General features: G+C 42.8%; 2 protein-coding genes across 2 annotated transcripts; both read left to right on the plus strand.

Moving 5' to 3' along the window:
• Positions 1–17,461: 17,461 nt before the first annotated feature.
• Positions 17,462–45,479, plus strand: LOC308302538 (cathepsin Z-like; the record flags this gene model as incomplete). The annotated part of the gene is made up of 7 exons (XM_080746794.1): positions 17,462–17,564; positions 40,784–40,889; positions 42,135–42,301; positions 42,868–43,047; positions 44,641–44,791; positions 44,938–45,100; positions 45,354–45,479. The coding sequence occupies 7 exons, from the start codon at positions 17,462–17,464 to the stop codon at positions 45,477–45,479; spliced, it is 996 nt and encodes a 331-aa protein (XP_080602920.1).
• A 7,693-nt stretch (positions 45,480–53,172) lies between these two features.
• On the plus strand, positions 53,173–53,949 carry nanos1 (nanos homolog 1; the record flags this gene model as incomplete). The annotated part of the gene is made up of 1 exon (XM_080745746.1): positions 53,173–53,949. Exon 1 carries the CDS (start codon positions 53,254–53,256, stop codon positions 53,947–53,949), a length of 696 nt encoding a protein of 231 aa, XP_080601872.1. The 5' UTR covers positions 53,173–53,253.
• Positions 53,950–72,089: the final 18,140 nt, after the last annotated feature.

Consider the following 72,089-nt stretch of genomic DNA (forward strand, 5'->3'; position numbering starts at 1 on the left):
TTATTAATTATTTACATAACAATAAGTCACAGGAATATGATTGTATGGCGTTCACGTTTCTATAGCACATTTCACATTTCACTGCACATCTCATTGATGTGCGGCAGCAGGGCTTCCACTTGAGACTTAAAATAAATAAACACACCATCTATCCAACCATCAGTTCAAGCAAGAACTATTCTCCATACAGTGATACAGGTATGTTTGGTTTGCTGAACCAACTGCTGCAATACATACAACAGTCAGGGGCGTCACAAGGGGGGGAAAGTGGGACTGAGTTACTAGGGCCCAAGGTGGTGGGGCTGCGAGCTTGTAGATCTGCTATTTTTGAAAAGTCGTAAAATGAATATAATGTATTTTTTTACAACTCAAATTTTGCTTCTGGGGGTCCCTGGAACTGAATATTTTGAGATGGGTGTCCGTGGCCAAATACATATCAATTTGGGGGTCCTTCGCATGAAAACGTTTGAGCACCACTGACGTTGAAACATAGGTTTTTCAAAATACCATAGAAGGATTTGAAATATTCAAAGATTTTTGAATAATTTTTCACGATTTTTCTAAAATAGCAGATCTACAAGCTCGCAGCGCAGCACTCGGTGCCACACGGTGAGCTTATAGATCTGATATTTTTCAATAGTTAAAGCACAAAATGTGGGTGAATCTTTGTACCCAGGACCCAGAATTTGGTGCGACACCCCTGACAGCAGTAATCAGATCCCCCCCCCCCTCTCTCCCTCGTATTGACTCTCTCCCTCTCGCCATCTCCCTTGACATACACACCCTGGCCTATTTCCTGATCCTGTTTTCAGGATGACTATTTGCCTCCTGGACCAATATGTGCACAAACACACATTTGAGAACCCCATGCAACAAGCAACAATCCCTGAAAAACTCAACCCGGACACATTCATCCACAATGGTGTCACGCTTGGCTGGGCTCTGTGAGCTCCGCCACGGCCTGTTGAGCACAAAGAGGAGGCTTCAGGAGACGAGGGCTGTGAAATAACACGGGGAGAAAGGATTCTTGACAGCCGGTTGGCTCTAAAAATGAAATGATGTGGTTATTTTGTGATAAGCCCCCCCGTGATGAACAATAACGCTAATCGCAGACAGGGACAATGATGAACCGAACAAATATTCACTGTCACTCAAGGATCGCGGCGTGCAGCGACGATGGAGGTGGAATTGAGGTTTCTGTGAAGCCTCGTTGCCCCCGGTGATGGCTCAGAATCAGCTGCTTCCTGCGAGAAGCCAGGAAATGAGGAGCGCTTGAACCCTCTGGCGGTTCACAGGCCGCGTACATCAGCCTTGGATCCCGCCCTACCAACACATTCTCCAGAGTACTTCAGGAAAGCAAACAATCGGGTCTTGAAATCTGGGTGGTATTGTCGTGTATTATTCTCATCATCATGACCCCCCCATGTAGTAGGGACCTCAGTGAAGCCCCCAACAAAGCGGTAGGGCAGTTTAAGTGGTCAGCTAGACCACTTAAACTGTGGATTTGGCCAGGCTAGAGTGCCAGTGTCTCGCTGATGACAAAATTGGAAATGAAAAGATTTAAAAAAATCAATAACTTTCAAAAGAAAACATATATTTTATTTTTTAAATTAAAATGATTGTGCTAGTTTAACAACCTTGTACCTATTTTGGGCATGTCATTATTGACAAATTGATATTTGTTTATGTAATAAAATACACACTGTGAGCCTGTAGTTAGTGTGGTTGCCCAACAGGGCAACCCACCATAGTCCTGGGGAAACTTTATTTATTCTAGATAAACTTTATTTGTGAATGGGTTTTTACCTTGAATCAATAGGCAGGTATTGATTCAAGGGGAGTGATAGTAGCTTGAGTATTGGTCGAGCTTCACATGACAGTTAGCTTGCTGCAGAATATAGTGATGTGTGTCGGCAACCATACTTGCAATTTCCAATTGCATCTTTTCTAGTTATTTATTTATTTTACTGCAATTTTGCATGGGGAGCCACAGCCAGAGACTATGGCTATTTGTGTGTACTTGGCATGGAAAGGTTTAGGAACACCTGAGCTAGACAGCAGATTAAAGAGAGAGATGAGGCGCTGTCTCAAACTTGGACCAGCCAAACTCCCCTGAGCCGTGGTGGCAGAGAGCCACATTTGTTTTACTACTTCCCTTTTAATGAGTTCTATGATGGTAATTAAATGTCTGCGGGTTCAGTGTGAGTGTGCAGGGTGATGTGGTACGGCTGGACCAGAGTAACTGGGGAAATGAGCTATCCATATAAATGGATGTAGCCTGCGGAATGGGTTCAGCCAGCATAACCTTGAGTGGGTCAATGCGGTTGCATTCAGTTTGATACAATGCTACTACGCCAGTCTTGCGTCACAGGTGACGTGGCAGTCAGCTGATCATTGCCAACCTACTTAAAGCTGCTCAGTTGTCTCTTCCTCCTGCCTTGCTGATTGGCAGCTGGCACTTGCTTGCTGCTCTTGCCCGGACTGTTGCTTGTGTTTGCCATTCTTCATGTTCAGCTGTCAAAGCAGGTTGTGTGCGTTCGGTGTTGGAACAAATGGTTTTGGAGGTCAATGGTAATGTCTTTGCTTTAAGTTTTTAAGTTGACTGATATCCTTAAGCTGTGGTTGTTCTGCAAAGTTGCAGCATAGTCATTCAATGGAGTCTGATAGTCTCCAGGAATTAGCCTGCACCATCTTCTGTAGTGGGGAAGCTTTCATGTCTGCTCTTCCCTCTTCTGTGCATGATACAAGTATGGTTATGTAGGTCTTGCTCATGTGATTACTTTGTGGCTTTATAAACGTAGGCACCAGTAAACTTTTCTATGTGGTGGAAAGTTTGATAATGGAGGCTTCTTTGTAATCAGGAAGTCAAGTTAAATGGCCAAATGCATCATGGGTAGTGTAGTCTATGTACTGCTTCTATTATACACACATCCACTCTGTTCTCAGTCTGGCAGTGTTGCCAGGTCTGCTTATTAAAAGCAACTTTGGATTGTTTTCCTGTTAAGTTTCTAGTTGTGGGTTTCTTCTGTTTGGGCTTGTTCTGAAATGTAGTTATCTATATGGCCTTGCTTTCATCATTTTTTAAGAAAATGCTGCTATCATATTTAGAGCTCAAATGGTGAAACCTGTGGGCTTGTTTCATAGACCTGGTCCCTTTTTCACTCACAGGATCTGGCAACCGGAGAGTTTCCTCTTGGTGTGGTGCAGTGTTTTTCTCTCCTCTGCACTATTACTAGCTTGCTTTGGAATCAATTAGTATAGGAATCGAGTCGAGATTGAGGATATGATATTTAGTTAAAATGTGTGATGGGGAAAATGTTAAGAGCTGCCTTAAGGGGTTACCAGGTTGAGGCCTGTTTGGCCAAAAGCCTAGTTTGAGTGTTTGGACCTTGTGGCATGATGTGTACAGCCCAGTAGCCTACTTGGTAAGAACTTTTGAACATATTTGAACAATTTCATCAGTGGCCATATGAGCATATATCCGATTGATCATCAGAGTTTTGTGCATTGTAGCATGTGGTATCGTGATTTCATCATTTCAATTGTTTGGTGGTGAGCTAATGCTAGCATCCAGGGTGTTTGTTCATGCTAAGCTAAAGTTAGCTTTCTTTTATTTCTGTGCTTGACATGTGATAGCTTCATTGCTTGGTTAGCATTAACTGTATGCCGCTCTAAGCATTCTAGCATTGTATAATTTGGCATTGTATCATTTCATTTATGAAGCAATTCATAGCTTGGATGCATTCATAACTTGGCAAGCATATGGTTGTTGGTTAATGTCTTGTCTACTATTGATCAGCATTTAAGGTGGCCCGGCCGGAGGCCTGTTTAGCCAAAGCTCACTTGAGTTTTGTTGTGCCTGGATATGAGGATGGCCTATCTTAATTCAAGAATCTGAGTTGTGCATTTTGTAGCCATGCACTTTATCATGATTTCCCCATCTCAATTGAGGTGGGGAACTTATAGTAGCATCGGATAGTCGGTTCATGCTAAGTTCATACTAAGCTAAAGCTAACTTGCATTCATCATGTGCATGGTCATGTGATAGCTTAACTGTCCTTTGGTTAGCTCTGTCTGATATTGATTCATTGATTGAAGAGTAGATGATGTTGCATAGGAAGGTTCAGGTTTATGATAGTTCACTTCACTATGTTGTCTGTGGCTTCATGTGCAGTTAATGTATGTTTGCAAGCAACATAGCCTACTGTGTTGCAGAGGACTCAGCAACAGGCAGTTGCCAGGTCTGATAAAGTAAGCCACGTTGGGCTAGGTTGGTGGATGACATGCAGCGTTGCCATGTCTGTCTATTATAAGCCATGTTGGACTGGCTTCTAAGTTTGGGTAGCTTATAATGCAGTACATTTATCTAAATAATATAATTAAATAACAATTGTAATAATCTGTTACTTAAATTAAAGAATCAATACATTTATTAATGGCTGTCGGCAGCAGATCATAGTTTCATTAATTGTGGCTTGAAGTTTCATGAAATGGTGTATGATTTATTTTCTCTAGTTGGTACTTGTTCCCTAGGAGTGTCATTTTTTGGCATAAAAGTTAGCTTATTCTCATTCTCATCTTATTGTCTCAGCCGATTCAACACTGTTCTATACTCGCACGGAAGCTAAACTCAGTCATGCACTAGGTTTATCCATGTCATTTTAAGGGATGTTCATTCAGCTTTATTGGCTTTTTATTGTTTTAATATGTAAAAGCCCTAAGTGTTAAATAAAGGCTTTTTAACTGCGTTCCTTGGCTCTGAGCGTGCGAGAAGAACTTCCCGATGGGATACCTTGCTGATTTAATCCGATATTAACTTCTAGCACCTCAAACACGACAAGACTGGAGATGCCACACATGCTAAACTCTGAAGCACTCGGCTCATCTTGTTTAAATGTTCATTCATTGCTTGAACTCATACTGCTGTTTCTCTCTCATGAGCCATGTCCCAGGGAGATCAACGCTGTCGGATGACCTAATGTTCATCATGGAGGCTGGAAGGTCCAGGAGTGCATGGGTGCTGCAGGTTCATCTCTATTCACAGCTGCAGTATGGTCATTGTCAAGAAGTAAACAAGCTCACCTGGTGTTTTGGGATCTTCTCCGGAAGCCATAAAAGGCACGTCATTTGTTAATCAAACTATATGTTAATCTAAATTCTTTCTGGTTCAAGTCTTATGTATGCCATGGTGGCCGCTATTGCTTGAAATGCGTATCCATTTACTCATGCATTTACATAAAACCACACTCTTTGAATCTTACGAACTGAAACCGTCAATCACACTGTCATGCAGCATTCATTCTCTTATCATAGTCTCTCTGTTTATATGCGCACTCACACATAAACATACTCACACTCACTTACCTACTTGTTTTTGTCAGATATGTAGGAGTTTTTTACAAACGTATGACTGTCTGTGCCATTTATAAGTAGACTGACAAGTTAATTTGCTCCATTTGTGAGGTTGAAATATCAGATCATGCTATTCAGGTTTTGTTTTCGGAAAGCCATGGTTGGTGGCTCATGCTTCATCAAAAATCATTTATTGTTAAGAGCTGATGCCGCCTGTTTTCTGTCCATTCCTCTATGTCTCGCTACCTGCATGGTGTCTAATTCTGGGAGGGATGATCCTCATCTCCACGGAGCCGGGGAAGGCCATGTCAAGGGCTGGGTTCGCTGCCAGGCTGTGTTTGGTGTGACGGAGACGTGGACTCCCATGCTGCACACTTAATCCTTCGGATCGGTGCTGCAAATCGCCAGCATCCCTGGTTCATCATCTTCTAAATCTGGAACGTTGACCCTCGACAAGATTCTGGTTCGCCGAAAGCAAAACACTTGCCAGTACTGCGAACTGCCTTCTGAACTCTACTGCTCATTCCCTACGCATTGGAGCATCCTTAATTTTATTCTTTTATCCAAACTGTCAGCGGAACTGATATGTTAACTATTATCTCAACTTATCAGAATGTAATGACTTCAAGTGTGTAATTTAGCTTGAGTGGTTCAAGCATTATTTCTTAAAGCTATGGTGGTAGCTGGGGGTAATCTGTGTGCATCAGAGTTTACGTTCACTTGAGTTTTAATGCTCCTCTATACTGGCATTAGAGGATGGCTGTTGGTGTGGGCAACTAAAGTTATGTCTTAGCAATCCCAGATGGTGTCGCTGTGTTGGGGGAGAAGTTGGGATCGGCTAGTATTAGAGGGGAGCTTCACCCCACATTGAAGGCTCACATAAGCTTGCATTCGTCACTGTGTCTCCTAAGGAGCGGTGGGACGTCACTGTCTTCTTGGGAGCAGTGCCTGGCTTACATAGATTTCCTCATAATGTTAGTATATCCTAGCAGGATCCAGAAATGCTAGCGGCATTTCGGCACTGTGTCTCCACGCGGAGCAGTGGGATATCAGCTAGGGTGCCAAACGGCGTGGTGTGCCTGGCTCACATAGTTTTTCCACATAATGTTAGAATATCCTAGCAGGATCTAGAAATGCTAGCTGCATTTCGGCACTGTCTCCACGCGGAGCAGTGGGATATCAGCTAGGGTGCCAAACGGCGTGGTGTGCCTGGCTCACATAGTTTTTCCACATAATGTTAGTATATCCTAGCAGGATCTAGAAATGCTAGCTGCATTTCGGCACTGTCTCCACGCGGAGCAGTGGGATATCAGCTAGGGTGCCAAACGGCGTGGTGTGCCTGGCTCACATAGATTTCCACATTATGTTAGTATGTCCTAGCAGGATCCAGAAATGCTAGCTGCATTTCGTCACTGTGTCTCCGTCAAGGAGCAGTGGGACATCTGCTAGGATGAATCGGTAGAGTAATTTCCCGTAGGGCGTTCTTGGTTCTGCGTGTTGGGGGTGTTTATATATTATTTATATCTCCCTGCTCCTAATGGTTATTGATGTTCTTCTGTGCTGCGCTGAGCAGGGAGAGCAGAGCCTGACGCCAAAATAAATGTGACATATACACACTTGCATTACTCATTCATAATAATAAACATTGTATCAATCCTTATCGTAAGTTATCTGACTGAAATGGATGTAGCCTGCGGAATGGGTTCAGCCAGCATAACCTTGAGTGGGTCAATGCGGTTGCATTCAGTTTGATACAATGCTACTACGCCAGTCTTGCGTCACAGGTGACGTGGCAGTCAGCTGATCATTGCCAACCTACTTAAAGCTGCTCAGTTGTCTCTTCCTCCTGCCTTGCTGATTGGCAGCTGGCACTTGCTTGCCCCCACCGCCTCCCCAGCACCACCAGTAGGCTCTGCTGCTAATTCTGTTCCCCATGGGGGGTGTTTATATATTATTTATATCTCCCTGCTCCTAATGGTTATTGATGTTCTTCTGTGCTGCGCTGAGCAGGGAGAGCAGAGCCTGACGCCAAAATAAATGTGACATATACACACTTGCATTACTCATTCATAATAATAAACATTGTATCAATCCTTATCGTAAGTTATCTGACTGAACCTTACTATATGTGAGCAGTTTGTGAATTAAGCAGCACAATGACCACAATGGGGTGTTTAGTGGCGCATGCAGCCACACTATAACAAATCCGAAAGGCATCATTGACAAACTGGCTGCTTATGGGAATGACAAAACATTCACAAATCTTCAATGAGTCAAAAACTGAGAAAGAAATCAGAGAGGCAGCGTGCATACTGTAAAAGTACATGATTTACCCCCCCAGATGAAAAAAATGACCAAATGTGCTCACACATCACACGTCACACTTTTTCCCTGCTTATATCTCCGCACCCGTTGACCCGATCCATGCCACATTTTACACACACACTCCTTGCCTGCCAAACTACAACCTCCAAGGACCCCCGGAGCCCCAGGGACCCCCAGGTCCCTGGGGGACCCCCAGATGTAAAAAATGACCAAATGTGCAAAAATGCCCAAATGACCACCCCAACGGGGCTGCTCGCGGGGAATTCCCGGGGACCACCGACTCCTGGTGCTCCAGAACGGATGCAAAAGTGGTGGCGCCCCCAGTGGAGGACCCCCTGCCACTGCAGCTCACATAAAATGCCGTAACTCGGGCTAGGAGCGTCCGGGAGAGCCGGGGCCGGTACCTATTCGTCCGCCAAGGCAACGCGGAGACCCCACCCCTCATTTCTCACATGGCCCTATTCTAGCGCCACCTTCAGGCCGATTTTTACAACACATTTTTGGACACTGCTCCTACAGTTTTTGCCCTAAATTCACGAATATCACTACACAGCATGTCTACACTCATGTCATCAACATGGATGAGGAAGATTTGGGAAAAACAAATTTTTGCCCTATTTGTGGAGATAAGCCACCTACGGTCGCTTATCTCCCGATTAGGGAGTCTTACTGGTGTTTCCACTGTCTTCTCTGGCTCACTTCTGGAACATTAGTCTCCATTACTCCTTGGCTTTTGTATATTTTCCTGTTTTGGTATCTTTCTTATTTCTCCATTTCAGGGTGACATGACCCCATCCCAACCATCATCTTTTGAACTCTGTCTTTCACCACTGGTGTGGTCCATCCACAATCACTATGTTCACTCCTCATTTGAATGCTCACTTTAAAAAATATAATTTGTGTTCTTTCAAAAGAAATCCACAAGGACTAGACATTTACAACCTTGAATTTACAACCTTGCCATGAGAGGTATAAGTATTCCTGCATAGACCAGAGTACTTCACACTGTTCCCTGGTCTCTTGAGTGTTATTCAGTGAATGATTAGGTCCAGGTACAATTTTCTTTTTTGAATCAATTAAGAGCCTTTTATTTGCATGTCACAAGAATACTTTCCAGAAAGGACACAATATCATTTATTTCCCCTCATATTTCCTTAATTTGACTGTAGGATGTGTAGGAGTCTTGCTGAAAAGTTAACACATACAGTCTGTAGCTGGCAGAAATGTATTCTCCTACAGTAGATACATGTTACAGAAACTTGTTTCCCCAGCCTTTACCAATCCTAAATTATCTACACATGATCATGGAACTCATGTTAAGATCTCATCACACCAGACTACTACAGACAGCAAATCGAACAAAGTTGGGAGATCAGTGTGAAAAAGTTGCTGAATGCACCTCCACACCGCATGGACAGACAGCTACTTTGGTGCTAAAAATAGCCTATAAGTAATAGCTCTCCATCGCACGGTAGAATGCGGAACATTTATTTTGTCTGAATACAGCGCTGCGCATATCACATAATACAGCTGCATACCGTATGTGCTCAAAAATGACACAAAGCGTGGTAATGTGCGCGCGCACGCAACAAGCTTGTGGCTCGTCTCATTCAAACACCAGCTGTCAGCTGTCATATTTTCTCTGTAACAAAACTAAGAGTAGCCTAATATATGCCCTATCTTTAACTTTAATATCATAACCACTTACTCCTGCTTTTCTATAAGGTGAGAAAAGTCTGTGAAAAAATACTTTAAGAAATTATAAACTACTGCACTGCACTGCAGGGTGCTTACGACCACGGCATCAGGGGTAATATATGGAATGTGCTTTGCGCTGCGTGCAAAGCGCCATTGTGCCACATTGTGCCACATCGTGCCAGGCTGAGGATAGGCCCCTATATTTCTTACAAAAAACACCATTCTGTATGTAATGAACGCAACATCCAACAACCCAATATTTGAATCACACGTGGAGGGTTCTCGATAATGTCCACCTCAACACTATTTTCTCCAGCAACTTCCTCGGGTCCTGACGAGTGAACACTGCAACTCATGACTTTCACAGCCCTGGGCAGGCCACCCAGCTTGGCAGAGATATGCATTCCACGGAGTGCCCCTTTCCAGTTAGTTATGCATTTAGTTGTGCATGTGTGTGTGTGTGTGTGTGTGTGTGTGTGTGTGTGTGTGTGTGTGTGTGTGTGTGTGTGTGTGTGTGTGTGTGTGTGTGTGTGTGTGTGTGGCTGTGAGAAAAGGAAAGCAAAGACCATCTTACAGGGCACCTGAACAAAAGGTGCTGTGGAATTTAATAAAGTTTCCCCCTGAACTAATCTCCCTCCGAGAACCACAGGATTGTCAGCCAGGTACTTGTGGAATCCCACACAAAACAAAATCCAGCAATGCCCCCCCCCCCACACACACCTTGTGACAAGGAGTGTTTCTCCCTCCCAGGCAGAATACTGCTCTCGCTGTTACAGTAAACCAGAGGCCCATGAAAAGACCTCGCTTCAGAACCTCCGATTCATCATTTCCTGTCACATTCCTGCGCATGATCTGTGTGCACACCTGCCAGCGAGTGTGATTTCTTCCGGCTGCTTGTGTTTTATTCATGGCTGCTTCTTGCCGCTCTATTAAGTAGTTGAGATGCCACAGCCGAGCACAGGGAGGATGTGTTGTTAAGTATCCCTTAGCAGAAGGAGAAGAAGAAAGAAACAATAGATCAAATGCACATCTTGGGCACGTGAACTTTTCAAACTACTACACATGTGTTTTCTGATGTGCTTATTCAAAGTGCCTTGAGTAAGCAGGTGTTCAATGTGTTTTGGGGATTATTTTGACTGTTAGTGGACACATCAGTTGTAGTCTGGATCAAATACCTCCCATTTACAGCACCCATTGTAGACACCCTACAACAGTGATTCTCAAATCTTAAGTTATAAGGACCCAAAGTGTGATATGCAATAGGCCGCTGACCCCATCTGATATGATCTGTATCTCTGGAACTGTTATTTTAACTCTTCTAGAGTATACATTCTCAGAGTTACAGACATTTAAGGGTTGATTTACCTCCTAACTATCAATCATGTAGCTGGGGACTGCTTGGAATTCCCTCAAGGACACCTGGGGTCCATAGATAAGATAGACCCCACCATGCGAACCAGTGCCTTGCAATATGCAAACAACTCTCTCCCTACTTAATTGTCATTTAATGGTCCTTCATGACTGTTGACAAAGATGGAGAAGGGGGGAAAGAACTCTGTTAAAAAGCTCTTGCAGTTTTCATTTAGCAATGTGTGCTACAGTAATGAATGCGGGCTTTGAACACAAATCTCACCTTTACGTCAGAAAAAAAAGAACACCATGGGCAGGCCACAACACACAATGTTTGAACCATGTTTCAGTCCATAAACGGAATAGTTGATGGTTGAGAAAGGGGGAGAGAGATGAGTAAAGGTAAAGGTAAAAAGAAGTTAATTGCAGAGGGGTGGCGGGGGGTGTCAGGAGAGAAGTACAATGCAGACGGAGAAGGCAGAAGATGGGGAGAGGGAGAAAGAGAAAAAGAGACACCTGCAAGAATGCAAGGGAGGAAAGAGAGAGACACACAGGAAGGAGGAAGACAGAGACATTTCCTCTCCTCCTGAGAGAGAATGTATCCTTCATGACTTGTCTGTAGCGAGGATCTTGTCTCATGATTTAAACATTACGGGGGATGAGATGTGCCCACGCCGCAGGGATTGTTCCCCCCCAGCAGAAGCTGCAGCAGAAGCTTTGTCAGGAGTGTGCATCAATGGAGTATTGTAGCGGCACACAGGGGCGTCACACCAAGTTCTGGGCCCCGGGTACAAGGATTCACTGCGGGCCCCCCATGAATGTAAACTATTGAAAAATAGCAGATATACAAGATCACAGCGCGCCACCGAGTGCCGCGCTGCGAGCTAGTAGATCTGCTATTTTTGAATTTTTTTGAAAATGTTTGCAAGAAACCTATGTTTCCATGTCAGTGGTGCTCAAACTTTTTTCACGTGAAGGACCCCCAAAATGATATGTATTTGGCTACGGACCCCCATCTCAAAATATCTAGTTCCAGGGACCCCCCAGCAGCAAAACTTGAGTGTTCGCTTAAAAAAATACATATATTCAAAGATTTGCACACATTTTCACGACTTTTCAAAAAATAGCAGATCTACAAGCTCGCAGCGCGGCACTCGGTGCCGCGCTGTGAGCTTGTATATCTGCTATTTTTCAATAGCTAAAGTTACTAGGGCCCCTCCACCTTGGGCCCTGGTGACTCAGTCCCACTTTCCTCCCCCTCGTGACGCCCCTGGCGGCACAATGTGATCATAAGTTGCTGGCTCATGGTTGGCAGACACACTGCAGACGTGTAGGGAAATTAGTGATGTGGCAAAACAATAACTCGCTTCAGTGGCAAATACAATGCGATGGCACACAGGGATGCACTATAATAGTCAGCCATTGTGTAGCCTCGAAACCGGAGAGAAACAATACTCCACTGGGTTAAAATGGGTACTATAGTTGGTCATCGGTCTTCTCTTGAAGTTACAGTAATGGTTGATTCTTAGGGGTGGGCTGGCCATCTGGCATACAGGGCATTTGCCCGGTGGGCTGGTAGGCTAGGGGGCTGGGGGGGCTGGTGGCAAAAAAAAAAAAGAATCTGTAAAAATATCGGTCAAAAATATCAGTCAAAATATCGGTGAAAATACTTTTATAATGAGAGTGGTATCGTCCTAATTCTGCCCTGCAAGCATTGTTTGTTGTTTTCCGTTGGGTGCGGAGTATAGATTTGCAGAGTTCTGTGTGCAGAGTCTCAGTTTGGTGTCTGTGTCATGCTCTAGTATATAACATACTGTAGCCTATAGCCTACTGCATATTGAGCAATCAAATACAACTTGTTTGTCCAATTCTCAGATCAATATGCTTAGTTGTTTTCCATTCATTAGCTAACTAGCCAAAGTAGAGTATCGGTAGAGTACCGGTAGAATATCTTCGCGTGCACTGGTTGTGGGGGCTGGTCTGGCCAAGATGCCAGGGCTGAATTTTAGTCCCAGTCCGTCCCTGTTGATTCTCTTGGCACTCTCTTCCACAGTCTTTGCTACAGAGACTCTGTCCGACAAATGTTGAGCACAGGAAGCTGACACAATCGGAAGGGTATTCAACCAATCACAATGTGGAGTTCACAAAAGATTATTTTTAAATATGTTACTGACAGTGCATTGCGGGTTCGAGTTCCATTCCCGACGATCTTTGATGCATGTGTCTCTCCATCTCTCTCTCCCTGTTTCCTGTCGCGTCCAAGTTCTTCTGTGTGTGTGTGCGTGCGTGCATGTGTGTGTGTGTGTACAACAAAATCTAAGTCCAGGCATACAAAGGAGACAACACGCACACGCACACACACACACACACACACACACACACACACACACACACACACACACACACACACACACACACACACACACACACACACACACACACACACACACAGGTGTAAAAGCTAGTCTCTGTAGAACCAACCGTGTGCTGTGAGACCCCAGTTACTCGTTATGTGAAATTATATCATACATACAATCCCTTTTATGCCCAATACCCACTTATGGAGATCCCTGTCTTTAGAACCAACCGTGTACTGTGAGACCCCAGCCCAGACATGCGTCCGTGCGTGTCAGTATCTGTCTCTTAGTCCTTGTTCCCCTTTATGGGCATAAAATCTGGGAATCAGATAGAGGTACAGTAGAGGTCAGCTCCATATATGGAGTTCTAGGTGATGATCTAGTCATCTCCATGTATGGATATCCAGGGTTTGATCTTTGATGAGGTAATGTCACGTTATGTCAACAAAATTGAGGCGTTACAGAAGGACAGAAGGACAGAAGGATGGAAGATGTGCTGCTTCTCATAGTTGGAAAGGTGGACCTATCACACAACTAGGCTACCCCTGTCCTGTCCTGTCCTGTCCTGCCATGCCAGCTGTGCACTCTACACAGACAGCTGGTAGACATCGATTTAGCAGTTCTACTGTGTCCCTGGCCAGATCATGAGCCCCCACCCACCACCATCCCGTCTCCATGCACAAGACAGTAGGCAGCAGAATGGGGCAACATTACTGGAACAGGCAGTGCAGTATAAGGGACTACCATTGTGGATTGCTCATTTCCAGCACGTATTCCTGCTTGACTAGGAAAGATACACATGTATATGTTTTTGATGTTTGGCTCTACTTTCTTATGTGAAACTGGGGTTTCTACTAGGGCATTAACGACTTGTGATTTTTGCAAGTCGACTCGACTCAGTAAAACGTTGAGTTGAAGTCGACTTTATCGTTTGATGACGTCATCACATCACACGCGAACCCCAATTATTTTGGGGGGTCCCCAGATGATTAACTTAATGTGCAACATTGTTTTCTCACTCAACTGTAAACAAACCAACATAATGTTTAAGTATATAGAGGGTATCTTCACATTTCTAAAGTGACAATTTAAAGGACTTTTTAATAACTCTAAAATGACAAATTAAACATTGTCCAAATTGTCAAATATATAGAAACGCCTCGCGATGCGAGGCGTTGTGAGCATGTAGATCGGCTATTTTCACAATAGAACCATGTTATACCAAATGTAATGTAGCTCTGTAATATTGAATCATTCCGTCCTCGACAATAAGCAATCCTACCGTTTGAATGCTGTACAGACGCACACATGGAGCAAAAATAATGATAGAAAAAAATACAAAGGATTTTTTTTTTCAACTTCGACTTTCGACTTTCACTGGTGGGAGTCGACTTGTGTAATGAAGTCGACTCAGTCGACTTGTCGACTTTTTTGTTAATACCCTAGTTTCTACCCTAGGCTATAGTACAAACAGAACAAAAACAGAATGCTCAGCCTGCAGGATGACCTCAAAATAGCACTTTCAAAAACCAAGCCCTACTTGGCATCTGCTGGTTGAAAACATCATCCATGCCACATACAGTGCCTCTCATTAGATTTCATTGTGAAATGTTATACCCCTTCTAGCATTGGGTCAGGTCAGTATCGTTTTAAAGTCAATAAAAGAGTATCATAATGCTGGTCAATGTTGGGTTTCAAAGAGCGAAGGTGAGTTGAACATTTAAAAGTGTTACACAGTTCTAAGTACCCTATGTGGAAAAACTTAACATTAGACTCGGCTATTTCGATTATTGCTGTGTAATTTTGTAATGAATATATTTTATATACATTTAAAATTGTTCATCAATAGTTTCTAAAAGTAGATGTTATGGCAATGCATGATGCATTCTTTTAAGTGTGGGTCCCTATAGTCTTGTGGCTCTCGAAAACTGAAAACATTTGCGAAGCACTGATATAGAATTGTCTCCAAGTCATCAGTGAACAACACTGCTTTTCTGACGTGGACTATGACAATAATTCAATGGGGCTGCTGCTGCTGCTACTGCTGCTAATACTGAACAAAAATGGAATGCTCTGAAGGTCACTTTCTGTGAAAGGTATTATACACACGTAGGGAGGGAGGGAGAGGCCACACAGAGGAGGATTTTCACTCGCTTGCCTCCCTGACTTCAGAAGCGCCACATATTCCTCAGGGGGATTTGTCTGCAGCCAGGTGATTTAGAAGGGCTTGCTGTCCACAGATTGAGCCGTGAGGGGGCCGAAGGGAGGCGAGCAGAAGAGAGGACAAAGTAGTTGTGTGTATTATGCGCCCAACCATTCGGATTGATTTTTCGAGATGAGAATGCACACACAGACAGTAATAACGATAAATGATTAGACTGTTCAAACATCTACACATGATGTGAATGCAACTAACAAATCCAAAACAGACAAATGTGAACATCAATATGGCCACATCATATCTCTCTCTCTCTCTCTCTCTCTCTCTCTCTCTCTCGCAGGCGCACGTGCTCGTGCACGCACGGCACACATGTGCGCGCGCTCACACACTCTTCCTCAAGGCAGATCCAGCAGCAGTCTATGTGAGTCAGGATACAATGCTATCTGTAAAGCCTAATCCACACAGCCTGATAATACCAGGGAGGAGGCTCATGCCGCAAATTGAACATTTCAACAGCCTCGTGCACGAGTGCAAAGACCAGGTTTAGCCTATCAGACATCTAAATCTCATGTCTTTTGTGCCGATTCCAACGTACGCCGAGAAATGGAGCATTGAATTGAGGGAGACATTCATGTTGTGTTCTTAAACCCTTCAATAAAAAAAAGGACCCTCACTCCCCCTTTTTCTTTACTCTTCTCGATACCCTCTGTGATAACAAAAGGCGGTCAGGCTGTCTGTGAAAAGTGACTGTGCCTCCCTCAGTTTGATGCATGGAGACATTAGCATTTAGATAACCCCTCTGAATATAGTACATCAGGGGAATTGAAAACAGGCACCAAATAAATATGGTGAATAATCAGAGCTTACATTTTGAATTAATGTAAAGGTTTCCTTTTGCGTCTCCCATCCCCCTTTCATTCTTTAAAATCTGTTTTTATTTGCCACCTCCTGCTTCTGAATTAAAGGCATAACAAAGCAAAGAAGGGATTTTTAGTGAATAGCGGATTTGGCCAGAAAACCGTGTAGTAATTAAAGGGTCCGTCTCATAGGATGTCAATACATCTGACGTACTGTATAGTATCGTATCACCTCACCTGTCTGGACCCGTACGTGGTTTTATTTTTTATATTCTCTGTTAAAACTGTATACAACCGCTTTTCATAACTTGGCAGATTCAGCGCGTTGAGCCAAACGTTCACCTTTATAAGCCTCCAAAAATGTCTGTGCAAATGGATTACTATGCAAATTACACTCAGCCCGGTGCTGGCACAGACAGTTGTGAGTTGAGGTCTTACATTCATTAAGAGCCCTGATTGGTGTTCCCTGTGCCAACATAATGTGTCCCGTCCTTCCATTTCATTGGCGTCGCCAGTCAGAGTTTAATGAAAATGGCTGGGAACCTAATTGAGAACAGTCAAGCAGTTCCCTCACAACAAGGAAATCCTCGGTGTTGGTTTAACTCTAAGAGGGTAAGAGTGGACCTATGATATAGGCTCATTTTAGTTAAACTAACATTAAGGATTCTGTGCTCCAATCCTGAACGATACAGAGACAAACATGAGCTCCAAACTATCTTCGCTCATCTCACATTGTTATTATCTCTGGCTTCTGATGTAATTCAATTCAAGACATCAGACATAGAATTTGATTCCCCCTGAGCTTGAAAGTATATAACTCGATTTGTTTTTGTAAAAAATATCTACTTCTGCAGAAAGAAACACCCGCAACATCCAAAGTGAATTTTAGTTCACCATGTCTTTTTATGACTCCTAATCTGCACTTCCCATTTCAAAAGGAAATGCACATTTGGTCCATGTGACCTCTCCAGAGACAGAGGGAGGCTGTTGGTGCTGCACAGAGAAACTGAAGACATCAGTATTCCAGTCACCTGCTGCACAACATAAAGAGCATGCTCACTGTAGACGTGTAGGCAAAGAGAAACCAATACGACGCAGCTTGCATGCATACAGACATACACACTTTCACTGTGCCCAGGCTTAATCTACGTGTGTGCAATCACAAAGGCACAAGCTAAACGTGCTTCATTGAAATCAACTGCATATTGCCCAGCAAGCTTCACCTTTAGCATCTTGGCACTTGGTGGTGTGAGTGGGGGTGGGGGGGGCTTCAGCACATGATTAAAAAGTTGACAAAAGGTCAGAAGACATCACAACGCGGCTGCAAGTCCATCAGCAGGTTGCAATATGAGCACCTTGCTATGACGCCAGCTAATACAGACCAGCAACAGAATGAGTTGAAGGTGGAGGCGGGAGGAGAGGCGGGAGGGGGAGTTAGGGGAAGAGGAGGAGAGGCTGGAGGGGGTGAGGGGGCGGTGAGGATGGATATGGGGTTGCGCTATGCGGTCACCTTTCAAAATCCCTTTGAAGCCAAGCATTGGAATTACAGTCCCAAACAAACTGGGGAAAGTTCCTGAAACACAAGGCCATATGATTGAAAACCATTAGAGCCTTTGTTCAGGGCAACAAAAAAAAGAAAAACTGATCACAGCTCAAATCAGGGTTTTGCTCTGAGCCTGTGTTCTGTAGACTGTCTTAGTAATATGGAGCACTGCCAAATTAATCCACGAAAGGCTCCAAATTAAACCTCTCTTACCTTTCTCATCTTTCCCTCTCTGGCATAATCCTTTCTTTTCAGCAGGAGGTATTTAGTCAGTGCAAGGTGGCGGAGTTCTAACATTGTTATGGGTCATATTATCAGTAATATCAGACATTCGGGGGAATGTAATTAACCTCAGTAAAGTGTAATAAAATGGAAGCTAACGTCTTAGACGACAAATGCTGGCATGTTTGCAGTAACAGACGCGCCCTGATGCTGTACTGTCTCGGGGAATGCCCTGCAATGCACTCCCTCTGGTAAGTGGTAACAACAGCCTCACATAGAGCACAGCGAAGCTGATGTTCAAATATGTGTGTGGAGACAAAAAAGGTTATAGACTATCACATTCAAGTCACCTTGATCTGGGCCTAGAGGGATTGTGGGATATAATAAGGTCATATTCAGAGGTCTACTCGTACTATGTACAGATAGTGCAGGTTAGTAGCCCTTAAGGTGGTTGTATTCCATTGGCTAACTCTTAGAACAGTTCACAATTCAGCCAATATTGCAAATAAGACTATGTTTTGCAGGTCAAGGTTCACAATGAAACTACAGTATGCTTAAAGTGATCAGTGATGAGTGCTGCCATTACAATATAATCACATTGTTTCCAATTATTATTATGCCAATTTTTTTTGTCATCTGCAAAATAATTTCTCACCAATAGCCTTCTTCACCAATGTGTTTATAAAGGTGTCTTCTTCTGACACCTCTCAATTACTTCCAACCAAACGCCTCTGGGAAACTTCATGGGAGCTAATCAAAGTTGAGAATTAATTCCAGCCTAACAGCGGGCAAAGGGCTCAACTGGGCAGGCAGTTGCCCAGCGCTGACACTTCTGCTTTGAGAAACTTCCTGGGAGACAATCAAAGTTGAGAAGACCTGGCATGAAAACCTGAAAAAATATAAATTAGCCAATATGAGCTGGGGGTTTGCGGGGGTTCTGAATCCATTCCATAAGATATGCAAGGACACCCACTTCATCATTGGTGTGGGGAACAAGAAACGGATAATCAGTATGCATTTGGTAAGGGGATGGCTGCTCCATGGTAATAGATGAATTTCTGTTGTTTCTGTTGTTCTGATGTTTATCACAAACATGAGCCCCATTTCCACTGTAGGACCGACCGAGAACTAGAACCAGAACTTTCCAGAACGAAGAACTTTCCAGAACCTGTGGAGTTCCAGGACCAAGTTATGCTTACGTTTCCATATAACCAGACCTAACCTGGAAGGTCCAGAATTGAGAGCAACAACGCTGCTGGTCCCGCCCGTAGGTTCCCAAAACTCAAGTTTAGTTCTACCTCAGGAGCAGGACCTAAAGAAGGTTCCTGGAACCTTGTCTGAAACCAGGCCGTGCGCAATGGAAAGAACAAAAAAATTAGGTTCAGGTTCTGGAAAGTTCTGGTTCCTCCTTGCAGTGGAAAAGGGCCTATGGATACAGATTCTTATAACCCCTTTCAAAGTTAATGCTAAATTATACCCACTTCCATTTGACTTTCTAAAAACCCATGCACTAATTTGCATAGAAATGGTATAGGCCCATATGCGACATTTTTACAACTTTTTAACATAGCTCATCATTTTGTAGACATTCTGTCCAATCTAGAAACACTGATGTGTTGATTGCTTTTCCAGGGGGTGCATGATGCCCCTACTTCCCGCTTGACTACTTTGGGTGTATCTGTGGGAAGTATGTGTCTCTCATGTCTTGGTATAGTGGGATGGTGGTAAGAATCGTTTTGCAATACAAATAATTGATTGTATGGAAACTAAGTATTCGTGCCTTGTATTTGGCAGTATTTTAAGAGGGAAAATGAAAAATGGGGGTCTAATTACCTTTCCATTCCATATACTGTAGCTACTCTTGGTCTATCGATAAATGTGTGTAATCTCTGTGTTCATGTCAAGGTGGGTTTGTCCATGTGTTGAAATATAATGTCCATGTATTTGCTAGATAATCACAGCGTTTACTTCCATAATAATAGATTTTTTACACGTTTTACACAGATTTCATTTCTTTGCTAAATAGTAACTATATCGATTTTAAATCGTTGAATCGAATCGTATCGTATCGCCAATTCGCCATGAATGAACCAATATCTTCCATGTATCGTATCGTTAACCATTTATCGTGATGTGTATCATATCGTTGTTAAAATGTATCGTTACACCCCTAGTGCATACTGTACTGTATAGTCTGTCTGCCCTTGGGAGTGAGGTCTGTCTGTGGCGGCCTTTCTCTATTGCGAGGCTGGGTTATCTGAGTCTGTACCACTAGTAAAGGCTTTCCTTAGTTTTGCATGGGTCAGTCAGAGTGCTCAGCAATTCTGCCAATGTATATTCTGTATTTAGGGCTCAATAGCATTCCATTTTGCTTTGGTTTTGGGTTGTCTCTTTCCAGTATGTCAGGTAGCTTTCTTTTTGTTTCCTTATAATCTGGTTTAGTCCAGTGGGTTTTCTGGCAGCTGTGCTTGTGTTTGTGCACCAAGTCCCTGAACTAACTGACTAATAAGGGGGCATCCCTTTAGGCTTTCTCTGTGGGTGAGGGCTTTGTTATGGAGTATGTCTCTGGGTCGCTTTCTTTTAGGTTATAAAATGTAAATGCTCTCTTCTTTACTTTGATAATGAGCGGGTATCATCCTAATTTTACTCTGCGTGCATTGTTTGTTGTTTTCCTTTTGGTGCGGAGGATAGATTTGCAGAGTTTCCATTTGGTGTTTGCCCCATTTCTCAATTGTTTGTGGTGGGGACCCCACATCTTGCAACCATAGAGGGAGATGGGTTCTATAACGGAGTCTAATATCTTTATCCAGATTTTAATCCCTTTGACGGCATAGAAAGCCCTCGATGGCCTTGAAAGGCCCTTCTTGCCCTTTCTCTCAGGTTGTTCGTGGCTTTGCTGAAGTTTAATGACATGCCCAGAATAGGGATGCCAGGGTTAAAGTTGTTAGCATTTCCACATCTCCAGGCTATGGACAAAATCCCTAGATCTATTTTTAGCGGTGATGGTGGCGGCAGCAAGCGGACGAGGTCCAGGTGAAGCTAGGTAAACGAGGAAGGGAAGGCGAGAGGAGAGAGAGGCACACAGGAGAAATTCCGACCTGTCACACGCTGCGTTGCAGCACAATAACATCTAGCCGTGGTGTTATCACAAGGGCACTTTGTCAGTGACATCCCGCTACCGCGAGATTTATGGCGGCTGACTCGGGGGCACGTTATTAGCATGGAAACTGAAGGCCTGTAGCTGTGCGCGTGCAACATATGGGTTGGCAAGCACTAAATATGTGTCTGTGTGTCACCACATGCATACCCGTGTGTATGAGTGTGTGTGTGTGTGTGTGTGTGTGTGTGTGTGTGTGTGTGTGTGTGTGTGTGTGTGTGTGTGTGTGCGCGCGTGCGCGCGTGTGTGTGCATGCGTGTTCATGAATGAGCATCTTTTTATTGTATCAGTCCACTACGAGGATGCACAATACATGCGTGTGTGCGTGATGTGCATATATTCATGTATGACTGAGTGCGCGTGTGTGACTGTGTGTGCAGGTGAACTTGCGTGTGCGAGCGTGTGTGCGTGCACGCCAACCCCCCCCCTTCCTCCCCAACGCCCAGCCGCCATCACTTGCCCCCCCACCCCCCACCCGCCTGTCAGTGCTACGGGCCTGTGATTGGGGGCCCTGGGCTCAGTCGCCGTGGAAACAGCACCAAAGCAAACAAAGGGGTGGAACAGAGCCGAGGGAGTACGGTGACACAAAGGAGGGCTGCCTATTGCCTAGTGCAGTGGAAGATTCCTGCTAGAGGAGACCACCGCAACAAAAAGCCCCCCCAGCCTGGCTGAATGGCCCAGCGGCATCTGGGTCGATGCGTCGTGAAACTGGAGATTTGCTCGTATTTCGGTTATAAAACGACAGGGTAATACTGTATTCCGTGGCTTGTTTTCGCCGATACTGCAGTGGCGTGTCAGCGTTTGTGTACATTTTCCAAACCTCTTCTCCGTACACACCCATATCCTTAGAAATGCTTGATTAGCATATATATATGCAAATGATGACAATAAGAGATCTGAGAAGTTAAATTACATTTCCGTGCTTTGCCATGCAGTGTGCCTATTATGAAGTCAGACCGCCGCTTATCATCATGCATTTTGTGAGTCAAAAGCCACTGAGAAAGTTTTGATATCTCTTTAATTTGTCTGCAGTCGCTGGACCATTCCAATCTGTATTATTATTCCACATCACAGCGACAACAACAAAACGTGTTCAACAAGATTAGCAAATGCTGACGAACATTAACCCGATTACAGCATTTAAATTAAACTCCAGACCCCCTAACATCACACGGAATTAGATTTATAAGATTGGGGGTGGGGTGGAAATATGTAACACTCCAGTCATCAAAGTATTCCCTAAAAAACGACCGGACCGTTTCGTTTTGGGTTTTTTTTGTGAAGAGAGATGAAAGCAAAACATACAGGAAGTCACTTTGATAAGGGCCCAAGGAGGATTACATTTTTTTAAAAGGAACGTCTGTGGTTGGTCCTGTCCAGCCCAGCGACTCATTAAGAATGGCCTTGACATTAAGGGCCCTTTCTTTTTTAACCTGTCGGCAGTCCTGTTGCCGAGATCAAACGGACAGGGCTATAGGTGAGGGCAGTTTGAATGGCCTAAAGCCGCTCATTCATCCTTTTTAAAGACAGGAAATCAGACTAAATGGAGTTCCAGCTCCTCCCCTCTCCTCTCTGCACGACTAAAGGATCCTTCTGAGGCTCCGGAGTCTTTTTTCAGCAAAGAATTTCAAGTGGCCGTGCGGGCCCTTTGAAGGGGAGGGGTGGGGGGTAGAGGTGGGGTGGTGGGGGGGCAGTAAAACCCGGGATTAGTTGTGTCAGAGAAACACACCTGCATTTCGTCGTAGTCGGGTGGAAACCTTGCATGTCCAAAACCGTTCGTTTTGTATTTATCTTTTTAAAAATGATCTAAACTAGTGAAAACAGACGATCTACAAGCACACAACGCCTCGAACCGCGAGGTGTTGCGAACCGCGAGGTGTTGTGTGCTTGTAGAACGGCTGTTTTCACTACTTTTGTGCGACAGCCTTTTATGATGAAGCAGGGCTTTACTTTGCGAAAAAATTACAAATTTGAAACTTTGAGATACGAGGTTTCTGCCCGACAGTGACGATTTGATACGTTGTCAGGAGGCTTTTTTCCATTACTAAATTCAGGAGAACCAAAATAGGTTGTCAAAATAACCTTTTGAGGTAGTTTTTTTCCCCCTTCATTCTTGTGTTGTTTTTACGGCGCTGTCTCGTACATCAGAAGACTGCAGCAGAGTGTATTCGTAGACTTTTCCGTGTTATCAGACAATTTCACGCACTACTGCTTAACCACCTACCCAGGGTCTGCTTACTTGGGCCCCTGCTTGTTTCCCTCTACACCAAATCTCTCACACCGTTCTACGTGTACTGTACAAGCTCACAACGCATTAAAATGCCACACATTGTGAGCCTATATATTTTCACATATTTCCACATCTTCTTCCCTATTAAGACATACCCAGAATAGGGATGCAAGGGTTTATGTGGTTACATTTAACATCCAATATTAAAATTGTCTTGTGGGGTGACTGTGTGGACAGTGGCTGGATGTCACAAATGTAACATCTGGACATAATTTAGTAACCACTTCTCTGATCAGCACAATTTAGGACTACTAGAAAGGCTTCGCGCCCTGTGGGCGCTCAGGCAGGACTGCTCTAGATTTGATCAACATAAGGGGTTTAGGGGCGCTCAGGCAGGACTGCTCTATATTTGATCAACATAAGGGTTTAGGTTTTAATTCAGATTAAAATGTTTTCAATACCTTATTGTCAATATCTATCATGAACAAAAAGGCACACTTGGTCGGACACCAATAACTCAGGAAACAGGAACAATTGTGTAAGGTGTCCAGTGTAGTCTGGGCTGACAGTCAATACTTTTGTACTTTTACTGACGTAGCCTATATGTTGAATTGAGGACTTTTGAGTGGTGTGGGGGTGGGGGGGGCTGTAGGCAAATTTGCGAGGTTGTTGTATCTAGACTGATTGATTGATTGAAGAGTTTAGCACTGTTTGCAATAGAAGACGCAGTTACAATACACAACATTGGCACACACACACACAGTCCCATTCCGCGACCCACCCGTGGGTCGAGACCCACTGACACAGTACTTGGGAAACAATGCTTAAAACATCATACTCACGCAGTTTTATAGACGCTGTCTGTATCTGTGCTCTCTCTATCTCCGAGGCATTAACGCACACTCACTCATTCACTCACTCACACACGCGACGCGAGCGAAAAGCGGTTGTCCGTGGTGTAACCACCTACTTATTATAACTCTATGGGTGTAACATGTTGAAAAATTAAAAATATCCGTGCCGTGTGGCAAGCGACGTCGCAAATGCATCATCCCAATGAGCAAACCTCCTTTGTTACAGAGGTTGAGTAGGTATCGGCGTTATGTCGCTGTACTGTCTGGGTATATAGGTGAAGTGAATGAATAGGCTATCAGCCTCTCACCAAATCTGTCATGTGTGCGCACTATAGCCCATGCAGGGACTCATGAATTACGCGAGGCTACAGCAAGAGTGGACACTGTCTATTGACAAACTACTATTGGTCCCGTTTGAGCTACTCTGTTCTGTTGTGCTGGTCTCACTCTGCTCATTGATACTTTTACTTCAGTATAAAATGTCCACCACTGATTTCACACGTTACGTGTTCACTTTCAACATCAAGGCAAATGAAATGGCAGCTTTTAATCTATGCATAAGGATAACACTTGTCGAGTTACGTTCTAGACTCGCATAGAAACACGACACATATTCGGTAACACTTCCCAACTTCAGGTCTCAAGTAAAAGTACAAAAGTATCGCTACCAACGTACCATGCTTGTTATTAACGGACTACACAAACACACGTGTGTCTCGTCAAACATCGCTGTTTTTAGGTGATTCACACATCCAGCATAGAGGTTAATGTTGTACTTGGATCCATTCCACGCGCAATGTAAGTAGTGGGAGAGGGTTAGCCTATATTCCAGCTCACTGTCTCCCTCCCTCCCTCTCCCTCTCCCTCTCTCTCGGAGGAAGGGGGGGGGGGGGGGGCAGTCTCGCTGCGTCGCTGCTTGAGGCTTGAATTAAACTGTAACCTGATACTTTCGTGACGAAAATTGCGTAGGAGAACTTCCGGGTAAGATATGCTCAGTAAACTTACACATTACTTTTCTACAAAGTGTACATCGTGCAAATACCATAGCTTCAGGAGAAGCAGCTAGGAACATTCGGGTAAAAATGCGCGATTTTTGTGCAAAAGGTGGAATCTGTAGAAGCAGTGGTGTGAGAGTCTATCAATGACATGCTTAAACACCACCATGAGCTGGCTTGTCAATTAGTTGTAAGGATATTAGAAAGCTGCATATAGCGCCCCTAGTTATGTAAAGGGGGGGGGGGGCGCTCTCCATTCTGACATGCTGCCATTCCAACATTGACTTCTAATTGTCTGAGTGCATGGCGGCACTTCCACAGAGGTTAGGGTTAGGGTTAGGTATAGGGTTAGTGTCGGAATGGGGGGATGTCGGAATGGCAGCATGTTGGAATGGGGGGATGCACCCATATAAAAGGACTGGGTTCGGGCCGGCCTAGCGGTCCGGGCACCTAGGCTCCTAATACACGCATTGGGGGTTCGAGTCCCGTTTCTAACAAACTTTGCTGTATGTCACTCCCCGTCTCTCTCTCTCCTCGTTTCCTGTCTGCCACTACTTACTCTATCAATAAAGGCAAAAGGCCACAAAAATATCTTTAAAAAGGACTGGGTTCTCCAGGTAGTACAGGGGTAAAGTTCCTACCCACCACCATGGAAACTGATTCCTCTGTGGTGCCTCCAGCTTAGCCACAATTGTTCCATGTTCACGTTTGGGCAGCCGGCAGGGGAGGACGATCTCTGTCCCTGTGGTCGGTTGTTCAGCGGGGAGCAAAATTGAGATTGAGTGTTTGTTCCTCCAGACAAATAACATTTAATCTCATTTTAACTCGGTTGTTTATGGCGTTAATCAGCAATCAAGGCAAGCTCTCATATAATTAATTGATTTACTGACTGAAATAAATTTGGTGATGCAAAGACCTTGACGTTTCCAACATGTCTTTCAGCTTCTCTGCTCTCAGCTGTCACACAAATATCCTTCTAACCCCCCCCACCCTCCTGTAAGCATCTTTATATTTGAGGGTAAATCGGGCCCTTGAGTCAAGGAACATCCAACAACACAGCCAGAGGTACCATGTTTTCATTGGCTCATTGCATTCCACCCATGCTGCCATTAATCTCAGCCATGTTACGTTATTATACCTTATTGATCCCTGTGGGGAAATTCGTCCTCTGCATTTGACCCATGCTAACTATAGGAGCATGTGGGCAGCCACTGAGCAGCGCCGGGGGACCAGTTGCGGCTCTAAGGCCAGCGTGTTGGTCAAGGGCAGCGACATGATTATGTCCAAGACCTGGATGTTATTTTTTGGGCTGGGCGACCGGAGCACACAGAAATACCCCAGTCAGGTTCAAATTAGAGGCCGTCCCAATCCCGAGTAAAAAAAAGAAAAAGAATCCCATCCCTTCCCACTCCCGGTACAAGGACTCCCACTCCCATCAAATAAATCTCTTTCATTCTGAACTCTCTACTTTGCTAGTATAGCCTATAGCAAACTGTAACATTTAAATATATATTAGGCTTAATGATTAGTGTGTGTCATAATATCCACTATCCAGCACTGTGGCCTGCTGTAAGTTACGCCACTAGTGCAATGTATCGAACTTTACATTGAAACACCAGTAAGACTCCCTAATCGGGAGATAAGCAACCGTCAGGTCACATACACAAACTTTAGAAGGCAATGGTAGCCATCTGTTTACTGGATAGAAAATCAGTCAACTGACAACTGACAGCCCACTCCACACCAACACAAGTTGCAACTGTATCTTCTCTTCTGGGGGGTCCCTGGCACAAAACATTTTCAGATCATTTTCAAATATCAATTTGGGGGTCCTTGGAAAGAAAATGTTTGAGAACTGCTGATTTAGAAGACCTTTGTAGAATCCACCTCGGGTCTTAATGGGTTAAAGTTGAGTAGTTATTATTGTGCTCTTACAGATCCGGAGCCAAGTTGAGGAAGTAGAATATCGTCACTGTCGGGCAGAAACCTTGTATCTTCAAGTTTAAAATGTGTAAATTCTTTTGCAAAGCAAAGCCCTGCTTCATCATCAGTGAAAACGGCAGATCTATAAGCACACAACGCCTCGCACCACGAGGCGGTGTGTGCTTGTAGATCTGCTGTTTTCACTAGTTTAAATCATTTTTAAAATGATAAATGCAAAACAAACGGATTTGGACATACGAGGTTTCCACCCGACAACGACGATATATTGGTATGAATAAAGCATTAGATTTAGAGCCTATTGTTGAGACTTTTGATTGGTAGCTTAGGCTATGTGAAACTGAACTGAAAGGAGCTGTTATGTTTTCATTTGTTATTATATCACTGCCATTGTTTACCGTCATCTCTCTGAAGAAAACCATAGGCCAAAAAAAAAAGAAAAGAAAAGAAAAAAGAAAAGAAAAGAAAAGAAAAACTACAGACAAACATGTTAAGTAATACCCACCGGGGTGACGGGAAATAGTGGTATTTTCTTTTCTTTTTTCTGTCCAAGATGTGGTACAACTGAGGTATAATGTTACAAGGTTGTTCAGTGGTGATGAAGCTCATATCATACCACAGTATCAGTATCCAGCTGGCCTCAGGGCTGGTTGTTACATAAATACAGCCACCGCACAGCTGCATAACCTTCTCTCTCTCCCTCTCTCTCCCTCTCTCTCCCCCCATCTCTCTCTCGTTCCCCCCTCTCTCTCTTTTGTCTCCCGAGCTTCTCTACCTCCTCCCATCCAGGGATGTGCTGGCCATTGGGAAAAGCGGGACAACTCCCGAATGGCCGGTTCATTCTCGGTCGGTCCAGGCCGGGCCATGAGGAAAACATTTAACTGTTTGCACAAAAGTAAATATTAAACTGTTTGCACAAAAGTAGTGAAAACAGCAGATCTACAAGCACACAACGCCTCGCACCGCGAGGCGTTGTGTGCTTGTAGATCGGCTGTTTTCACTAGTTTCAATAATTTTTTTAAATGATAAATACATAACAAACGGTTTTCGACATACAAGGTTTCCACCCGACAACAACGAAATATAGGCCTAATTCATGTAATTGGCCCACTGGCTTGTCATTTGTCATGATCTGAAATGGCAAATCTTTGAGTAGCAGCAGCAGCGCTATAGAGAGAGATCTCTCTCTATAACACGCAATGAGGGCCTCTCCAACTCTTTTTCCCGGGCTGAATCAGGGGCCCAGCACGTCCCTGCTCCCATCTCTGTATGTGGTTCCCTGTCCGCCTCTCTAACTCTGACAGGTATGAATGATTGATATCAGGGCCGCTTGGTGAAATGGTGTTTCCAATTTTAGCCTCCCTCACTGGTGCACTCCGGCAGCAACAGGTAAATTGGAACGCCAGATCAGGAGTCCATCTGTAAATAGACGCTGATAAATTATTTTCAGTGACAGCCCTAGATATGAGTGATGTAGCGTGTTGTTACACTGCGATATTGGCATGCGGTCTGAAAATGTATGATGGTGGCCACTGTATACACATGTTGTGTACTGCTCTCAGGGGCGTCACAAGGGGGGGGGGGGGTAAGTGGGACTGAGTTATGGTACTAGGGCCCAATGTGGAGGGGCCTTAATTATTTTATACTTTAGTTATTGAAAAATAGCAGATATACAAGCTCACATCTTGGCACCAAGTGCCACGCTGCAAGCTTGTAGATCTGCTATTTTTGAAAAGTTGTGAAAATGTGTGCAAATCTTTTCTTTCTTTTCTGTATTTTTTAAGCAAACGTCTGTAACTCAAAATTTTGCTTCTGGAGGTTCCTCGAACTAAATATTTTGAGATGGGGGTCCGTGGCCAAATACATAATAATTTTGGGGGTCCTTCACATGAAAAGGTTTGAGCAAGACTGACATAGAACCATGGGTTTTTCAAAAAACCTTAGAAGGATTTGAAGTATTCAGAGACTTGCACCACTGACATAGAAACATAGGTTTTTCAAAAAATATTCAAAGACAAATGTTCGCGACTAGCAGATCTACAAGCTCGCAGCGCGGCACTTGGTACCGCACTGTGAGCTTGTACATCTGCTATTTTTCAATAGTTAAAGCACAAAATAAGGCAGTGAATCCTTGTACCCAGGGCCCAGAATTTCGTGCGACACCCCTGACTGCTCTCCGTGAGATTGTGCGTGCATGTTTATGGAAATATGTGCAAACGCTTATGCACGTTCGCACACACTTGCACATTCGTGTGGGGGTCTGTTTTTTATTGATGTCATTTCTTAGAAAACAGCTCCCTGTCACATTAGTGTATCAATGTTTCATATCCTATGTCATTATTTATGTGGCATTTAGATATTTTAGCTGTCCTGACTCGATCAGTGAGAAACTGAGAATGGAAAGGAAATGAAGAAGGCGACCGTTTGTAGCATGACATTGACATTTAGATTGACTTTTGAGGCATTCTGCCGTCTTTCTCTCTCTCTCCCCAGAGTGCCTTGTTATAAGTGCAATGGTAGAAGAACCTTAATTTACCATTTGCACCGACAGCAGGTGGCTCAGCAGGTGAGACCGTGGCACAAACATCAACACATAATCCTAAACCAAAATACATTCAAGGAACATTTGCAGCGCAGTTCAACCATGCCTTTGAAGATTTTGGTTTATGTGAAACATCTGAATAAAATGTTAGAGAACTTCAACTTCAAATGTATTGTCACAGCACATAAGAAATGCTTATTGTGCAAGTAGAGAAACCTTTGCAGCACATGCAGATATAGAGTGTGAGTCTCTTGTGCAGGTGAGAGACATCATTTAGTGGCAGATATCAGACATAAAAGCAGTGGTGGAAAAAGTACTCAAACTATTAAAAAGTATTGGCTACCTATATACCCTATGTACAGCTATTTGGGTATGTACTGTATATAGGGCTGAAGTGGTTACTGTGTATTTTGTAATAATAATCTACAAAGAAACTAGTTACTAAAGTTTTCAAATAAATGTAGGGGAGTAAAAGTACAATACTTGCCTCTAAGATGTGGTGGAGTAGAAGTAAAAGTACAGGGGGTGCCTGCTGGCCTACTGGTCCAGGCACATACCACTTAGGCATTGCCACATAGGCATTGTTGCCGGTTCGATTCCCGATCCGGACGACCTCTGCCGCAAATTGCTCCCCATCTCTCCCCCCATTTCCTGCCAGTTTACTGTCCTATCCAATAAAGGCATAAAAGCCTAAAACAAATCTTTAAAAGAAAAAGTAAAAGTACAGAAAATTGGAAAACTCCAGTGAAGTAAAAACTACCTCAAAATAATTACAGTACTTGAGTAAATGTAATTACACCACTGCATAAAAGTGAATACATAAGTGATTGTGCGAGTGCAGTAGCTGTGGAGTGTAATCAACATCATACACATTAAGTGGTGACTATGGGGTCATGTGTCATCAAGACTGGCATATAGTTGTTGTTGGGGTATTTGCCACATAGAACATAGAACCATGGAAACTAGAACAAGAACATATCAGATAGAAATACAAGACCTAGACAAGACAGGCAAAGTCTTGACTGTGACAATGGAATACATTTAAATGGTTGCTAGTTCAATCACTGGAAAACAAATACCACAGTCACTAATAATCTATCTATAAATGCGAGAAGTCTCTGCGTGTCTGTCTGTCTGTCTGTGTGTCTGTAATCCGCGTATCTCGAGAACCGTTCGTCCCACCGGCTTCAGATTCGGCACGCGCGTTCCCCGCCGTGGCACGGAGTGCAGTGCCGGGTCTCGACCCGACCCGACGCACAGTTTTCCCGAACCGGCGCGAAACGTTCGGAATCTCCTTATGCGGGGTTGATTGTTGACATCAGGCTGTTCCGGAGGAAATCGGCGAAAGCTCTGACTCATTGTGACATCACTTCATAAAAGGCTCTGACATCACGTACGCCACATGAGTCAACAAAAAATCTCTGTGAGTGTGTATGTATGTATGTAATCCGCGTATCTCGAGAACCGTTCGTCCCACGGGCACGCGCATTCTCCATATATGGGCATAAAATGAATGCCCCCATATATGGGCATAAAATGGATTGCAGACAGACAGATACAGATATCTCCATATATGGACATAAATGGACAGAGGCAAACAGATGGTCAAAGATCTCCATATATGGGCATAAAATGGACGCAGACAGACAGATACAGATATCTCCATATATGGGCATAAATGGACACAGGCAAACAGATGTTCAAAACGGGTCCTATGACAACAGGTATAATGAGGTTTGCATTAAAGGGGGAACCGGCACTGTGTCTGCAACACAGTTGGAGGCACAGACAGATACTCCATATATGGGCATAACATGGACGCAGATAGACAGATATCTCCATATCTGGGCATAAAATGGACCCAGAACTATAACTGCAGTGATCTCCATATATGGACATAAAATGGACGCCGACAGACAGACAGACAGATACAGATATCTCCATATATGGGCATAAATGGACACAGGCAGACAGATGGTCAAAACGGGTCCTATGAAAACAGGTATAATGGGTTTTGCATTAAAGGGCGGGGCATTCATTCCCTATTTACATTGTTCCGAGTTGGCCAGGTCGCCGACTAGACGCTGGGCCGCCCAAAGGGCGGCCCAGCTTCTAGTAATAATAATAATACAAAATAAATACAAAATGATTCGTTTTTTTGTGAAGACTTTCTTCCCTTTGTCTCTCTATCTTTCTAAGCTCACGAGGCCAGAAAAATGGGTCATTTTAATCATCTGAATCTCATAAAGCATCCAGGCCAAGTTATCTACCAGATACATGTGGGTCAGGGTCCATCTTGGCTCCCGCACAGTCGGTCTCCGGTCCACAACGCTCCCTCAGCTGTCACTCGTGATTAATCTACTAATGGCCACATGCAAATTCTCTAAATAGGCCCTCCTGGAAGTGAGTGTACAACTAATGGGTGTCGGCGGGGAAATGTTTAGCCATGTCATGCATATGTATGAGCTTGAATATTTAGCAGCCACGCTGCTTTGGATCACTATCTGCAAAATGATTCGGCCGTCATGTATGGTGGTCCAGAGCTTGGGAGAATTAGTGGCTGATGACCACCTGTCTTCATTTTAAGTGCAAAGTAACAGATGGAGAAAACAGCCTGCACAACACAGATTTATTCCAAATGAAACAGTGATGCCTGTCTGTTAAAACACTGTCTTCCCTCAGTAGATTGTCTGATGTCTTCCCTATTAAATGGTCATATGAAAGTTATATTCGCCCGTGTTGCCTGAAAGATATTGACAGGTTTAAGCCAGCGATGTGTCCTTGAGCAAGATGGTGAATTCCCTTCCTAAATGGTTTACTGTTCAAAAGAGCATCAGGACTCATAGTGGAATGTGACATTGCATAACAAACATTGTGACGATGGCCTGATGACTGATGGAGAAAACGGTCAGCCGTTTGCACAATGTGTTCCTGTATCGGGGCAGTCTGTACAGGTACAACAGCACAATCTGTTGACATGTTTATAGTCCCCTGTCAAAGAGCCTCCTTTGTTTCATTTTGAAATTGAGATCTTATTTTGTAAGCAAAGACTTTCAGAAATAATATATATCCATAGTGACTTTATTGTCTTTCCAGGGGTAATTTAGAAACAGCATGGGAATACATTTTTTGGTTTAGTCGTTGGTTGTCTCTTTTTGACACAAAATGCTACATACGCATGTGCCAGGATGAAAGGAGCTGGAAAAAATATCATCCAGTCAGATGAGCCTGGCTAGTCATTCTTTAGTGTGAAATTAATATTCATCTCAAGCTTGCCCTTGCTTCTTCAGAAGTCCCAAAACACAAATAATCTCTACGTCTTTGGGACACATCTGGTGCTGCCATGTGCCTCGGATAGTATTTAGTAGATCACATCAATGAAGAAATCTTTAGATTAGAACTGGGAAATTGCTTCTGTCAAGGCCACTCAACAGGAGGGAGATAGCTCTTGCTTGAATTGAGTCACAATTCAACAAAAGACAAGAAAAAGAGTAGTAATCTAACATGGCATCTTGATAACATTTTCCATGGAGACGAGAGGCATATGATATGCTCAGGCAGGATTTGGTGTGCAATGTGCATTTCCCAGAAGCTATTTTGTGAAACATACATGATTCAAATGTGCTCATTCTACTCCATGGCCTGTGAGAGTGGTTGAGAAAAGATGCTCAGCCCATTTTAATATGGCCACTGGTGAACCACAGTGAAATGATATCCAGCTGTATATGATGATGTCTATATTAGATGTGCCTCATATATGATGTCATTTAACCGCTGTGTTTCAATCAAGGTCTGTCAATATCATAGCGAAACATGCATGGCATTATAACTAAGCCATGCTATTTCTTTATATACATTTTTTATCCAACAATTTTCACCCAGTGGCCAGTGCCAATTGCCTAAGCTGTAACCCTGGGCCCCGAACTGACCTCATGCTTCCTTCAGTGCATGAGGAGTGAGCAGGCTACTTCTTATCACCTGAGTTTGAAACGCTGAGGAAGGCCACCAGGCTGAGACGCGTCAGTTTCTCTGGTGAGACTACTGCTGTACATATGAAATAAATAATCTTCATAAGAAAGGACTCAAGATCGAACCCAGGACCTTCTTCTAGCTGTGAGGCGACAGCGCTACCGACTGCGCCACCGTGCCCCTAAGCCATGCTATTTTAACTGCTACTTTTAACCATACACCTTATACATACATTAACATGCACCTTATAATTTACACTGTCCATATGATATTTGACCGGTTCTTGTTTCATTCTCTATTTCTTTACCTCTTTCTTTTCATTCGTCCCAAATCACAAATAAGCTTGATGTTGATCTACAGCACTGAACTATTGAATAGAGCCACTGCACCACTCTGGGAAGCATGGTTTAGGCTCAAAGCATACAGCACAGTGGATATTACTTGCATGCTTTCCAATTAAACATTTGACATAGCTTCTATAAATGTTTAATAAGCACAATCCATAAATGCTGCATGAAATCTGTTGCTCGCTGCTTCAAATTGAGACGGAGGGCACAGTAGGTTGCTCACTCTGTGGGCTACCTTTATGTTGTAGAGTGGGTTAGAACTCAGACATTCCTTTTGTAACCACTTTAATGGCCAATACCTCCTGGTCAAGAGGTGGTTGTTGAATGGTCTAATTCTACAGGATTAGTCCTCAGTGCCGGTGATCCCGCGCAGCCAAACAAATGCGACCTTTGCGATGTGGATTCTGTGCATGAAGAGCACATACATTGACTTCGCAGGGCGTGTGTTTGTGGGGGGCTGAATGGATGAATCACCCTAATCCTGTGGCCCCCGCCTCTCCCTCTCTCCTAAAATTATTTTTGGCTTTGAAAAGAAATCATAATAATCACATCACACAGGAGTATGTGTGTATGTGTGTGTGTGTGTGTGTGTGTGTGTGTGTGTGTGTGTGTGTGTGTGTGTGTGTGTGTGTGTGTGTGCGTGCGTGCGTGTGTGCGTGCATGCGTGTGTGTGTGCGTGTGTGTGCGTGTAGGGGGAAACTACTGAAATATCAGCCAAATGGGAAAAGAGGAAATTCAATGGCAAGGCAAGCCCATAGAATAGATAGGAGAACTAACCAAACTCACATTGTGTGTGTGTCCCAACGTGCTTTTAGCTAATGTGTTGTTGTCCGTCTGACCGTGAAAGTTGAGAAAAGAGGGCATGATGGGGTGGACAGGACTACAGAGAAGACCTAGGCGAGACCTTACAGGCTACACAAAACACAGCGCCTCATGTGTGTCAGGTGACCTTTTGTTCCGAGCAGGGCTCAGTTCTGCAGGAGTGCACAGTCAAATAAACAGTCAGTGTTCCAAAAGAATGGATTTCTCTCCTGGCTCAAGTAACATCCAGCCAGAATGCTAAAATGTTCCTCAGAGGTTTTATTGGTGATACTCGAGCAGCGTGGCCTTAAGACCTTATACAGTATGCTCCATCTCACAACGTGCAAAGAAGTGATTTTCAAGCTCAATCTGTTCATGAGCACGGAGTTATGATCAAACTGGGGACCAGTGTTTAGTTGTTTAAACTTACGTTTAAACATCAGTTTCCCAGTTGTCTCTCAAATGTGATTCTCGGCTCAGTAGTTATGAGTGTCTCATCGTATCATTGCATTGCAGATGTGACAGGGCTGCTCTCAACCTCCCCGCCAGGCAGCGCCCCTGTCTCCCCAACCCCTTTAATCTATCTGACTTTAGCCAACTGCGGGGGCCAATACTTTATCGGCTTTCTGACAAGCCCGGTAAAGATCATTAGGACTCCACATCGTGCAGCTGAACCCCAGTCCCCATTCCTCACTCTTTGCCCTTTGACCTTATTCCAGTACCTTCTCCATTAAAAACCATTTATGACTATGATGGCTGAAATGCATTTAACAAGTCTGTCATCGCCAATGCTTGGTTAGTGTTCACAAGGCCAATCGAATGTGAAATGGCCCACTGGGTGATGAAACCCCCGGCGGTGAACTTTCAGGTTGAGGGGATTTCGGCGGGGGGCTGGACAGGTTGCTCCAGCCAAGAGGCAGGGAGGCTCGGCGCGGCACCTTTGAAATCCTTTCAAGTGGAAAATATGTCTGATTTTCTCACACTACAAGGAGTCCTTACACTATATGAAACACGTCTTAACAAGTAAAAACTGTCCAGCTGAATCCTGTGTCATGTCTTGTTGTTTAATCTCTCCTTCAAGAAAATGAAAACAAAGCTCAGTGTTGATGAGGTGAGGCCATTTGATTGATAACACTTTATTAATCCTCCAAGGGGGACATTTATAGTGCATTAGTTTCAGATCCCCTCCCCCCTTCCATACTTGACAATAGGGCATAGCAGTGGGTGCGGTTTAGTGGTGCCACAAAAAAAATCGTCCATAAATGTTTGCCCATACACCTTTACAAAAATATTTATATCAATTATTTTAAGCCTAGAATCAAGCCATCCAGGATCCTGGTGAATCATGACCATACAATCTTTGATTCTGTGAAAAATTTTAAAACAAAGAAAAAATAATAAAAATAACATATTTGAATATTTAATTATTATGATAAGTAACCTTTGTTTAGGCGTTTGCTTCTTTTTCTTTTTTTCCCTTTTCTACAGAATCAAAGGTTTTATGGCATATATCGTAGTTGCGAGTTGCGGTCTTTTGGGCTTTTGTTTCCAAAGTATAGCTGTTTTATTTGGGATAGTAGATCTACAAGCTCACAACATGCCGCATCACGCAGCGTTGTGAGCTTGTAGAACGTCTATTTTCAAACAGCTGATGTAGATATATAGTAGGTCAGGTTTAAAATGTGGCCTAGTCGCTTCTTTTGGACTTGTTTTCATAGACCTGGTTGCTTATTTGTCTCGCAGCCGACAGGAGATCCGAGGGAGTCACCTAAACCACCTTATCATTATACTGTATAGACATTTCTACCACTTTTTGTGGTCACATGTTCAGATAATGATTGTAACTAAATAACCTTGCAAGTTACAACTGTGTTTTCTTTCATTTATATGGTAGAAGTGGTAGAAAAGCAATTTACCATTCGAGGGTCGTAAATGGCCATTACCCTCTCATGGTAAATGGCTTACTTTTTCCAGAGCACTGCCAAGCCAGGGGCTACTTGGCATAATAACTATTTTTTGAAAAGTTATTGTGAAAATGTGTGCAAATCTTTGAATAATATATGTATTTTTGAAGCGAACATTTGTAACTCAAATTTTGCTTCTGGGGCGTCCCTGGAACTAAATATTTTGAGATGGGGGTCCGTGGCCAAATACATATCATTTTGGGGGTCCTTCACATGAAAAGGTTTGAGCACCACTGACATAGAAACATGGGCTTTTCAAAAAACCTTAGAACGATTTGAAGTATTCAAAGACTTGCACAAATTCCCACGATTTTTCAAAAATAGCTGATCTACAAGCTCACAGCACAGCACTCGGTGCCGCGCTGTGAGCTTGTATATCTGTTCTTTTTCAATAGTTAAAGCACAAAATGTGAGTGAATCCTTGTACCCAGGGCCCAGAATTTGGTGCGACAACCTTGCATGTAGCTGCGGTGTCGGCGAACAGCCGCACGCACACATTGGTGCCGCTAGACACCACAGTTATGGCTGCCGCTCTGAGAAATCGGTCCATACTTCAGTTGACCAGGGTGCCCCAGTGTGGCCCCCTCCTTATTTCCCTCTACACCAAAGCTATTTTCAATCATCTATTATGAAATGGCCCAGAATGGTGGACACAGGGTTCAAAAGCCTGGGCACTCAGATGACCTCCAAATTTCAGGTCAGTGAACAAGTTGTTTTCTTAGCAAGTGCAGGCAAGCAAGTAGTAAGTACGTATGCACACACACACCCCCACACTTGTGGTCTTTTGTATGCAAGTATACACACAATGCATACAGTACACAATAGAACTGCTTCTCCTGCATATGTATACGCACAGTGTGTTAATACAGTACGTGCTTGCGTGTCACACATGCACACACACACACACACACACACACACACACACACACACACGGCGCACGCGCGCGCATGTCCTCCTCATCCATCTAAAAACCCTTCAAACCCAATTTTCACAGATACACTTATCTACACAGTATAGTCACACGCAACACACACAAACCACCGTGCGCGTTTGAATCAATCACCTGGCTTATGAGAGCAGTAATGATGTTGCTTAAGTTAATGAGAAAGGTGACATGCTCATGAAGGCGGTAAATGACGCTAATCAGTGAACTCTCCCACTGATGTGCCTGTAACAAGCCATCAGGACCATGAATGAACCATCCATTACCTTGGCTTTTAAATTGATGTACGTATGTGTTAAATGCAGCGTGAGTGCATAGACGTATGAGATCCTGTTGAGGTTCATTTAAACTCTGCCTCCTCATGATTGAGGGCATATTAACCAATTGCAAAACGCCCTTACCAAAACAAATGATCATCAGCAAACCCTGTGGTGTACATTTTGAAGGTTATGTACATCCTCAAGTCCACTGTTTCCCAAACAGTGGGTCGGGACCCATTTGTGGGTCACACATTTTTAGGGGTCATGAGTAAAAAAAATTAGGGGTCATGAGTAAAAATTCCATTATATTAAAAATATATATATTTCAAAAGGATTTCCCCTCCCCCATTTTCTTTTTTAGATTTCTTTAATACATTTAAAGACTAACAAATAAACACATTTCCATGAATTAAAATTAATTATATTTAAGAAGTAGTGAAAATAGCCGATCTACAAGCTCACAGCTTGGCGCGAAGCAATGCATTGTGAGCTTGTAGATCTGCTATTTTTACTAGTGGGTCATTCATTTGAACTAATTTCTCTTCTGGGTCTTGAGCTAAAAGGGTTTGGGAAACACTGCTCTGTAAAATTGTCAAAAACAAATCAATCAAATGCATCTGTTCCAACTATGTCGAAATATTTTATAAGTCTTCCATTGTAAAAGGCTGCAATGAGAACAGAGTTATACACATTCTTTGCTCCAGACACACTGACCAACAGTAGAAGTCTATGGGTGCCCTGGCCAGTCCCGGTTGGTATGTAACTGTGCACTGTAAACATAAGCATTCGTGCTCAACTTTTCCTGATTACATCCAATTTTAATCTTGCTCAGAACATTATCTATCTCAGGACTAGGCTATCAGGCCAATAAATAGACGGTACTCATAATGAGAAGGCATATCAGATTTGCTGGGAGATTAATTGTAAAAGACATAATTCCATAATAGATCTGAGACTTTGTAATAACATGTAGAGGGAAAGAGAGAGCAAGAGAGAGAGGAGTGAGAAAAAAGAAAAAATATGCTCATTTGAGACAGGAAACTGGTAATTGGAAAACAGTCAGCCTTATTTGCACTATAGGTGTCCAGTTCACTGGCAGCCCTGGTGATCATTTTCCTTCCTCTAGTCTAGATGATTGCCAATCAGGAGATCTAGTTTCCCCCATATATCTAAATATTAATAGTATCCATTACTTTCATATCCCATTACTTTCATATCCCATCACCCCTTTCTGGTGGGATTAGATTTTAATCAAGGTATTAAATATGTCAGTCGAATTCTTGCAGATTGGAGATTATGGGGACTGTGTCTTTGTAATGAGACATAGTAGATGCAAGAGTTTCGGTTGTGTAAGAGGCATCTGGATGGTATCAACATGAATGCCGATGTCACTTGGCTTGCACTCCATTTAATAAACCTGAGGCCAAACAGCGATGTCCTGATTGCTGGGCAAGTACTAGTACAAGTACAGAAACTACAGTTTGAATGTGAGAACCTTCCACTGACGTCCCAGTAAAACTCAAAAGTCTGCATATTTAGTGAAAGTGCATGGGAGAGAGTTGGCACACTTCATTCCCATAAAAGGCTTGTTTTCCCTAAACCTGCACGGCTGCCAGCTCAAGGTCAATGTGCCATACATTGTAAAAAGATATATAAAACTAGAAGCCGTGCTCTTCCGAGCACAGGTCTCCGCTAGGTCAGGAAGGTTATTCTGGCCTCCTAATAGGCCAATGTGAAAAGGGTGCCATGTCTTCTTCTGCCTTTCACAGCAATCGGACGCTGCATGCATGATTTTGTAAACAAAAAATTGTTTAGCAAAAGTCGACCTGCTGGTGGCTTATGTGAAAAGGGTGGCATTTGTTCCTTTAAAATGAGAATGTGCGTGCAAAGTTTCAGGATGGAATACGAAATATCGGACAGAACCGTCTTGATCACATGACTATAGAGATACTGTGTACTGATTTAATTTTTGATAAAATCCAAAATATCCAATATCCAAAAATGTGTTTTACATAAGTCGGCCTCCTGACTATAAAAGGCAGATGTGAAAAATGCAGGGCAAAGGTTTTACCTATTGGCCTCTAGGAAGTGCACAGCCAAGGTTTTACACTGATCAGTGGAGATCAGTGAACAAAACAAATCGGCCTGTTATAGCGCCACCATGAGGTTCATTTGAAGAAATTGGGATGCGTGCACAATTTCACCAAACTGGCACACTATGTTCATGATTTGAGGCATTTTATTCAAAACGGACCAGTCCTGCAAACTTTGGAAGCCTATCTTTGCCAATCAGGAAGGAATATGGAAATTCGGATGCACGGACGCACGGACAGACAGACAGACAGACAGACAGACAGGGTGCACCATGCAAAACATAGCCTCCCCATGCCTTCGGCCTGGCGGAGACAAAAAGCGTTATTATATTCAAACTGGTGGTGTTTGAATCACAAGCTTGTTATCTTACATTATAAAAGGTCTTTGTTTAGTATTATTTTACCTACCAGTGTATCTACCAAATGTACAGTAATATTTATAGCTTTTATTGCTTTCATTAGATTAAGGGCTCGAATCTCAGAAAAATAAAGAAAGATTTGTCCATAATAAAAGAAAAAGAAAAGAAAACTATTTTGATTAGACAAAAATAAAATGCAGTTTTGTTCAGGTGTCCACATGTTGTTTGACATTTTATATGACCTTACCTATGTTAAAACAACTAAAGGGTGTCCACAGGCACAGAGTAGTGCGTGTCCCTCAACGCCCTCTGCCTCCTGAATGAATGCACCTCACAGCTGAGAGCAATAAAGCTTGATTGGGAATCTTCACATCACAGGCATGGGAAGGTATAAAATCTTCACCCAAGACCGGTAGCGATTAGGTGTCTCTCCTCTCCAGTCCAACATGGCCCACATTGTAGGTTTGTTGTTCATGCTCATGGCTGCCGTGGTTATGGCTGAGAACTTTATTCGTGACAGGGCTCCTTGCTATAAGCCCATGCCAAGGAAGTCCGACTTTGGAGTTCGGTAAGATTTTCCTTTTCAAGGTTTACCTGATGAGTGTAGGCTTTAGGCCAAAGAGGTCTTGTTAATGGCAGAGGTGGAAAAAGTACTCACATTTTGTATTTAAGTATGATTATGTCCAGAATTCAGAATTTACTTGAGTAAAAGTATGTATCAAAATGTACTTAAAGTACCGTAAGTACTAAATGTTTGAAAATAGCAGATCCACAAGCTCACAACGCATCGCAATGCAATGCGTTGTGAGCTTGTAGATCTGCTATTTTCAAATAGCCACTGTATACAATAGGGCTTAAAGTGGTTAATGTATGTTTTATAATATTATAATTTACATCTGCAAAGTAACTAATAACTAAAGTTTTCAAATAAATGTAGTGGAGTAAAAGTACAATATTTGGATCCGAGATCTAGTGGAGTAGAAGTAAAGGTATTGGAAATTAGTAATCAAGTAAAGTACAAATACCTCAACTGTACTTAAGTAAAAGTACTTAGTTACTTTACAGCACTGGTTAATGGGGTATCTTATGTGGAGTTTTCAAAATACTATTCATTGAAAGCAATGTGGTTGTGTTATGGTAATAAATGGAAACTAAGCTGAACATCCTTTACAGAACCATCTGGTGCTAAATTAAAACAAACTGTTCTAGTTCTGTATCTGACAAGATGGTGCATGCAGGGAAATGGTTAGACTTTGATCAAATCTAGTTTTTAAACCTATAGTGTTGGTTCTTTAGTGGATCCATGTTCTAATGGACATGGATGATCACCTTCTGGTTTGTGGCTCTGCACTGGGCACAGTTTGTGGCTAATTTTATGACTGGAGCTATGGTTTTAAATTCCCCCATTAAGAGTCTCGCCTCTTCCAAAAGTATACAAAGGCTAAGTCACACAGGTGAAGTTCAGTACTTAATGACTGAGTGCTTAACTGCCATACATGTTCACAAATGTAAGTTTGGACCTCTAGAAACTAATGTGGGGTTATGAAATGCTAATGGTGCACAGTATCAGTTTTCTTGGAATGCCTCAAATGTGTATGTGCTTGACTGCAATAAACGTTCACAAATGTAAGTTTGCACCTCTAGAAACTAATGTGGGTTATGGATGCAAATGGTGCACAGTATGTGTTAAAGCATCAGTTTTCTTGGAATGTCTCAAATGTTTATGAAGGCGTGCTGCCTGTAAAGTTTGCTTTGTGTATATTAAACGTTTGCTTTGTGTATATTAAAAGTAACATGCATTACATGTTGACAGAACCAAGCCACGTGCACATGAGGGGCTGCTGAACCTCGCTGAACTGCCCAAGACCTGGGACTGGAGAAATGTCGATGGCATCAACTTTGTCAGTACCACCCGGAACCAGCACATCCCACAATACTGTGGCTCTTGCTGGGCCCATGGTAGCACTAGCGCCTTGGCAGGTATGACCATACAGGTTATTCTATTCTGAAACACTAAACACTATCCGATTTAGAATGTGAAGTAGCTCTAACTTAAAGGGGAAGACCACCCATTTTCAATATGTGAAGTAGCTCTAACTTAAAGGGGAAGACTACCCATTTTCAATATTGAACAATGTCATTAATATACCTTAGGAGTTAGTGTGGAAATAAAAAAAAAGGTTCCCCCCCTTCTGTGTTGCCTAGAACTGGAGGATTGATTTTGGGGTTTGTATTGCAAATCACAACTTAAAGGGGAAGACTACCCATTTTCAATATTGAACAATGTCATTAATATACCTTAGGAGTTAGTGTGGAAATAAAATAAAAAAAGGTTCCCCCCTTCTGTGTTGCCTAGAACTGGAGGATTGATTTTGGGGTTTGTATTGCAAATCACAACTTGATGACATCACACATTGTACTTTACAATACAAACCCCAAAATCAATCCTCCAGTTCTAGGCAACACAGAAGGTTGATGTGTTTTGAATCTTTCACAAATGGGTGTGTCAGTTACTAAAAATCGATGTACTTGATTTGTCTTGTTAGATCGAATCAACATCAAGCGGAAGGGGGTGTGGCCATCTGCTTACCTGTCTGTCCAGAATGTGCTCGACTGTTCTGATGCAGGCTCCTGTCATGGAGGAGACCATGCTGGGGTGTTCCAGTATGCCCATGAACAGGGCATTCCAGATGAGACCTGCAACAACTACCAAGCACTTGACCAGAGTACGTATTGGGCCTAACAAAAAAAAACTTTGGTTGGCTGTCATTTTAGGGCCGAGTAGGTAGGGAATTTATTTTATATTTTTTATTTTTATTTTTTTGTGGGCATGATGGGTAGCAAGGAATTTTATTTTATTTCCTCATGGGAAGGATGGGTAGGTAGTTTTTTTTTTTCTTTTTTTTTCCCCCTATGGCAATGATCGATATGCTTCTTTTTTAATTCTGTTTTCCTGAGTTACCAAATGGTTCATGTACACTGCACTTACAAAATAGTGTCTGAAAACGACAAACAATAAACAATTGAAAACTTTGAATAGAATGTCCACACACTGGTTGAATACTTTGAGTTTTAATTCAACTTAAAGTACCAAAGTAAAGTGCTGTATCACTCACATACCAAAAATATGAATACAAGTAGTAAGTTGAGTATGTCGTTAAACAACTCCTCCTTTTTGTTCTGAGCTTGTTTGGCGGTGGGCAAGTGCACGTTACGTTGGGCTGCAAACAATCGGTCAAATGCTGACTGAGGGGCAGATGCATGAGACGACGAAGGCTCCGATTCCGAGGCTTCCTCCTCGCATCTCAGGGCTAAATATTTAAAGTCGAACATGGCCAAAACAGACCCAGCCTGAGAGGCTAGAGGCTCGGTGGGCGTAGAGAGTATGTCGACTGAGCTGTGGGTCCATGTATCCGCTCGGTCGTGTCTCCCTGCTGCAGATGAAAACTGACATCGGCACTGTTTCACCTCCTTAATTATGTCTGCAAACGATTTAGTAGTCAATCGAATTATTTTAGGAGGTGGTTTGCACGGGCAGACGACAGACACTGTACACGGGTCCATGGCTGGAGGAGGACATGCATGTGCTGCTGCTGTTGTTGTGCGCCGCCGTCTCCTCGCGATGACGCAATGATGCATGAATGGTAAAACAAAACATTTGCGCACATGATATTTTAGACGAAAGAAAACTTTGATTAAACTTCGCGAATGTGGTCGCACCAAATATATTTTTTGTAAGGCGTTTTTGATCGACTCGGTCGGATTTTGACTTAATTTTTATTTTTTTATTTTCACTCCAAATGCCAATAAAATCATCTGGGTCGCACGTATTTAATAGGGTCGGTCGCCAACCGGAAACCAACATATTATTTTGTTAGGCCTTATTGGGCATCGATGCTGGTTGGCATTTCAAGGGGTGCAAAGGACCACTTCACCTATTCAACATTATATTGGTCTTTACTTAATGCTCATATGGTGGCACCATTTCTGTCTACTGGACAGATGAGAAACTGCCTACCAGTGGCAGATTTAGTCAGATTTTGTATTTATTCAAGACCGCTAACTTTCCAGGCAGAGATTTGCTGTAGTTTAAATTGGCTTGGAATCTCAATTATGTCTATGGTTTTTTTGAAAGCTCTAATGCCCACCAATGAGATGTGGAGTGAGTAGATGGAAATTGTGATCTTACATTAGTGGGATCAATTCTCTGGGTGATGCTCTCATAAGATGTTATGTTTGAAGTGTGAGGTGTAGGCTGACTTCATCCTTGGTTGGTACGTTTAATGAGCCTCAAGCATTCTGCCTTTGCTCATCCACAGAGTGCGATCCATTCAATGTCTGTGGGACCTGCACCACTTTTGGGCAGTGCAATGTTGTGCGGAACTACACCAGGTGGAGAGTTGGTGACTATGGAGCGATTACTGGACGGGAGAATATGAAGGCAGAGATCTTTGCTGGAGGACCCATCAGGTTTGTTTTAACTTAACTAAATCATTCATTGCCATCTAATGAAAGTTGGGCGATTAAATATTCAGATCTTTCTTTGCAAAGTACACATATTGTATATGATGGGCTTGGAATGCATGCTTTTTTTATAACTTTCTCCCCAACCACAGCTGTGGGATCATGGCTACGCAGAAGCTTGATGACTACACCGGGGGTCTGTATTCTCAGTATGTCTATACTCCTGACATCAACCACATTGTCTCTGTGGCTGGCTGGGGAGTAGAAAATGGTACTGAATACTGGATTGTGCGCAATTCATGGGGCGAGCCATGGGTAAGTTTGAAGTAACTAAATCTAGACCATTGGGTGATGGCTTTCAAATGTGTTATGAGTCTTAACTTATGGATTGTAGAATTTAGACAGACACTACTACCACCACACAGAACTGGGAACCTAGCTAATGCCCCATTCCAAGTAAATTGCTTTCACCTGGTGATTTGTAGGTTTAAATTGGTCCTAAAATGATTTGAAATGGAAATTGTACAGAGCAGAGCACCAATACCTATATTTGACTTTCTTTCCATAGGGTGAGAAGGGCTGGCTGAAAATTGTGACGAGCGCTTATAAAGGAGGCAGCGGAAGCCGCTACAACCTTGCTGTGGAGGAAGACTGCATGTATGCGGACCCAATTGTGCCCACAACCTACCTCTAGAACAACTGGGGCTATAACCACATGAAATCAAGCCAAATACTGCTGCCGTATCTTGTATAGAATACCCTGATATTATAGGGTATTATTTATAATAAAACATCAACTTTAACTTTACATTCCTTGTATGTACTTTTTACCCCTCTGATATCGTTTCTCTTAATAAAGCATCAACTTTACATTCCTTTATGTACTAGCTGTTTCTTCCCCCCCTCCTTTTTGTGTGGTGGAAAGGGTCTTATCCCCAGTGGGATAACATTTAAAGGGATTTACATGGTCTGGTTTTTAGGGACACCCAAAAGTGTAACGGTAACAACTTTGATGTTGCAAATTTGTATTGCAGACCTGTGTGCCAATTCATTTCAGAATTTATTGTCACTTCCACAATACACACTATAGGCATACAGGGGAGCAAGATGCAGTTTACTGAACTTGTGGTGCTCACACTTGAAAACCAAGACGTTGTTAAACGGTAGCAGTAGACAAGAGAGATCAGCAAGTGTAATATAGCTACAGTACTTTCATCTCTGTTTTTGGGATGATCTCTGAAACCATGACTTGCATAAATGAGTAAGATGTGCTACCTTGGGTCATTATGCGTTGAAACCACTTAAGGGAGCAACATGGCCAGAGCTTATTTGAGGGGGTTAAAATGCTGTACTCAGCCATGAAGTCCAGTGTTTCTTGAGTTACACGCAGATGCTATCAATCTCCTCAGTGCTGAGATTCCCAAGTATTGTGGGCCTATTGGCTGGTGTGGCATTCCTCATGAGGTTGTCAGCAATATTCCACCACTGTCCAAGTGTTGACAATGCATTAGCACCCATCAGAGCCATATGTAGTACTGGCAAAAAAAAACTTATTTGAACATGTAGACTGAATTGGGGTGCACACAGACAGTTATAATGCAACAAACATTGCTTCCACTAGTATGCCAAACTTTAACAATGATCTCAAAATAGAGGTCTTGAAGGTCTTTTACTGTACCTTGGAAAGGGTTTCAACGAGCAAGATTGTGAACATAAAATGGGGCGGCAGTGTCTGAGGCGTGATTGGCCGCTTGGCAACTGGAAGGTTCCCAGTTCGACCCCTGGCTCCCACACACTGTCGAAGTGTCCTTGAGCAAGATGCCAAACCCCTAATTGCTCCCGATGAGCAGGTTGGTGCCTTACGTGGTTTCCTCCGCCATCGGTGTATGAATGAGTGGCGCTATATAAATGCACCATTTATGAAATGCCACATGTCATTTGTCTCTGGGCTAATATACTTAAAATGTAATTATGATGTTTAAATAATGCACTTTGCAAACTGTTGAGTTAATACAATGTATTCCTTACCAATGATTGTCTTGAGATTCTAGGTCACACAACTACTAAACTAAGGCCAGTCTTTGTAGAAACCAAGACTTTGTTCTACATCTGAGCTAGTAAATAGGATCTTGCCTCTCTCATTGACTGACATGCTCTATCGGTTTAATGTCTTCTTGAAAAACACATTCAGTTTAATCACCAGTTATCTTCACTGGCACATGCTAAAGCACAATGGCTGTCTTTTCCGAGTGAATATGCAATTATAAAAGAGCCAATTTTCAAGTCATTCAGCTAGGGAACAAAAGAGAAGCCAGCACTTAGATATTTTGTGCACGGGGCACAACAATAATAAAAATGCATAAACACATGCCACTATGTTATGCTGCTGATATGGAAATGCTTGCTATTAACTGTGGTTTGTCGTTTGTGTTCGGTGTTCTCCCGGGAAAACAAAGGATAATCAAACCTTATACAAGACTGTTTAATTCCAGGCTGAAAGCCGAGGCAAAACCTTAAGCCTATAAAAGCCATGGGGTGTCCAAGTGGAGAGGCACTGTGAAAACAAATATTGAACATAATTTGGTTGTTCAATATTATGTGATCAAATCCCCCCCCTACCAACCCCACCCCCGAGCGATCTTTCACGTGAAATCAAATTTGCACCCTGATTAAATTTCCTCTGTGTTCCCTTATTTGCATAATCACAAACACCGGCCTAATGGATTTGAATGAAAACACATGGTAAGCCACGGGTCTGAGGTTTGAAGGAATAAGCAAGGAAGGAAGAAATGAGGAGGAAAAAACTAAAATAAAAGAGCAGTTAGCGGCGCAAATGAGAAATGGAGAACAAAATATACAGTTCATATATGCATACAAGACATTTTGTACTGAGTGATTCAGCATTTATCTTCATTATAGTAATCAATATAGCTAAATGGATTTTTCAGCAATTCCTGAAAACCCATTATGTATTGTTACCACGATCAATATGCACTGAAAACACGTGTGTGTGTGGTGTGGTGTGTGTGTGTGTGTGTGTGTGTGTGTGTGTGTGTGTGTGTGTGTGTGTGTGTGTGTGGTGGTGGTGGTGGTGGAGGGGGGGTGTCCTTGAGCAAGGCACTGCTTCAGCGCAGCTGTCTTTGATAGAGCAATAATAGGCAGACATCTTGTGTGTGGCTCTGTAACACCTGCACACCCAAGGCCAGAGTTGAAGGTAAGCAGCTTCTCTCGTCCACTACAGAACAATACAGGAGCCCACACGGTAAAGTGTTAATTTATGGGTTAGGTAAATTAACACTGGATATAATTTTACATCAAAATTCACAAGTTGGAAAAGAGTTGTTATGAGCGCCTCTCTGGGCTTACAGGATTTGCATTCAAAATTATAACACAACTAAGTATTTAATTGTAAATAATTGCGTATTCCAAAATCCCATTAATTATTCATTAATCATCTCAAGTAGACATTGTGTTGTCTTGTTTTGCCTGAACTGTTACAAACCCTTTTCACCCCTTCTGTGTGATCTGGGAAATCAGACAAGCAGCCTAAAACCGAGTCCCACGTCACACCACAGAATGTGTTTATGATTATAAATCAGAGGCATAATGCATGCAGCCTGCATATCAGAGGTAGATTAGCTGCTCGAGATGGTATAAATCATACAAGACCATTCCCCTAACATCAGCAAAAAGGCAAGTGGGAATTGATTTGCATTGCATAATTCATCTTGAGCACAAACAGCTAAAATTTTAAAATGTAAATCCTATGTTTCTAATGAGCTCAGTGCTCACACATGCAAATTAAATAGATTTTTGGTCATGAAAAACAAAAGATCCCCCCCCCCCACACCCACAACTAAAGGCCTGGCTGATGATCTGTACCCCCCTTCTCTGCAAAACCAAAAACACTTACACAATAACCACTTAGTCAGTGTGCTTCAAATCCAAATCGATTTACAGCAATAGCCACCCTGCTGATGTTAATGCATCATTCCACAGCTAATCTCACTTCCATGTCCACATGGTACCTTGAGGCAAGGCCATGGAATTAGCTCTGGTTAATGGATGAGCATTAATCCCTCTTAGTCACAACAAAATTAAGCAATAATGTGGCCATTAATATTTTACATACACTGCAGTAACACTGGAATGTGTACACTACGATCTATCCTGGCTGCAAAAGAAGAAGGGGAAAAAAAGGCAGGGGGGGGGGGCAGAAATGGCGATTACCTATATTATTAATGCACCATCACAAAATTCATATTCTGCACAAACTGAAAGGGACTTCAGAGTGAAAATCAGATGAACAGTCAATACTGTTTCCAACTAACTTGCTGAGCTCACAAAACACAGAGAGAAAATGCTTCCCAAAACACTACTGCGGTATGTCAAGCCAGTGCCTTTATGTTCCGCTTTTATGGCTTTGGTCTTGAAGGCAGCAGTACATTCCTGATGGATCCCTTAAAAATATATGTGATACTTTGGCGTGATTACGTTTGAACAGACCCAGACCCCCCCCCTGCTGCCACTAGTTTTAATTAGAACACCACTCAGTCGTGTTATCGTTGTTTCGAGAGGCCTGCTTCCACATTCCACAACCTGCCCACTTCATCACAAGATCACTCGCCAGTCACTGGGCTCAGTGCATAATAATGCACGCACAGAACAGGAGTGGTGACATTGGTATGGAGACAAATTGATGTCTTTATATAGATCATTGGTACACAGGCACATGGTACAAAGACAACATGACTTCACTAGCAGTGCGAAGGAATAATGTTTTGTGTGTGTACACAGGCACATGGTACAAAGACAGCATGAATTCACTAGCAGTGCAAAGAAAGAATGTTTTGCGTGTGTGTGTGTGTGTGTGCGTGTGCGTGCGTGCGTGCGTGCGTGCGTGTGTGTGTCATTACAGTGTTTATATGAACCATGAATCCAATCCTGACATTTAAATGATTCCATTTAGAATTGTCTTCCAACAAACTGTAATAGCTGATATAGCCACATAACTGAGACTTCAATGTTGTGATAACAATTGCAAGCCACTGGCTTGCATCATGAAGTCAGGACAAGCATCTTGTTTTTCCCCCTTTCTCTGTTGTTTTCTTGTCCTGATCCTATCAGAACATCCTGTGTTGCAATGTTGGATCCTGACTGACTGGTTGCAATTAAAACATTGGTTTAATCAATCCTATACAGTATACTTAGTTGACTGCTGTCCCCTACGGCTCTATACTTGGTCTGCTTCTTTTGTCCCTCAACACCAAATCCCTTCGTGGCAAAGTGGCATCGAGTTAAAGAATGCGAATGAATACCCAAGCTGGTGTTGCTGGTTATCTCAAGCTATTATTGCAATGCATTTTGAGCTTGTAGATCGGCTATTTTTGCCAAATGTTTCCCCTGCTAGGGTTCATCTGATGCAACCGTTGTGAGCTTGTAGATCACACTCGGCTGTGGCGCCGGAAGCTCCGTGCAACTTCTGCACAATGCACGGTGGGATGTTGGAAAGTTTAGAATAGTTCACTGGTACAAGACGCACGCAGCCTCCACCGCTCAGTTCACACGGGTGTGATTTTTTTACTCTCTTAATATAATATACTTTTCAGTGCGGTAGGGATTTACACTCTTTTAACACATGGGCGGCCATTGTTTTGAAAATTCTATGTGCTGTAGAGAGCTGCCGTTCACTTACGCTTTATTTTGAAGAGCCCCGGAAGCCGCGTGTGTGCATGTTGTGTAATCTGGACGTCAGTCTGTTTGCATTCAGTCGCAAAACTAAAATCCTAACCGCGGCCCATCGTCACGGCCCAGTGTCGCCGTGAAAAAGAGCGGCTTCCTGCCTTCTTGGCATTCTGAAAGTAGATTCAGAGATAACGCTGTTTCTTTGCATCAGCATAGAACCGGAGTCTAGAGAATAGACGCACCATTTTGCTCCTGGCCGTGTTGTGTCATGGGATATGTAGTGTTTTCGTTCGCCAGGTGTTTCCCTGGAAACCATGGCAACCCTTAACTCACCTGTTTGGCTCAGGAAGTTTTAAGGCATTCGATAGGGCATTTTTGCGGCATTGCAGGAGAACAAATTTGACCTTTTTTTTTTTTGCCAAATCTGGGTTGGGCGTGATCTGTGGAGCTGACATGGGTATTTTGGTGTAGCGTATCTTGTACACCACGCCCATTGCAAGATGCTGTTCTCTGTCAGCTACCGTGAGCCACCCCACGCTTAGAAAGTGATTGGCGGTAAGGTGAGCCCGAGATGGAAGGTTAAGCAGAAGCCTAATTAGTTTGTTTTGGGATGTTTGGAGCCTTGTTTTAGGGTCTTTGAGGCGTCATGATACCATATGTGGACTCCATATGTAATTCCTATAGAAAAACATGCATGCTTGTTTTAATATTTTTCTTCTTTCAACTGAGAGGCAAACTCAGAGCTCAAATGACTAAATGGCTGCTAAATGTAAGATGGGCTCAGCCAATGAGTGACATTAAGCCACAGGGACACTTTCTGCAGACACCTGGTCAGGTCTATTGTGACACTGACACGATCACCTAGAGGCAAAGAACTAGAATATCTTCTTAAAAATTATCATTTGGATAGTAGCTATATAATCCAAAAGTCACTGTTTTCAGTCATGTGTGTTATAATGAGACATCCTAAATACCCTGACCAAGGCTGTCCGAGACCTTTTTGTTTAATTGTGCAGATGTAACTGTTCTCGGGACAAAAGACGTGGGTATTGGATTCACCGTGGCATGAAGATGACATTGTAGTGAGCGCACCTTGTCACACTCTCCATATGGGCTGAGATGGAGCTGCCTTCTGGCTATCACTCCTTGAATAGAGTCAAAATATGCAAATGACATCTTCATAGTGGAACGACATGGGTGACTTTCATCTCGCTGCCACTGGCACTGGCCATCATTAAGCTCAGATAGGCACTATGGAGTGTGTGTGTGTGTGTGTGGGTGTATGGGTGGATGGTGGGAGGGGGGTGGTTTGGTGGAACTGGCTTAGAGGGCTGCTTCAGGGTTGGTAAGTAATTGCAGTATACTGCCCCCTGTTGAAATGCCAACTCTTCTGGCTTTGTCTGCTTGATGAGTTATTTGTTTTTGATTTGTTGTCATGTTTGTTTTTAATTGTGGAATGATTTGTCTGAGCTTCAGATACAAAGAACAAGTGTCCATGTGTATTTAGACCAGTTTGTTTTGCCCAACTAAGTTCAGGAAAAATAACTAAATTAAATAATACAATACTATTTTATAGTTCCCATGTTTATTAAAGTTTTGACCCACTGAGGGTGTCTTTTGACCCACTTTTGCATAATTTTGATATACACTGATTTAGAGGCTTCAAAAGGTTTTGCTAAGGCCTACACGTTTGTAAACACTAAAGCGAGATAGCTGGCTATCTCAGTTATGTTGTAATTTACCATATTTAAACTATTAATGAATATAGCCTATATGAATAGCCTACACACACAAATACTAGTATGTTGGAAGCCAGGAATTAAGTTTATCTGTCTGTCCTCTAAATGTGTAGTGTAAACCAAAATAATGTTTTATGTAGTGCCTAAACTGTATAGTCTATGGCACTTTCAATTTGCTGATATTGTTTCAAATAGTTTGCTCATTTATCATCAGATTATAGGCTGAGGCTACTCTTGAAATATTGAGTCAGTCTTACATAGTAGCCAGCCTACTAAGCCATCGTTCAACTCACATCATGTTATGGAGCACAGGCACAGGCACAGGCACTGAAGAGGTTAACCACTTAAACCTCAGCATCCTTATTGTGGGGAAGGCATTCGCAGAAAATAGCAGATCGACAAGCTCACAAGGCGTTTTTCAGCTAAAGCTTTCCCTGAATGCGAATACCCGAGCTGGTGTTGCTCGTATCTGCGCACAATGATTGACGATATTGATTCACGAAGCATGCGTAATCGCAGTGTTTTTGTACCGGGCCAACAAAGAGATATGTTACCCCCACTGTAATTGATTGCTGCTCACATACACTGTACACGCAGCATATAATAGACTACAGACTGTCGAGGCTTTGTGCGCTTGTGTGTGCCTTTCCTTTGCGCAATTCCTCAAGTAGATTATTATTATAGCATCTTTTTTTTTAAATGCAAAGGATGTACAGTATTTATATGCCACGAATGTTAATATTGACTGTGTTTTGCGTATTACGCAAGGTAAACGCCTGCCATGTGTCTAAATCTGCCTTTGATGAGAGAAACTTGGTTTGAAGAGAGAGCGCCCCGCCCTCTTTCTGCCGTTCCCTCCTGGTCCTTATAACCAGAAAGCCTGTTGGAGCAGCGCTCATACATAACACAGACACTGGAACGACACCACGGTACATGAACTATTCTGGAAACGAACTACTAGAGAGAACCTTAAAGGGATTACATTGGTTCTTTTTTTGTTGTTGTTGTTTTTGACGGAGAGAGAAAAAAAAATCTGAAGTGGCCATGGATTTTCTCAATCATAACTATTTGAACGCGCGCGGCCCATATGACTACACTTTCAATTTCTGGAACGACTATCTGGGTCTGTCGACGTTGGTCACGAAAAACAACAAGCTCGGCATGATGCCCCAGAACCCCAACGCCATCACCGAGTCCCTGAAGGCGACCCTGGGCTTGGACGATTCCCCGGAGTGTTCGTGCGTAATCGCGGGCGGCGGCGAGAGCGGCCCCATGGACTGCTGCTGTCCGTCCGGAAGCCCCCCGCCCACCTCCATCCTCGACCTGAAAGAGCGCTTCTCGATCCTGAGCCCGTTCCACAACCAGCTCGGCGGTGGTCCGCTGCCGGAGAGGGAGATGCAGGGCTTTGGCGGCAGTGGCGGTGGCTTCGCAGGGTTCGATCTCTTTGGCATGGAGAGGAAGATGCGCAAGCCAGCTTCTAGGAACAAACAGGAGCCCAAAATCTGCGTCTTCTGCCGAAATAACGGAGCGCCGGAGGAGGTGTACGGCTCCCACGTCCTGAAGACTCCGGACGGGAGGGTCGTGTGTCCGATCCTGCGGGCTTATACCTGTCCCCTCTGCAGTGCCAACGGGGACAATGCCCACACGATAAAGTACTGTCCGCTCTCAAAAGACCAGCCTGCCCAGCGGCCAATAAAGGGGGGCAGGGCTGTGGGTGGTAAGAGGATGAAAATATTCTAGACCAGCGTTTCTCAAACTTTCACATTTCAAGGTCTCCCACCTTAACTCTGACAGTGTAGGGGTTCATTTGGTTCCATGTGTAGGCTACACTGTCAGAGTTACAGACTTGTATGGGTCCATTTAGATCCCCTTAAAGAACCCACAGAGTCCCTGGAATCCACCTTGAGAACCACTGTTCTAGACAGACAGACTGTAAAGTAAATTTAATTGCACTGAACAATTTTCAGATGACTGTTTTGATTTCGGCTTACAGTAGCCTTTATCCCAGTTTCATAACCAGATATTGATTTTATCTTTTTTTCCAAAATCTCTTATATTTTTATAGTTCCTTTATCCACATAGAATAATTTTATGCTTTATACATTGGATTTATTTTTCCTTAGTTTGTAGCCATTTGAGTGTGTGCATATAAATACACCTATGTATCCATAATCACAAAGTGTGAAGAAATGCTAAGTATTTTGGTCTTGTAGGGAAACACACTGTTCATTGACAAAGGGTATGAATGTCATATTTCTACAAGTATTTTTGTACGGTAAGCTAAGCTTGCTATTTTCTTTTGTCTTAGAAAACCAAAGTTATGTTTGCCATTAAAACGAAGCTCAAGAATGTGTCATTATGAGAACTTGTGTGTGTCTGGCCGGAATTAGAACTCTCCCGACTCCTATTCTGCCTGCCTAAAAACTCCACAACATATTTTCCAGCTTGCTCTAAAGTTGACATTCAATCTCTGTGGCAGGAATGAAGAAAAGAAAAAAGGAAAACCAGGACAATGTAGCCTCTGTTAAGGGCTCATATTCTCTGGGGAACATTATAATCAATTGTTACCAGGCCAAAAGGCTTTCCAATCTTGTATGGCAAGAAGGTTCTTAAGCTATGAGCCTATGAGCAGTGAAAATACCCAAATGAGAGAAACTATTACATTCTTTATGTTTACATTCCCAAATAAGGGCGACACACTGGATTTGTTTTTTCTTCTTCTCTTAGGTAGGCCTATCTCTTCTACAGTCTCCTCATTGTGGTTTGGTTCTGGTTTGCCCTGACAATGTATTTGCCAGAGATGATCAATATGTATGAATACTGAATACTCAAACGCTATATTACTTTGAGTAAGTCACAATAGCCGTTCATTTTTTTGTTTATTTTGGATGGGGTAGTGGTGTGTACTAGAGCAAATGAATGTTATGAAACAACAATGTATTAGCCCACTTTTTCTGAAGAAACCCAAAAAAAGATGCAAAAATATTGTGAATGTATGATTGAGAAGTGTCACTCGCAGGACTGCACATTTCAGACAGTTTTGTTTACCAAAGGAATACAAATTGCATTGAAGAAGGATGAGAGATTTGCTGTATTGTACATAAAGTGATGTTTATTCAGTATTTTAACATTTCAAGTGACTTCAGAGGGCGCTACCTCAACAGGATTTTGTACTTACATGTAAAATGTCAACAGCAGTTTATTGATATAGTGCTGCCATTTATAATAAGGGTTTTGATAGTATTTTTGATCTTTGTATAACATAATTGTATTTTCGTTTATTGCATTTAACATTATGGAAGTGAATTTCCAAGAAGCTATAAGCATTGCTCACCAAAAGGTGATTGTCTGTAAATAATGATGATACCCATTACTTTTTAAAGTTTAGTTGTTCAATGTTACATTCTTGAGAGTGTGTAAGAGAGTGGATAATGACAAAGGTTGACAATTTGCCACTTTTAACAGAGGTTTTTGATTAAATGAATAAGAGAAAAAGAGACACTGTTGAACTTTGTTATTTATATTTTACCACAATTTCCTGTATGCTGCTGTGCAGAATAACAACATACAAATTCACTAGAGGAATAAAAACTTATCAAATATTTGGATCCAAGTTGTCCTATTTATTGACTATTCCATGCATGCAGTTACAATCTGCTCACATATTCACTAAATGACTTAATGATTACATAAATATATACTTAGAGGCGATTCTTACAGCAACAGCTTGCTCCTGACTGGCTAATTGAACAATTGACTAACTGACTGACCCACTGACTGACTGACTGACTGACTGACTGACTGACTGACTGACTGACTGACTGACCAACCAACTCACTGGATGATAAGTCTTCATCACTAACACAAATTATACAGAACACTACCAGAATTAAGATAAAAGTTTGTAGCTGGCAAACCCAAGGACCTGCCCCTGTAGGCCAAACAGAGTGCCATAGTTGTCCCTGCTACTTGTTAAGGAAGGTCTGCCCACGCAGGAATGTCTTGGCTTATGCCTGCATTGCCATTCAGATGTTTGCACTGAAGAGGAATGAATAGCTCACCCTCGCCGGCTTTGCGCCTCCCATCTGTGGCATAGTTGCTGTGCTCCTGCAGGGGCTGAAGACAGTAAACACTGCTTACTGGCTGTTGCTGTTGTCCATCTTTTGTGTTGGAACAGTAGTACATTATGTGACTTCATTTAAAGGCTGGGACAACTTAACATGGTTCAATATTGACATAGAATGAGTTCAATAATTACACACAGGCACAGAAAGGGCCACAACGGAAGGGGGCTACTAACTGTATCTACATGAACTAAAGCATTTGGGTGACATCATCCACACGTTGACTGTGCCTCTCTGTGTATATCCATGGTGTATACCTCCCCTCCCATCCTCCTTTCCCTCCCTCCCTCCCTCTCCCCACTGTCTCCATTACTTTCTCCAGCTGAGGCTCCGACATTAAAAATGGATGACTACTAAGTGCAACAGGGATTTATCTGGGCGAGAGGATGGAGGTGAAAAAGCCTAGTGGGGGTAGCATTTCAGACAAACACAGTCAGATAACAGGGCCCTTATTCCCTCAGCCCCCCCCCACCTAACACACACACACACACACACACACACACACACACACACACACACACACACACACACACACACACACACACACACACGCACCATTAGCTGCTCTTGCAGACACGGAGCCCATATAATCACGTTAGTTCTACCATTTATGAGATATGTATCTTTCATGATCTTGTAATAAGGTTTAGCCAGTGGGGTCATTATGCAATATTGGGCCGGCCCGGCATACAATGCAGTGCTGTCCACATCCCTCTGCAGACACAGAATGGACCACGACGACGTTATGAAGTAGATTTGTTATGTTATGAGGTGAGCCAAGGTGTAAGAAAATAGCACATTAGGAGTTTATAGATTATAGGGTTTAAGGGTATCGATCAAAGTAGTCGTCACAAACAAGGAACGTTATCAGAACTCCTCCTGAGTCCTGGGTACTACATGATAATGAACCACAGCAGGCGCAGCTCTGCATGTGCTGACACCCATTTTATTTATTTTAAACACATTATTGAATTGTTTACCACAGTGGAATTATTGGCATAATGGCATATACAATAAGGCTAAAAGTGAGAGCTGTTTTCAGCTCTGTTGCTGGAAAGTCCATGAACCATAATATTTGCAAACATTTGTCACATTTCCTGCATCCTTTGCACTTTCTGCAATATGCGTTGTCTTTGTCCTGGAGTATATTTGCTGTGTACATCATATTTTAAAATATTATCTAAAAATGTTTTCCCTGTAATGGGACAGTACATTTTCACTGAAAGGACCACATGAGGATAGCTGTAGAAAATGTGATTCTATTTAAAAATCCACTCAAATCACTGCCTGTGATTAACTGAACCTGCCCAGTGTAATGAGACCAGTTGAATAATCTTGAGATGTGATCCGTCCATTCATTTGGCTCGTCAGGCAGGCCAAAGCAAACACTCCACTCCACTACAAGTAATTGAAAATGATTTGCATAGAATCCCTCTTTTTCATTGACCAATATGATAACAGCAGTGGTGGAGGGCAGATAATAACTTACACTCGGAGAACTCATTTATTGGTCTCATCATTTCCCAGAACACACTTGTAATAAGGATGTTCCTGTCGCCTAGCAACTCCAGGAGTATAAAATTGGACAGCAGCCGAGCATGAAAGTCATTCTGTATAGCGAGGTGAAGAGGATATCCTCAACCCCAGTTGCACTAGACAAGCTGCCGGTGATTTGGTAGATCTATGATTTCAGGATGAAAGAAGATAAACCCCCCAAATATCTAAGTAAGATAATTCCAAGCAAGGTGTAGGATTTGGAGGAGCATGTATTATTTTGCATGTAATTTCTTTTGTAAAGGACTCCTCCCCTTGTGGCGGCTCCAGGTATTACAAAAACATCCCCATGTACAACTGTTCCCGTCTTCAGTATAGAAAACAACTAACGAAACTAGTGGTGTAGAACTAATGTTAAGGAGGGGGATGGTCATCAATGTCATCATTGTGAACTGATAAGTCACTTGGCTGCAACACAAGCAGCTCTGTTCCTTATTAAACCTGACTCATAACGTTGCTATTCTATTGGAAAATGCTCAAAGGACAGGATTCAATAGAAAAACTCATTACAATTTCAGTGAGGCAGACAAGTAATTCAGTCTCTTTCTCAGCCTGATCACCTTATTTCTCCCTGGCAATTTCAATGGCGCAGATGTACTCTCAATTGAAATAACCTTTCAATCATTGATGTCATTTTCAATTCATAAATGATCTTGGAAAAAGTTCTGTGCAGATCTGTGAAGTAGCAAAAGTTTTAGTTGGGCTATTATAGGCCTTTGTAATTTGTTGTGAATGGGATAGAAAGTTAGCAAATAGTATGTCTGTCTGTCTGTCTGTCTGTCTGTCTGTCTGTCTGTCTGTCTGTCTGTCTGTCATTTTTTCTAATTTCATCTTAGTTCAATACAATTTTCATTAAAATGGCGTGTTAATGTTTGTGTAGCTACATTGATCACTGTCTCAAGTGGTGAATTGATCTGTTTTCCATGGACTATTATTCAATAATGCAGTAGTGGACTAACTGGTCTTCAAACATAAACCACACCAAAATACTACTGGTTTATTGCAAGCTTGTGTTATTTGCCTGCTTCTGTACCAAGACCTTAGCAAACATTGAATGTTAATATTATACAATATATAATTTACAATACTTGTTGGTGTGGCAAGGTGATGTTACTTGATATTAACATACTTGGTTTGGTTTGGTCTGCTATGGTAGGGCAAATTATGGTGACAAGACCTATGTGGAAGACATTCTATAGCAAACATAAATGAAAAAATTAAACGAGCCAAGTAATAATAACCATTTAAACTGTGTCTGATTGTTTCCATATTTATGGAACAGGTGTTACTATAAGAAGAACCTTATTCATTCTTGGGATCAAAGCAAAGGGGAAAAAAAACTCTGACAAATGATCCAGCAGTCTTCATGCTCTCCAAAGTTAATGTGTTTTTTTTGTCAGTGGGAAAATTCCAGTACTGCACCCGGCTCCCATGTGGTTGTGGTTTGGGCGAGAGGCACAGTAATGCGTCAGTGACGCAAGTGGGGGGGAAATTGCCTAAGCTTCCTGCACAACTGTGCTTTTGTACCACTTCCAGGTGGATACCAGGCCAGTTGGCTGGGAGGGTTTTCATTAAGGCAGAATAAAGATACACTTTGGCTTCAATGAGAGATGTGCAACACAACATAACAGCACACCCTGTAGGTCAAAGAGGGATTTCAAATATGGAGGTTTTGAGCAGCTCCACAGAAACTTTGTGACTGCTAGCCTAGGTTGACACTAAGGTCTGAGGCACTTACTTGCCCGTCGGGCAAGTACAGGTCATGTTCTACTTGCCTAAAGGTCATGCCCACTTGCCCAAAAGTAAATAGTACATTATAAAATGATAGGTAAAATGTGCACTTGTAGAACAAATGAATGTCACATCCAACTGCAGAGTGGCGACAGTCACTTTGAAAAACCATAATGAGTGCAACTTATAAAAAGGTGGCATCGTTTTTCATGAGTAGCCAATAATATTTAATGCAGACAGAATGCACTTGCCCGTAGCTACCCCACTTGCCTGTGCGCAGTCGGGCAACTGTTGTCAACCCCTTTTAAATCAGGTCTGCACAATAAATCCACAGTTCATTTAACCTGAAAGTATAAAAATATAACTATAAAGGGGTAAATCTTTGCACTTTCAGAGTTAAGTTATGTAGAGAGTTTATGGACCCAGATGACTTCAAGCCCTCTATTAGGTATTACTGTAAACATTCTTCTCTGGTTCTCCAGAGCTAAACATGTCACTTAAACAGAGGGATAAATGAAACCCAGTTTAACTCTGGACTCTCAGAACAAGCATGATGCAACAGCACACCCTGCAGGATATTTTGGCAACATACAAGCTGATACATAACTCACTGTGGCAGTCCAGTGCTTTAAACTGTAATGTTTGAGTGGTTCAATTATTTGGTTACAAAAGTAGGTTGTGTTCTTAAATGTTTGCACACAGACTCTTTCTGCTAATAGAAGACTGGTCACTGTAAAAACAAGCAAAGATGCCTGGTAAACTATAGACACAGCGATATCCCCTATAATATCCCCTATTAGATAGATTCGCTTCTGTAGTCTCTATGGCTTCAACATGTACAAGCTCTAAATTATATTTGGTTAGTGGCTACTATTTATTTATTAAGCAGTTTATTGCCGTTGTGGCCTAACCATGTTGTAACTTTTCACGAAACTTGGCATAATGGTCGAGGATCATGCAAAACGGCGAATAAATGAAACTCACAACCATTGGCCAAAGAGAGGCACTATAGCAATCAATTGAAAACTTTGAACAAGCATAATTAACTCATGCCCTGTTTGTAGTGCAGCCATGGAACTGCATTACGCATATGCGTCTACCGTCTACTCACTTTTTCACTGTGACCTATGACCTCTGCACAGTAGATCTTGAATGGAGTTGGAACAACAGATGTTCAGGAGGCGGATGAACACACCTTAAAGGGCCACTTCACCTCTGGGACAACCCTATATTATTTTATTGTTGTTTGGGACACGATCAACACAATCCTGAGTTATTTTTTGTGTTCAATCTGTGTTTTTAGATATTTTAGTATTTCAGCATGACTAGTGATGCATTTTGCATCATCAGTGATGCGTTTTGCATCAGATGATGCAAAGCGCATCACTAGTACATGCTGAAATACTAAAAGGCTGAAATAAAGGGTCTCCGTCCATGAATCTGTGCCAACGATGCAAACGACCTCCTCGCCAAAGACTCCTGGGTCAGCGCCCCCCCCCCCCCCCCCCCCCCCCCCCAATTATCTAAAACCCAGTGGAAGGGAAGTTTGTGTGTGGAAAAAATTACATAGAGCATTAGAGCAACAGAGCTCGAATCACACTTATTACACACAGTAATACAATATGACAACAATAGCTTGCATTACATTCATATACACATCATATAACACCAGCAGCAGCTCAGTAAGAAATAAAGAAAGAAATGAAACAAACAAAGTCAGTCAGTCCATGGCTATTGCCACCAAACCAGTCATGAACCAAAACGGCCACCCAGTCACAACTCACAACCTTCAACAGCAGCCAAAACACAACACACATACTGTACTGTAGAATGTAGATACACAGATCCATCAGTCTGGGTCTGGCTGTTATGTCAAAGACCAAAACCTCTTGCTTGATCTTAAAAGGAAATGTCAAACTCACACATAGGATAATTGAAGTGACAAAGAGCCACACAACTCACCACCTTCAACAGCAGGAACAACACAACTCAATTGTAGAGCCACCAACAGCTACTGAACATGTTTCATTGCCAACCAGTTGGTTCCCAAAATGACAGCAATCAATAGTACAGCTGGAACAACATTAGTATACACACAGCATACAACACAATAAGCACCACCAGCAGCAGCAGCACCAGCAGCAGCAGCAGCAGCAGCAGCAGCAGCAGCAGCAAAGAAAAATAAAAGGTTCCTACCTTGAGCAGTCTTCTACTTGACTTCATCAGTTGAATAAGTGATAGCCAGGGTCAAACTTTGAAATTCATCGTAGAGAGACAGAGCCCTCTCTAGTTCATCCTTGGACAAGCCCTTCAGCGCGTCTCCAGTCATCTCCATATATCTGGGTACCTTCGCCAGTACTTTCCTCCCCTGCTGGGAACTCCTGGTTTTAATGGCAGTGACAGACCAGCTTCATTCTCCTGTCTTCCATCTTCTCACTCACCCTTGGTAGCCACCGATCCCATACAGATGATTGTTGGTAACATGTTCATCATGGGTGATGTTTATTGCACATAGCATTCTGTTGTAGCACAGTGATCAGGGACTTCTGTAGGGCAGGCTTCGGGGTCCAGCACTCACAGCATAGGAGAACAGACTCTATAGTCGTTGAGAAGAAGCAACACCCGTGCCAGGATGTCAAACTCTGCAATGTTATCATCATGGGGTCATCATCTCGGCTCTTAAAGAAAAAAGAAAGAAAGAAAGAAAGAAAGATTAACTCAACATTATGTTTTTTGAAATTAGTATTTTCAATTCCTTCTAAACCAAAAATACTAACTATCTTAATTCATATAAATAATTAAATATTAAATCAAATTAATAAAATCATTCATTTGGGGGTTCTTGACATGAAAAGGTTCGAGAATCACAGGATTAACAAACCCAATAGCTTTTAAATGCCCTTTATTTTGCCATATTGGCATTTGTCACCGTTAACGTTAATTCCACATGTTATTCTACACACAGTTCAGTGTCTTAACTTGTCAATTAAACAGAGGACTAGCTGTAAACCCCATGCAGCAGACAGTGGGCTCTCAGATCTGGAGTTGAGAACGTGATGCAACAGTACCTCCTGCAGGATATTTTGGGAACACACAACCTGATATCTGAGGCAGTCCAGTGCTTTAACCAATGTTTGCTAAACGCACGCACGCACGCACGCGGAAACGAGTTGGCTCTGGCAGGCCTACTTGGGCTGCCCTTGTTTCCTTCTACACCAAATCTCTTCATCAGAAATAGCAGATATATACAAGCTCATAACATGTCGCATTGCAACGTGTTTTATGAAAACCTAATGGCCAATTTAGAATGAGAAATGTCTGGTTCTCACTTCTCAGATGCTCTGACTCCTGCAGCCAATGCTGCTCCTACCGTGTCTGTGTCAATAAATACATGGAGGCCAATGCAAGGCAATTGTATTTGTAACACATTTAAACAACAAGGCAATTCAATGTGCTTTACACATCAAGCTAAGAGTAGAAACCAACTGTTGCACTGGATTTGTGTAACAGGCAGCACAACTTGCCTTTAGTGTAGTGTAGTCAGATGTGGTTCTGACCAGGTGTAGATTGAAAGGGGAGCACTCGTTTTCAACAATTTCACCACCTGCGGTTGGGAGAACACTCACAATGACTATGAAGCTCACTCATGAACTTTTTTTCTGTCTTCTGTGAAGGACTGACAGCTTTGGCAGTAGAGTCAATTCCTCTGTCCTTCCACAGAAGTTAGAACCTAAACTTTGATTTATGGCTTTGTTATTTTGATAGTAAAGTTCTGTGGTTTTGTATTCATTATAAAGATTTCTGTAATTAGTTCTACTTTTGTTTGTAATAAATGTACAGTATATTCCATTTTAAATTCAATTGTCTTTTTCTATTTTATGTTACTTCCCCTTACCCTAGACTGGGGTCGTAACATCCATTGAGTATGTTCTGTGCTGGCCAGCCATAGCATAAAAAAAGAAAATAAATTTGGCCCATGGCCAAACTTATTTTTCTTGCCATGTACCAGTAAAAGCGAGTTTGGCCACAATGGCGAAAAGAGTGGATGCCTGCAGCACTTCAAATTAGATATCGTCTCAAGGTGCACAGCTCAACAATATCATGCGAAAAAGAAGACGTTAAAGAGATGTTAAAGAAGACCGTCTGTCTGTCTTCTTCTCAGCATGGTGCTTGGCCCAATCCATTTACTTTGAAACTTTGGAGATACTTCTTTCTCCCATGATGAGTCAAACATCCACACCCACACACAAGCCCCCAAGGCAAAGAGTCTCTCATAATGACCCTTGAAGATGAGCGTACAAGTCCAACCCAGCCTCCTTCATGGCTCAGGAAGTGGCCCAAACACAAAGTCCACTGGGGTCTGCACTCTGCAGTTCTTGGATGCACAATCACATACACTGTGTGTAGCCAGGGCGCAAAGCATCAATTCCTCAAGTGGTCAAAGGTGCATTTAAACCACTCCACTCTGCCATCCTGTCACACTGAGGGGTAGGCGTACTTTACTCTGCTCCCGACAGACCTCCTGGAACATCGGCTGCAAAGTTGTGTCACTGGTTGAAAAATAAAAAGCTCTTCGGGCTCACTGAACCAGCAGAACATTTCAGGGATAACTTACTCCTCAGGCTCCCCTTCTTGAGATCAATTCTGACATGACATGATTATAGCAGCTGCAATATAGTCTATTTTGATAGTAGGCCCATTTATTTTACATTTTTGAATATAGGCCCATAATCTTTTTGCAATTCAGCTTTGTCTACTTTCCTACAGGATTTTCCAAATTCCAAACTCCGGCTGTAGTTTTTCAATGTCCCATAGAATCCTATAGGATTCTGAATGTGCTATAATGATCTTATTGAAATCCTATTAAAACAGGAAATGTTACTGCTGAGATATACTAAAAAGCACTTCCAGTTGTAATGATGGCTATTACTTTATCTGCATAGATTTTGTAGCATTACTGAGTGTTAGTGCTTTTTGCCAGACCCAGGGGGTCGGCCTACATAAGGCTTTGTCGGTCGGTCTGTCGGTCGGTCTGTCGGTCCCTCTTTTCCTCAGTGTGCCTGTCCCTCTTTTCCTCAGTGTGCCTGCTCATCTGCCCCTCCCTTCCCTTGCTGGGCTGATTGCCTTGAGTGCCGTCACCTGTACAGGACCAGCTGAGTTGAGTTGGCTGACGAGCTGCTGACACTATAAATTCCTCAGCCCATCTACAAGCTCACAAACATTTCCAGCTGCTCAGCCTATACAATCCTGTGTGTTCATGTGTTAGTTCAGTGCCATACTAGTGAAAACAGCCGATCTACAAGCTCACTACGCTTTGTTGCTGAGACTATAAAATCCTGTGTGTTCATGTGTTAGTTCAGTGCCATACTAGTTTTCATTGCGGGTCTGGCACGACCAGGTGACCTGGTCTAGTTTCTATATGTACCCTGCTATTGCAAATAATGTCAATGGATTGGTGTTTCCTGTCACAGTAGACACTGTTGTAGTCATCACTAGGTTTATAGGACTACAATTCCCTGCTATTAACTCATTGACTGCCACCATTAAAAGTGAACTATCAAGCTAGGTTGCCAAGCATTTCTTGATTTCTTACCATGTTTACCATTTTTTTTTTAATTCTGTCTAATGATGACTATGTCATGCCATGGCCCAGAGGAAAGAGGATAACTTCTAGTTTCCACAGAAAAAATAATTATGTTTGTATCATGTACACTTCTTTAGTTATAGCCATTTGAAAACCCTTGTTTCACCAAAACCAAGCCCTCTCAGAATAACAACTGGAGAAAAATACGTTTTTGTGAATGGTCTCTTTTCAAGCAAACAACTAATTTTTTTTACTCACAGCTCTTTATTTATTACATGAGATGCTTACTTTATGATCTGAAACAAAACAATATTTTCTTACAGTGTAATGGGCACATTGTCTGTCCGTCCGTCACACGTCACACTTTTGCACGTCACATCGTATCTCCGCAACCGTTGCCCAGATCCATGCCAAATTTTGCACACACACTCCTTGCCTGCCAAACTACAACCTCCACCCATCAATTCTCACATGCCCCTCTTCTAGCGCCACCTTGAGGCAGATTCTTGCAAAACACATTTTTGGACACTGCTCCTACAAATTTTGCCCTAAAATCACGCAAATCGGTACATACTTGCTCTACACTGATGTCATCAACATGGAGCTCTCATTTAGCGCCACCTTCAGGCCAATTTTTCAAAACACATTTTTGGACACTACTCCTACAGATTTTGCCCTAAAATCACGCAAATCGCTACACAGTATGTCTACACTCATGTCATCAAAATGGATCTGTCCCATATAGCGCCACCATCAGGCCGATTTTTTCAAACACATTTTTGGACACTGCTCCTACAGAATTTGCCCTAAAATCACGCAAATCGGTACACAGTATGTCTACACTCATGTCATCAAAATGTGTCTGTCTATCATCGACGTCGAGCACCGCTTGCATGCTCATAGTCAATCTCTGCGTGGTACCGTTCGAAACAAAGCCTCCTGTGCAAAGGCACAAGACACAGATGGCAGTAGAATGAGGTCTCACTCCTTTTCTTGTGTATTTTGCTGCAGATGTAGCAGACCCTTGTAGGGTTTCTCCTTCGTGGTCTGGGCGGTATCTTTTCAGGGACATGGGCTGACCTCCTCACAGTCCGAGAATCGGGCCAGAGGGGTTGGGTGGGTCGCGGGGTGCACCAGGCTTCGACAATGGCTTCGGTGAAGCTCAAGCCAACACAAACACATCAACAACACAGCAACACCTCCCAGATGAAAGCATTGACAAATCAACACTCAAAATGTTATAAAAGTTTCAACATGAACTTACCTCAGTGTGATGAGGAGAGCGTTGGTGTAACACACACACAGAGAGAGAGAGACAGATAATTCCAGTGCCGTTTAGTGTCAGTAGATCAGTAATCCTATAGTTTCATTCGTGTAGTTTTCTTTTTCTTTTTTCGTTGTTTGTGAGCGGGTTTCATGCCCTCACCGCGGAAGCCTAAGGCCCCGGCCGGGCACAGCAAGCGCCCGACGGCTAGCCATGGTTCACCGGTCGCCTCTAGTTCTGGTTCCCGTCGCGAACCAGCCCGATCCTGCCCTGGACACGGGCGAGGTAGAGGGGCTAGAGGGCCTCCATCGAACCCCGGTCCTGGTCAGACCACCATGGATGCCTTTCTAATCGCCAATTTGCCCCGTCCGGAGACGGATACGGAGTACGAGACGGAGGAAGAAGAGGCGGCACCAAAATCAAATGATGTGTACAGGTCCGTGTCCGAGGACTTCTCCGATGCAGATGATGTCATCGGCAGCACTGGTGATGGAAGTGCTTCCATCACCAGTGCTTCTCTGTCAGGCACTGGGACACAGAGACCTTCAAGCAAAGGAACAGGCAAAGGTAAGATAAAAATAATGATATTTTATATATATATATGTATATATATATATATATATATATATATATATATATATATATATATATATATATATATGTGTATGTATATATATATATATATATATATATATATATATATATATATATGTGTGTATATATATATATATATATATATATATATATATATATATATATACATATATATACATATAATATATATATATATATATATATATATATATATATATATATATATATATATATATATATACATATACACACATATATATATATATACACACATATATATATATAAAATATCATTATTTTTATCTTACCTTTGCCTGTTCCTTTGCTTGAAGGTCTCTGTGTCCCAGTGCCTGTGACAGAGAAGCACTTCCTTGATCAGCTTCTGAAAACGCATACCAAAATAAAATAAATGATTTACTCCTCAAATTGAATGAAAAGTTCTGTTTCCATGTGTGTGTGTGTGTGTGTGTGTGTGTGTGTGTGTGTGTGTGTGTGTGTGTGTGTGTGTGTGTGTGTGTGTGCACGCGCGCAATGTGTGCTGCATGTGCACAATTTACGCGCAAAGAAAGAGTTATCTTTGCTCTCCGGGGGGTGCCACTCAAAATCACCAGTGCTGCCGATGACATCATCTGCATCGGAGAGGAGAAGTCCTCGGACACGGACCTCATCATTTGATTGAGTGAATAATTTAGCGAAAGTTAGCTCAGGAAAGTAGGCTACGAAGTGATGCGCTGTGAACTTGCACTGCTATCTGCTGTTTTTGAATGGATCAATGATATGGATTAGGATAATACATACATCTCACTCTGGGACTGGGAGAGATAGTGAGTCTCGATATTATCTCTCGGCGACATGGGCATGGCAGAGCGTTCTTCGCGTGGCCTCGCGGGACGGCGAGCCACCGATTCCGGCGTGAGGAGTGCGGGCAGTGGAGCCGTGTCTGCCCGCGGTGTGTGTTGTTGGGACGGCGACGCCGCCTCTTCTTCCTCCGTCTCGTACTCCGTATCCGTCTCCGGACGGGGCAAATTGGCGATTAGAAAGGAATCCATGGTGGTCTGACCGGGGTTCGATGGAGGCCCTATACCTCGCCCGCGTCCAGTGCAGGATCGGGCTGGTTCGCGACGGGAACCAGAACCAGAGGCGACCGGCGAACCATGGCTAGCCGTTGGGCGCTTGCTGCGCCCGGCCGGGGCCTTAGGCTTCCGCGGTGTGGGCATGAAACCCGCTCACAAACAACGAAAAAAGAAAACTACACGAATGAAACTATAGGATTACTGATCTACTGGACACTAAACGGCACTGGAATTATCTGTCTGTCTCTCTCTCTGTATGTGTGTGTTACACCAACGCTCTCCTCCTCACACTGAGGTAAGTTCATGTTGAAACTTTTATAACATTTTGAGTGTTGATTTGTGAATGCTTTCATCGGGGAGGTGTTGCTGTGTTGTTGATGTGTTTGTGTTGGCTTGTTTTGGTATAGAGAGGCCTGAGAGGCCGGGCGGTTGCTACGAGGCTCTGATGTAGCCATTGTTGTCTTGCTGTTTTGGTAAACTTTTGTGGTAGAGACTTTGAACTTTTTTGCGTGTATATGGAGCTGTGTGTGGGTTAGGGTGACTCAGTGCAGCAGGTCACAGCTTTTCAAGTGAAAATGTTTTTGATTCATGCAGAATGGTCTGCTTGAAGATCTGCTTGTTTTGTTTTCATTGTCTGACACCACCACTGCTGCGGCCGCGCCGCACTGTGTCGGCGGAGCCGTGTCCTGATAAATGAGTTCACTTTGGGTTCATGGGGAGGTCGATTTCTCCTTTGTTTTCAAACAAGCTGACTTTGATGTGTGATTTTTAACCACCCTTTTATCATAGCAACATGACATTTTGTCACAGGCTAGAGGAAAGTGTACTTTTGCATAAACCTTGAAAACAGCCCCAACTCGTGAAACTCGGGCGTCGCAGCCTCAGACAACGAGAATAACTCGGGAAACTCGTGGCGGCGCAGTCAATGAGTTAAGATTTACTAATTTGTGACACCTGCGACTCCTTCAAGGACCGCTGGGGGACGCCAGACCCCACTTTGAGAACGACTAACATGGACAGAATTTCTAAACTATTCATAAAATACAATCATATAGCCTACTAGACATATTCAAATCAAATTCCAAATAAAATAGACACTGACAAATTGTGGTGGTAAACCATAAACTATTAGCCTACTCCGTCTGACCGTCTCCTACGGACCCGCAGGTGACTCTACCTGCCGACTGAGAACTCCCCTGACAATTTCGCGCCACATTTATCTTCGAGGAGATAAGGCAACTTCTTGCAGGCTACAAGTAGGTTACGTCTACATTTTGATACCAGTACCTTTGTAGGCCTACTTTTAACCAGGCCTACTCAAGTAGGCTACATTTTTAATTCTGGACTTTTACTTGTAGCAGAGTATTGATACTTTTACTTTAAGTAACAAATGTTAGTAGGCCTACCTTTTCCACCACTGCTGAGTCGAGTGTGTGCTGTAATTGGCGATGGCTACTTGAGACAGGAGAAGTTGGAGAACCAGACAACCAGTGAGTTCCAACATGAAGATGTGGGGTTTGTTTTAGTTGTCTTAAAGCTGCTGCCTGTCATGTATTCAGGGGGCTACTAGTAGAGCTACTGCCTATCCTATACTTACATTAATAACATTTGATGTTTTAGCCGCCCAGTAGGCCGCCTAATATTCGTTTTTTATTTGTTTCTAATTAAATGTTTCGCTCTCGCTCGACGCCACAACCACTGAACAGGTCGGCCAGGTGACGAGCATAACTCAATTATATAAAAATGATGGCGACGTCACGCTGCTTGTTTGCTAGCAACTAGAGCAGGAACTTTGGTTTATTAATGTCTTTTATTACAATAACTCGTTTAGGAAAATATGATAATGCTCAAAACCCGGTTTGGAGTGTGTGTGTGTGTGTGTGTGTGTGTGTGTGTGTGTGTGCGCGCGCGCGCGCGAACTGAATGTAAGTGGTTGTTGTTGTTGTTGTTGTTAAAACTCTATATTCAATTTATATTCTATTGAGTAGCCTACAGATACTCAGATAGAGACTATAGCTCAGTAGGCCTAACAGTCATCTCTCCAATCTCTCAATTTTAGTCTTCATTTGCAGGTGGGACAATTCCCTCCAATCAAGAGATATAAATCCCCATCAGCTTTTAAATAAAAATGTAAAAAAAAAAAAAAATGCATGCCATATCAAACAGCTTCCCTAAAATCTAGCTATAGCTAGATTATTGTCATTAATAGCCTATAACCTTTCAATTTAAACAATGTGTAGGCCTATCCTTTATTGTTAATATTGATTGTTATTATTTATCAGGATCTGTCATTGCTTGGCATAATCTAATGTTTTCACTCAAGCAAATCTTAGTTTTAAGAATATAATTTGAACGATTTAGGAGCAGAATAGTAATTAATGTGCTGAGTCCATGTGTAAACTACAGTATATTTGATAATTTTTTCCTTCATTTCTGTCCTTAGGTTGGTGACATGGACTGCTGTAGTTTTGCCAACAGCCAGAGGAGACGGGACAACTCTTATGCCAACCAACCAGAAGTGAGTGATTAATGTGACATTAACCACTTAAAGCATCACTAGGTTTAACTTGTTTTTAATTTATAAATTGTAATTTTGTCCAATCTGTAGGGTAAAGTATGTTAACTTAATACAATATAACTTATACAATTGGGGTGGTTTTATTTTGTCTCCATGATACTTTTGACCTGATTGTCAATATTACATTTATCCCCTGATTAAGCAGGCTGGCTCTATTACCTCAATGGTAAAACTTTCAGCATTTGCACAGATAACCAGGTTCAAATCCAGGGTAGAAGAGGAAAGTTACATAGAGCAGCTTTAAATCCCAGCATCTGTATTGTGGGGAAAGCTTTCACAGAAGAAAAAGCTTCCCCCACAATAATAGAAAACTGAAAATACACTAGCATAGATCCCTGAGGGACTCCGCTCAACCATATGAGGTTTATGTGGTTAAACGTCCTAATATAAGAAATCCTGTAAGAATTAGAAATAATGACCCTGTTCTCTATTTATTAGCACTGATGGTACACCTGCTGGAGAATGACTCACCTGGCTGGCTAAGAAGCACACGCCTGGGCGCTGCACCTTTCGCTGCCAATGTGAGTCAAATATACACACACACACACACACACACACACACACACACACACACACACACACACACACACACACACACACACCGTGTGATTTCGTGGTAATGTTTAAACCAAAAAGACACACGCACACACACACACACACACACACACACACACACACACACACACACACACACACACACACACACACAGTACACACGCACACACGTCTTGGGTCACAGAGGTACACCAAATGTATCTTTTGGGTTTGAGCTGAAAACATTTGGGAACCTCTGCACTCATCATCATCATCAATCACTCGAAACAAATGTGGGGTCTGGTGACTCTGGTCTGGTCACCTGAGGGTCTTCAGGGTGCCTTCAGGTGGCATAGAGGCCGATCCTTGATCCACATTCTCTATTGCAGTGGGGGAATATGTACTGTAAGTGGTTGCCATGGTACTGGTTGTGTGAGGAGCTGTTAGATCTCTTATTTCTTACTGCCTCTTTGCTTTGCTTTCTCAGGTGGGTTTTGATCAATTTCATGTTATCTTTGTGCCGCTATTTCTGACCCCCCTTGGGTCCGTTGTCCTTCCTTCAGCTGGCCTGGCCATATACCGCATTCGTTTCGGAAGACGATTGCTAGGCACTACCAAGAGCTTATCATAGTCGTGGTCAAGGGGAGATTGTGACCATTATTTCACATTTGGATATTGAATTTGTGCCAATAATCTCGCACTGCGGCACTGGTACCCACTACCCACCATGCTTGAGACAGGATATGCCGGGTTGAAGATATGTGTGAAGCATCCACATTTTAGAATTTGTATTTTCTATGCAGCAACATCCATATTTGTCTTCTTTGTGGTCTATCAGCATCAG

The sequence above is a fragment of the Nannobrachium achirus genome (assembly GCF_963921795.1).
Source record: "Nannobrachium achirus genome assembly, chromosome: 17".
Lineage (NCBI taxonomy): Eukaryota > Metazoa > Chordata > Actinopteri > Myctophiformes > Myctophidae > Nannobrachium > Nannobrachium achirus.